General features: G+C 45.8%; 1 protein-coding gene across 3 annotated transcripts; it reads right to left on the reverse strand.

Moving 5' to 3' along the window:
- Positions 1 to 19,790: 19,790 nt before the first annotated feature.
- Positions 19,791 to 57,273, reverse strand: LOC123354898 (fibroblast growth factor receptor 3-like). Of its 3 annotated transcripts, none has more exons than XM_044997289.1 (19): positions 57,166 to 57,273; positions 55,978 to 56,061; positions 53,349 to 53,518; positions 52,224 to 52,562; positions 46,460 to 46,629; positions 41,341 to 41,464; positions 40,715 to 40,902; positions 39,969 to 40,113; positions 37,033 to 37,184; positions 35,872 to 36,020; positions 35,663 to 35,784; positions 33,046 to 33,156; positions 28,118 to 28,305; positions 26,693 to 26,815; positions 25,929 to 25,999; positions 25,113 to 25,250; positions 23,223 to 23,328; positions 22,800 to 22,916; positions 19,791 to 20,999 (listed from the first exon to the last, which is right to left on the reverse strand). In XM_044997289.1, the coding sequence occupies exons 3-18, from the start codon at positions 53,419 to 53,421 to the stop codon at positions 22,809 to 22,811; spliced, it is 2,307 nt and encodes a 768-aa protein (XP_044853224.1). In that variant the 5' UTR covers positions 53,422 to 53,518; positions 55,978 to 56,061; positions 57,166 to 57,273; the 3' UTR covers positions 19,791 to 20,999; positions 22,800 to 22,808. The 3 variants fall into 3 exon arrangements, with proteins under 3 accessions (XP_044853224.1, XP_044853226.1, XP_044853225.1); XM_044997291.1 differs by having other exon boundaries at positions 55,978 to 56,075; positions 57,166 to 57,180; XM_044997290.1 differs by lacking the exon at positions 57,166 to 57,273 and adding an exon at positions 56,462 to 56,908.
- Between the last annotated feature and the right edge of the window lie 14,816 nt (positions 57,274 to 72,089).

Below are 72,089 nucleotides of genomic sequence, written 5' to 3' on the forward strand. Positions count from 1 at the left end.
GCTGCATTGGGGGGCTGTGAGGGTGAGTATCTGAGGGTATGTCTACACTACAAGAGTAGTGTACAAGATTCAACATAAGTCGAATTTGTGGAATCGACCTTACGAAGTCGAATTTGTGTATCCACACTAAGGACACTAATTCGACTTTGTGAGTCCACACTAACGGGGCAAGCGTCGACTTTGGAAGTGGTGCACTGTGGGCAGCTATCCCACAGTTCCCGCAGTCCCCGCTGCCCATTGGAATGCTGGGTAGAGCCCCCAATGCCTGCTGGGGGAAAAAATGTGTCGAGGGTGGTTTTGGGTAACTGTCATCATTGAACCGTCACTCCCGCCCTCCCTCCCTGAAAGCGCCGGTGGGCAATCTGTTCGCGCACTTTTCTTGTCAGTGACAGCACGGACGCCACAGCACTGTGAGCATGGAGCCCGCTGCAGTTATGGCCGTTGTCAACTCCTCGCACCTTATGATCCACCTCTTCCACAGTCAGCTGCTGAGAAATCGGGCTACTTTTCAATGGTGCTGCAAGCACTGGTGGACCATAGGGGACGTTTTACCAACATCAATGTCGGGTGGCCGGGCAAGGTTCATGACGCGCGTGTTTTCAGGAACTGTGGTCTGTTTAGACACCTGCAGGAAGGTAGTTTCTTCCTGGACCACAAAATAACTGTTGGGGATGTGCAGATGCCTATAGTGATCCTCGGGGACCCAGCCTACCCGCTAATGCCCTGCCTCATGAAGCCCTTGGACACTGACAAGGAACTCTTCAACTACCAGCTGAGCAAGTGCAGAATGGTGGTGGAGTGTGCTTTCGGATGTCTCAAGGGGAGATGGCGAAGCTTACTGACTGGCTCGGATCTCAGCGAAACCAATATCCCCATTGTTATTGCAGCTTGCTGTGTGCTCCACAGTCTCTGTGAGAGCAAGGGGGAGACCTTTATGGCGGGATGGGAGGTTGAGGCAAATCGCCTGGCTGCTGATTACGCTCAGCCTGACACCCGTGCGATTAGAAGAGCCCAGCGGGAAGCGCTGTGCATCCGGGAGGCTTTGAAACCTAGGTTCCTCAGCGAGCAGCGTGACCTGTGACTGTTCAGTTTCTTTACAGAGAAGCTGAACCTGCCCCTGTTTCTTTACCCAGTTACTGTTGACTATCCTCTGCAGTTACATACCCCGTTCACCCCGTTTCCCCCACTTCCAACACACGTGTAAAAATAAAATACATGTTCCATTGTTACTTAACAAAGGTTTCTTTATTAATGACTTTGCGTTAAAAGGGTTGAAACTGGGACGCAGACTGTGCTGGGTAGGGTGTGCGGTGATGTAAAGACCACCTCTAAACTCGAGGAATGACAGGCTCCTGCTCCTAGAGCGGTCCGCAGTGCCGGACTGGTTGTTTCAACGGAGCCTGCCATCCCTCCTTTTTGGGACTCTGTGTGCGGGGGCTATGTGACCTTGTGGCGGAGGAGGACGGACACAGATTCCTCTGCTGCGTGGCTCTGTGGTCCAGGACAAGGACCACTGCATAAGATCTGTAACCGCCCTCCCCCGCTACAAAGTCACGTACCCCCACACCCACACAGAACCTGGAAACCACCTCCCATACCGACCACGGTGCCTACTGACTGCACTGTGTGTGTGACCTGCTGCTGATCCTGCCACCGTGTCTGTACCCTGGTAAAGGTGACTGTCCTATGCAATTACCAACCCCCTTCCCCACCCCTCCCTTCAAACACAGTCTTCTGTAAAAAAAACATGAGGGAAACAGTAATTAACAGCAAAGTATTTTTAATAATTAACTAGACAGTTAGGGGATGAAACTGGGATGGGGTTTGGGTGAGTCAGTAAGAGAAGGACTTCTCAAAATTTAGGGTATGAGAGTTTTTGGGTACTTGAGCACTCTGCTGGGGTGCAGTGACTGTTTTCACAGCCCCTGGCGCCCCTCCTTCTGGTTATTTTGGATGAGGGGGGTATGGGACTTTGTGGCGGGGGAGGGCGGTTGCAGATACACTGCAGGGGGGCTCTGTCCTCCTGCCTGCGGTCCTGCAGAACATCCAGCGTGTCCGTTTGCTCCCTCATTAGTCCAAGCAGCATTTGAGTCACCTGCTTCTCTTCCTCACGCCACCTCTCCTCCCGTTCGCTGTGTGAGCGCTGGCACAGAGAGAGGGTCTCCCTCCACTGGCTCTGCTGGTCCGCCTCGGCTCGGGAGCAGCCCATAAGTTCAGTGAACATCTCGTCCCGTGTCTTTTTCTTTCGCCGCCTAATCTTTGCCAGCCTCTGTGAGGGGGATGCTGTGGCAGGTCTGGAGACAGTCGAAGCTGTGTGATGGGAAAAAGGGAGTGAATTCCTTGCAAAGATACATTTCTGCGAACAATGAACACAGTCTAGTCTGTCTCTGTGAACAAGACCATGCACAGCACCTGTCTCGTGCGCACTCCTGCTCCAGGCAATCTGGAAGGCATAAACTCTGCCCCTGTTCCACCCCATCGCAATCTCCCCCGACCCTTGGAATTCTGGGTTGAGATCCCAGTGCCCGATGGGTCAAAAATCATTGTCACGGGTGGTTCTGGGTAAATGTCGTCAGTCATTCCTTCCTCCGGGAAAGCAACGGCAGACAATCATTTCGAGCCCGTTTTCCCTGGATTACCCTGGCAGACGCCATAGCGTGGCAACCATGGAGCCTGTTTTGCCTTTTGTCACTGTCACCGTATGTGTACTAGATGCTGCGGACAGAGGCGATTCAGCAGCGCTACACAGCAGCATTCCTTTGCTTTTGCATGACAGCAGAGATGGTTATCAGCCATATTGTACCATCTACCATGCCATTGTAAATTGGCAATGTGATGACGGTTACCAGTCCTTCTGCACTATACCTTCTGCTGCTGTCATAGGTGCCCCTGGCCGAGATCAGCCGGGGGCACAAAAGATAAAACTGGGAATGACTCCCCGAGTCAATCCCTCCTTTATGGTATCTAAAAATAGAATCAGTCCTGCCTAGAATATGAAGCAAGTGTACTAGGGTTGCAGTGTATCAGAGAACTAGAGAGCACAGCCGCTCCATGTCAGATCATGCAGGAATGATGAGCCACATGCCATTCACAGGGGGTGCCCCTGCAACAACCCCACCTGTTGCTTCCCTCCTCTCCCAGCCTTCCTGGGCTACCGTTGCAGTGTCCCCCCATTTGCGTGCTGAAGTAATAAAGAATGCAGGAATAAGAAACAGTGACTTGTTAGTGAAATGAAATGAGGGGAAGGCAGCCTCCAGCTGCTATGATAATCCAGACAGGACATTAAGCAGTGTGGGGGAGAGGAGACCAGCATCCTGCTGCTATGATAGTCCAGGCAGTACAGAATCTTTTCTTTACACATGAAGGGCGGGGGCTGATGGAGCTCAGCCCCCTGTTGCTATGATGAAGACGGTTAGCAGGCCGTCTACTTATGGGCTGATGACGAGGACGGATAGCAGTCCTACTGCACTACACCATCTACCGCAAGGCTGATGATGACGACGGATATCAGTCATATTGCACCGTCAGCCACCCATGAGGCGGGGGGGGGAGGATGCTACAGTACAGTGCCGCAGCATCGCGTCTACCAGCAGCATTCAGTACACATAGGGTGACATTTAAAAGAGTCAAGAGATGATTTTTTTTCCTTTTCCTTCTGGGGGTGGGGGGTGGGGGTACATTGACGAGCTATGCCCTGAACCACCGCGGACAATGTATTTGACCGTACAGGTATTGGGAGCTCAGCCAAGAATGCAAATGCTTTTCGGAGACTGCAGGAACTGTGGGATAGCTTGCGTCCTCAGTCCCCCCTCCCTCCCTCCATGAGCGTCCATTTGACTCTTTGGCTTTCCGTTTCGCTTGTCACGCAGCAGCGTGCTGAGTCTCTGCTACGCCATCTGTCTGGAGATTTTTTAAAAATACTTTGGACCAGGCGTAACATTACAGTAATTCCCCTAATTAGATGCGGGAGTTGCCGAGCAAGATCACCCTGAGGAGGGTCACTGAAGGAGATAGAGAGCGCATGCTGCGTGAAAGCCAGCACAAACCAGGGGCCTATGCTGCCATGCTCGTGGAGGCAATGCTCCCAGAATACCTCATGAAAGCCTGGCGCGGAAAAGTGTGCTACCACGGAGCACCCAATAAGGCAGCTCTCCCCAGGAACCTCCTGCGGAGGCTTTTCGATTACCTCCAGGAGAGCTTCGTGGAGATCTCCCAGGAGGATTTCTGTTCTATCCCCATATATATAGACCTCCTTTTCACATAGTTCAGATTCCTGTTACATTAATAATAAAAGTTTACATGTTTAAAGCACTTACCGACTGATCCTTCCCCTGATTCAGGGTCCAGGGTAACTGCTGGGGAGGGTTGGTAGGGGATCTCCGTGAGGGTGATGAAGTGATGAAGAGGGTGGCTGTCGGGGAAACCAGCGTTGTAAGCGCTGTCGCCTGCCTCGTCCTCCAGAAACCCTTCCTCATCTTCCCCGTCCGCGAACATCGCCGAGGAACTGGCCGTCGACACTATCCCATCGTCGGAGTCCACGGTCACTGGTGGGGCAGTTGTGGCAGACCCACCGAGAATGGCATGCAGTGCCTCGTAGAAGCGGCATGTCTGGGGCTGGGCTCCGGAGCGTCCGTTTGCCGCTTTGGTCTTCTGGTAGCCTTGTCTCAGGTCCTTGATGTTCACGCGGCACTGTGTTGCATCCCGGCTGTATCCTCTGTCTCGCATGGCTTTGGAGACCTTCTCGTAGGTCTTTGCATTCCGTTTTTTGGAGCGCAGCTCCGAAAGCACAGACTCCTCACCCCACACACTGATCAGATCCAAGACTTCCCGGTCAGTCCATGCTGGGGCCTTCTTTCTATTCAGAGATTGCATGGACTCCTCTGCTGGAGAGCTCTGCATCGTTGCTGGTGCTGCTGAGCTCGCCACGATGTCCAACCAGGAAATGAGATTCAAACTGGCCAGACAGGAAAAGGAATTCAAATTTTCCCGGGGCTTTTCTTGTGTGGCTGGTCAGAACATACAAGCTCGGACTGCTGTCCAGAGCGTCAACAGAGTGGTGCACTGTGGGATAGCTCCCGGAGCTACTAAGGTTGATTTCCGTCCACACCTAGCCTAATTCGACATAGCCATGTCGAATTTGGCACTACTCCCCTCGTCAGGGAGGAGTACAGATTTCGAACTAAAGAGCCCTCTAGGTCGAACTAATTAGCTTCCTGGTGTGGACGGGTGCACGGTTAAGTCGAATTAATGCTACTAAATTTGACATAAACTCCTAGTGTAGACCAGGCCTGAGTGTCTGCTGCTGGGATAGTTTGTCAGTTTGACCGTGTGCTTGACTGTTTGTTTGAAAAGTGTGAATTGGGAGTTGTCATAAACAGTTGGTTAAGGGTTAAGGTCTCTTTTACCTGTAAAGGGTTAACAAGCAGTACCTGAGGAACACCTGACCAGAGGACCAATCAGGGACAAGATAATTTCAAATCTCTGTGGAGGGAAGTTTTTTTCCTGTGTTCTTTGTTTTTTAGTTGAGTTCTCTTTGGGATCTAAGAGAATCCAGACATCTTAATCAAGTCCTCCCAGGTTTCTGCAGTACTTTTAATCTATTCAGTCTAGTGAGTATTAGAAAGGCGTACTAGTATTATAAGTTTATTTCTACATTTGCAATTGTGTGTTTTGCTCAAGGAATATCTTTATTTCTGTTCTAGCTACTTTGCTTTTACTGAGAAAGAAAGGGGGAGGGGGAATTCTCTCCAGGTTTATAGGTTAGACTCTGTGTATTGTTCCATCCTGGTATTACAGAGATAGTGTACTTTCTTTTTGTTCTTTTAATAAATTCTTTTCTTTCCTTTGGACTTGGTTAATTCCTTCTCTTGTGGAAATTCAGGGGAAGGGGAGGGGGGAAGAGTGAGTTCCTCCTGGGGTTGATTCACGGAGTTGAATCGGTGTGTATCTCTCCGGAGTAGGCTAGGAGAGAGAGGGAGGGGGGAAGTGGGCTGCTTCCCTCTGTGCTGAGATTCAGGGAGATTGAATCTGTGTTCCCCAGGGAGAGTTTTGGGGGAACAGGCAGTGTGTTATCCACTTTAAACGTAACTGGTGGCAGCGAAAACCAGATCTAAACTAGGATTTTAGTTTAGAGGAGTCCATGCAGGTCCCCATCTTGGAACCCAACAGCTCCAAGTGGGGGAGAAGACCTATGACATGGTGAGCAGCGGTGACGGATTTTTACGAACCAGAGAGCTTTAAGAGCTATTCTCTCCTAAGCAGGAATGCAGACTAGAAGGGAAAGATACCCTGAAGGCAAACCGACAAGGTTTTTCTAACAAGGGATTGTTAGAAGGAATTTTCAGCTAGGCTGGCTGGAGGGAATGAGGTTTTTCTAACAAGGCTTTTGTTAGAAGAGACCCCTACTGAGAGGTACTTAGAATTTGCAAGAGGCACTTGCTAGACCGGTTTGTCTAGTTCTTGTGAGTCAGGAGAGGGAAAAATTTTTTTTTCTTCTCTCGGTCAAAAGCACAGTGAGTAACTGTGAACAAGCAACATAAGCATCACACAATTGCAAATCAAAAGCTTTTGTTTCTTTCTATTCAGTCGCGAGTAGACAGGGTAGGAATTGGGAAGCAAGCAACCCAATTCCCTGACTGCAGAGGGGTGTGGCCAGCACCAGAAGGCACAAACATGAGTGGCAATGATACAGTTGACAAACTGGAACTTGCTAGGTTGCAAATAGACCTAGTTAATGCAGAGAAGGCCAGGGAGGAAGCTACCCACAAGAGAGAGATGGAGAAACGAGAGGCTGACCAACAGGCCAAAGAAGCTGACCACAAGAGGGAGATGGAGAAACTACAAGCCAGAGAGGCTGACCACAAAACAGAGATGGAAAAGCAAGAGGCTAACCACAGGAGACAAATGGAGTTAAAAGAGAAAGACCTGGAATTAGCCAGGGCTAACCCAACTGTTCCAGCCCAACCCAACAACCCTTCTCCAGGCACTGTTCCCCACCCCAAGATATTTCCCACCTACAGGGCAGGTGATGACACTGAGGCCTTCTTGGAAAATTTTGAAAGAACCTGCCATGGGTACAGCATCCCTGAAGACCAGTACATGATAGAGCTGAGGCCACGGCTCAGTGGACCCTTAGCAGAAATGGCAGCCGAAATGCCTAAGGAAAACATGAACAATTATAACCTGTTTCAAACAAAGGCCAGAATCAGGATGGGGCTAACACCTGAACATGCCCGTCGGCGGTTCAGAGCCCTAAAATGGAAACCAGATGGGTCATTCCCCAGACACACCTACTACATTAGGAAGAATTGGAATGCCTGGATGTCAGGACTAAAGATTCAATCTCTAGAAGACCTGTCCCACCTGAACAGTTCTTAGATGGTGTTCCTGAGGAAATAGAATGGTACATCCTAAATAAAAAGCCCAAAGATGTAACAGAGGCAGGGGAAATTGGGGGCAAATGGATGGACCTAACAGAAAAGAAAAAAGCTACCACCCAGGGGAGCGATTCTACCAAGGGACAAGCTGACAATAAATCCTTCCACCGGGGGCCAGTCAAGACCCCAGCTGCAACCCAAGTAAAACCTCAAACCACTCACAGTCCCACCTCACTAGTCTCCAACAACCCACCTCGGCCCAGTGACCCGTCAGCTGGGCGATGTTTTAAATGTAATGAACTGGGACACATAAAGGCCAAATGCCCCAAGAACCCCCATCGAGTACAGTCCATTACACCATCACTACACCAAGGATCCCCAGGCCCGGATGTCTCTCAAATACCCCCGAAGCGCAGGGAAACCTTGAGAGTGGGCGGGAAGAAGATTACTGCGTGGAGAGACACCGCGGCGAGCGTGTCAGTTATCCACCAGTCCTTAGTGGACCCGAAATTCATCAACCCAGAGGTCAAAATCACAATTTCTCCATTCATGTCAAAATCTGCAACCTTATCTACAGCTGAATTGCCTGTCCAGTACAAGGGCTGGTCAGGACAGTGGACTTTTGCTGTCTATGACAATTATTCCATCCCCATGCTACTGGGGGAAGACTTGGCCAACCATGTGTAGCTGGCCAAGAGGGGGGGAGTGGTCACCCGCAGCCAGGCCAAACAAGCAGGCACTCCCATCCCTGTTCCTGAGCCATCCACCAGGACCCCATCTGTGTTACCAGAGACCCAGACAGAGGTGGTGGAACCGGATCCCATGCCAACAACTACAGCAGCCATAGTACATCCAGTCCCAGGACCGGATCTGGAAGAGCAACCAGCGGCAGAACCAGCGCCAGCACTGACGCCAGCGCTTGGAACTCCACCGCCAGGGGGCGCCAACGGGCCTGAACTGGCAGAAGCAGCAGACAACCCTACCCAAGAGGCTCAGCCGGAGCCTGAAATAACACCTAGTGCACCAGCGGAGAGCGGTCCACAGTCAACGGAAACAACCTCATCACCTACATCACTTCCGGAGGGAACAAGCCCAAGTCCACAGTCTACGGAGGAACTGGTGTCTCCAGCCTCAAGGGAACAGTTCCAGACTGAGCAGGAAGCCGATGACAGCCTTAAAAAAGCATAGGCGGCGGCACGGAGCGACCCACCGCCTCTCAGCTCTACTAACCGATCCCGGTTCATTGTCGAACAAGGACTTTTATATAAAGAGCTTCTTTCTGGTGGACACCAGGAAGGCTGGCATCCTCAAAAATGGTTGGTGGTTCCAACTAAGTACCGGGAAAAGCTCTTACGCTTATCCCATGATCATCCCAGTGGCCTTTCTGGGGTGAACAGAAGCAAGGACAGGTTGGGAAGGTCCTTCGACTGGGAGGGAATGGGCAAGGCCGTTGCCAATTATGTCCGGTCTTGTGAGGTATGCCAAAAGGTAGGAAAACCCCAAGATCAGGTCAAGGCCCCTCTCCAGCCACTTCCCATAATTGAGGTCCCATTTCAGCGAGTAGCTGTGGATATTATGGGTCCCTTCCCAAAGAAGACCCCAAGAGGAAAGCAGTACATACTGACTTTTGTGGACTTTGCTACCAGATGGCCGGAAGCAGTGGCTCTAGGCAACACCAGGGCTAAAACTGTGTGCCAGGCCTTAACTGACATTTTTACCAGGGTAGGTTGGCCCTCCGACATTCTTATGGATTCGGGAACAAATTTCCTGTCAGGGACCATGAAAAACCTATGGGAAGCTCATGGGGTGCATCACTTGGTTGCCACCCCGTATCACCACCAAACTAATGGCCTGGTGGAGAGCTTTAATGGAACGTTGGGAGCCATGATCCGTAAATTAATGAATGAACACTCCAATAATTGGGGTCTAGTGTTGCAGCAGTTGCTGTTTGCCTACAGGGTTGTACCACATCCCAGTTTAGGATTCTCACCATTCGAGCTTGTGTATGGCCATGAAGTTAAGGGGCCATTACAGTTGGTGAAGCAACAATGGGAGGGGTTTACGCCTTCTCCAGGAACTAACATTCTGGACTTTGTAAGCAACCTACAAAACACCCTCCGACACTCTTTGGCCCTTGCTAAAGAGAACCTAAAGGATGCTCAAGCGGAGCAAAAGGCCTGGTATGATAGACATACCAGAGAGCGTTCCTTCAAGGTAGGAGACCAGGTCATGGTCTTGAAGGCACTACAGGCCCATAAGAAGGAAGCGTCATGGGAAGGACCATTCACGGTCCAGGAGCACCTGGGAGCTGTTAACTACCTCATAGCATTTCCTAATTCCTCCTTAAAGCCTAAAGTGTACCATGTTAACTCTCTCAAGCCCTTTTATCCCAGAGAATTACAGGTTTGTCAGTTTACAGCCCAGGGAGGAGATGACGCTGAGTGGCCTGAAGGTGTCTACTATGAAGGAAAAAGAAATGGTGGTGTGGAAGAGGTGACCCTCTCCACAACCCTGGAACGTCTACAGCGGCAACAGATCAAGGAGCTGTGCACTCGCTTCGGCCCTTTGTTCTCAGCCAACCCAGGACGGACTGAGCAAACATACCACACCATTGACACAGGTAATGCTCACCCGATTAGAACCCCACCCTACCGGGTGTCATCTCATGCCCAAGTTGCTATTAAATGGGAGATTGAAAACATGCTGGAGATGGGTATCATCCGCCCCTCTACCAGTGCATGGGCATCTCCAGTGGTTCTATTTCCCAAACCAGATGGGGAAATACGCTTTTGCATGGACTACCGAAAGCTTAATGTTGTAACTTGCCCCGACAACTACCCAATGCCACGCACTGATGAGTTATTGGAGAAACTGGGACGTGCCCAGTTCATCTCTACATTGGATTTAACCAAGGGGTACTGGCAAGTACCACTAGATGAAGCCGCCAAAGAAAGGTCAGCATTCATCACCCACGCAGGGGTGTATGAATTTAATGTACTTCCGTTCGGACTGTGGAATGCACTCGCCACCTTCCGAAGGCTAGTAGATGGTCTACTAGCGGGATTGGGAGAATGTGCAGTTGCCTACCTTGATGATGTAGCCATTTTTTCTGATTCATGGCCCGAACACCTAGAACATCTGGAAACGGTCTTTGAGCGCATCAGGCAGGCAGGACTAACTGTTAAGGCCAAAAAGTGTCAAATAGGCCAAAACAGAGTGACTTACCTAGGGCACCAGGTGGGTCGAGGAACCATAAACCCCCTACAGGCCAAGGTGGAGGCTATCCAACAGTGGCCTGTCTCAAGGTCAAAGAAACAGTTCCAATCCTTCTTAGGCTTGGCCAGATATTACAGGCGATTTGTACCACACTACAGCCAAATCGCTGCCCCACTAACTGATCTAACCAGAAAAACACAGCCAAATGCAGTTAAGTGGACTGATGAGTGTCAGAAAGCCTTTGCCCTTAAGGCTTAAGGCGACACTCATGTCTGACCCTGTGTTAAGGGCCCCGGACTTTGACAAACCCTTCCTAGTGACCACAGATGCATCTGAATGTGGGGTAGGAGCAGTTCTCATGCAGGAAGGATCGGATCACAACTTCCATCCTGTCGTGTTTCTCAGCAAGAAACTGTCTGAGAGGGAAAGCCACTGGTCCATCAGTGAAAAAGAACGTTACGCTATTGTGTATGCCCTGGAAAAGCTACACCCATACGTTTGGGGATGGCAGTTCCAGCTACAAACCGACCATGCTGCGCTAAAGTGGCTTCATACTAACAAGGGAAACAACAAGAAACTTCTCCGATGGAGTTTAGCTCTCCAAGATTTTGATTTTGAAAGTCACCACATTTCAGGAGCTTCCAACAAAGTTGCTGATGCACTCTCTCGTGAAAGTTTCCCAGAATCAAATGGTTAACAACTGTTCTTGAACTGTGAAAAATCTCGTTGGTTACATACTTAGTAGTATCTGTAATAGTGCATGTGTTTTTTTTAATCTGTTTATTTTAAAGTTCTAGGAGGAAATCACCGCCAGTGTGGGTCCACCACTGTCTGCGATTTGGGGGGGCGTGTCATAAACAGTTAGTTAAGGGTTAAGGTCTCTTTTACCTGTAAAGGGTTAACAAGCAGTACCTGAGGAACACCTGACCAGAGGACCAATCAGGGACAAGATAATTTCAAATCTCTGTGGAGGGAAGTTTTTTTTCCTGTGATCTTTGTTTTTTAGTTGAGTTCTCTTTGGGATCTAAGAGAGTCCAGACATCTTAATCAAGTCCTCCCAGGTTTCTGCAGTACTTTTCATCTATTCAGTCTAGTGAGTATTAGAAAGGCGTACTAGTATTATAAGTTTATTTCTACATTTGCAGTTGTGTGTTTTGCTCAAGGAATATCTTTATTTCTGTTCTAGCTACTTTGCTTTTACTGAGAAAGAAAGGGGGAGGGGGAATTCTCTCCAGGTTTATAGGTTAGACTCTGTATATTGTTCCATCCTGGTATTACAGAGATAGTGTACTTTCTTTTTGTTCTTTTAATAAATTCTTTTCTTTTCTTTGGACTTGGTTAATTCTTTCTCTTGTGGAAATTCAGGGGAAGGGGAGGGGGGAAGAGTGAGTTCCTCCTGGGGTTGATTCACGGAGTTGAATCGGTGTGTATCTCTCCGGAGTAGGCTGGGAGAGAGAGGGAGGGGGGAAGTGGGCTGCTTCCCTCTGTGTTGAGATTCAGGGAGATTGAATCTGTGTTCCCCAGGGAGAGTTTTGGGGGAACAGGCAGTGTGTTATCCACTTTAAACATAACTGGTGGCAGCGAAAACCAGATCTAAACTAGGATTTTAGTTTAGAGGAGTCCATGCAGGTCCCCATCTTGGAACCCAACAGCTCCAAGTGGGGGAGAAGACCTATGACAGGAGTGCTTTGTTCCAGGTGGGCCTTGAGAGGGCCTGAGTGTTATAAAAAGGCAGTGAGCAGCGAACCAGCTGAGCAGTGAACAGCAGAGGCTAACAGAGGGAGTTTGCCTGGGGAGAGCCCACTGAGGCTTTTATCTCGCAGGCTTCGGTGAGTTGCTGCAACAGCTGAGGAAGCTCTTAGAAGGAAGAAATTATGGAAGGTGAGCGTTCAGCTGTTGTGACCTGCACAGGTTGTGCCATGTTTGTCTTTCTTCCACAGGACAGAAGTGACTTTGTCTGTACAAAGTGCAAGCTCGTCTCCATATTGGAAGAGAAGGTTCGAGGTCTGGAGAAACAAGCATCGACCCCGCGTTGCATAAGAGAAAATGAAGATTTCCTGGACAGACATCAGGATATGCTTCTACGGGCACAACGCTCTGAAGAATCAGAGCAGGCTGCGCAGAGGGGAGAGAGAGACGGAGAAGAAAATTGGCAGCATGTGACCTCCAGAAGAAGAAAGAGGAGAGTCCATGTACTAGCAATGGAGATACAGGTGAGCAACTGTTTTCATGTTCTCTCCACAGGTACTAATGCGGAGAGTGGACTAGATGATATATCTCAGGGAAGGGAGAAGGAGACTCCACCGATTGGAAGGCACGAGATGCACTGTCCTAGGGATGGGGGTTCCATGACCACCACTCCCAAGAGAAGGAGGCGGGTGGTGGTGGTCGGGAACTGCTTTCTCAGGGGGACGGAGTCATCTATCTGCTGCCCCGACTGAGAAAACCGAGAGGTGTGCTGCTTGCCAGGAGCTAGGATTCACAATGTGATGGAGAGACTGCCAAGATTCATCAAGCCCTTGGATTGCTACCCCTTCCTGCTTCTCCACATGGGCACCAATGATACCACCAAGAATAACCTTGAGCGGATCACTGCAGACTACGTGACTCTGGGAAGGAGGATAAAGGAGTTTGAGGCGCAAGTGGTGTTCTCGTCCATCCTCCCTGTGGAAGGAAAAGGCCTGGGTAGAGATCGTTGAATTGTGGAAGTCAACAAATGGCTACGCAGGTGGTGTTGGAGAGAAAGCTTTGGATTCTTCGACCATGGGATGGTCTTCCAAGAAGGAGGAGTGCTAGGCAGAGACGGGCTCCACCTAACGAAGAGAGGGAAGAGCATCTTTGCAAGCAGGCTGGCTAACCTAGTGAGGAGGGCTTTAAACTAGGTTCACCAGGGGAAGGAGAACAAAACCCTGAGGTAAGTGGGGAAATGGGACACCAGGAGGAAGCACGAGCAGGAGTGTGCAAGAGAGGAGGAGTCCTGTCTCAGACTGAGAAAGTGGGACAATCAGTGAGTTATCTTAAGTGCCTATACACAAATGCAAGAAGCCTGGGAAACAAGCAGGGAGAACTGGAAGTCCTGGCACAATCAAGGACTATGATGTGATTGGAATAACAGAGACTTGGTGGGATAACTCACATGGCTGGAGTACTGTCATGGATGGATATAAACTGTTCAGGAAGGACAGGAAGGGCAGAAAAGGTGGGGGAGTGACATTATATGTAAGAGAGCAGTATGACTGCTCAGAGCTCCAGTATGAAACTGCAGAAAAACCTAAGAGTCTCTGGATTAAGTTTAGAAGTGTGAGCAACAAGGGTGATGTCGTGGTGGGAGTCTGCTATAGACCACCAGACCAGGGGGATGAGGTGGACGAGGCTTCCTTCCGACAACTAGCAGAAGTTACTAGTTCTCATGGGAGACCTTTAATCACCCTGATATCTGCTGGGAGAGCAATACAGCAGTGCACAGACAATCCAGGAAGTTTTTGGAAAGTGTAGGGGATAATTTCCTGGTGCAAGTGCTAGAGAAAGCAACTAGGGGCAGAGCTCTTCTTGACCTGCTGCTCACAAATAGGGAAGAATTAGTAGAGGAAGCAAAAGTGGATGGGAACCTGGGAGGCAGTGACCATGAGATGGTCAAGTTCAGGATCCTGACACAAGGAAGAAAGGAGAGCAGCAGAATACAGACCCTGGACTTCAGAAAAGCAGAATTTGACTCCCTGAGGGAACTGATGGGCAGGATCCCCTGGGAGAATAACATGTGGGGGAAAGGAGTCCAGGAGAGCTGGCTGTATTTTAAAGAATCCTTATTGAGGCTGCAGGAAAAAAACATCCCGATGTGTAGAAAGAATAGTAAATATGGCAGGCAACCAGCTTGGCTTAACAGTGAAATCCTTGCTGATATTAAATGCAAAAAAGAAACTTACAAGAAGTGGAAGACTGGACAAATGACCAGGGAGGAGTATAAAAATATTGCTCAGGCATGCAGGAGTGAAATCAGGAAGGCCAAATCACACTGGAGTTGCAGCTAGCAAGAGATGTTAAGAGTAACAAGAAGGGTTTCTTCAGGTATGTTAGCAACAAGAAGAAAGTCAAGGAAAGTGTGGGCCCCTTACTGAATGAGGGAGGCAACCTAGTGACAGAGGATGTGGAAAAAGCTAATGTACTCAATGCTTTTTTTGCCTCTGTCTTCACGAATAAGGTCAGCTCCCAGACTGCTGCACTAGCCAGCAGAGCATGGGGAGGAGGTGACTGGCCCTCTGTGGAGAAAGAAGTGGTTCAGGACTATTTAGAAAAACTGGACGAGCACAAGTCAATGGGGCCGGATGCGCTGCATCCGAGGGTGCTAAAGGAGTTGGTGATGTGATTGCAGAGTCATTGGCCATTATCTTTGAAAACTCATGGCAATCGGGGGAGGTCCCAGATGACTGGGAAAAGGCTAATGTAGTGCCCATCTTTTAAAAAGGGAAGGAAGAGGATCTGGGGAACTACAGGCCAGTCAGCCTCACCTCAGTCCCTGGAAAAATCATGGAACAGGTCCTCAAGGAATCAATTCTGAAGCACTTAGAGGAGAGGAAAGTGATCAGGAACAGTCAGCATGGATTCACCAAGGGCAAGTCATGCCTGACTAACCTAATTGCCTTCTATGAGGAGATAACTGGCTCTGTGGATGAGGGGAAAGCAGTGCATGTGTTATTCCTTGACTTTAGCAAAGCATTTGATAAGGTCTCCCACAGTATTCTTGCCGGCAAGTTAAAATAGTATGGGCTGGATGAATGGACTATAAGGTGGATAGAAAGCTGGCTAGATCGTCAGACTCAACAGGTAGTGATCAGTGGCTCCACGTCTAGTTGGCAGCCGGTATCAAGTGGAGTGCCCCAAGGGTCAGTCCTGGGGCCGGTTTTGTTCAATATCTTCATTAATGATCTGGAGCAGTGGTCCCCAACCTTTTAGTCTGGCGGGCGCCAGATGAAGGACCATGGAGGTAGCCGAGTATCCGCCGAAATGCCGCCGAAGGGGGCTGGACTCGATGACCTTTCAAGGTCCCTTCCAGTTCTAGGAGATTGGTATATCTCCAATTATTACCTTATTATTACCTTGCTTGTCAGCAGCAAGTGGTGTCATCCAGAGGTGTCGTCACCGAAATGCTGCTGAAGTTCGGCAGCATTTCGGTGGATGCATGACCGCCAGCCAGGACGCAGGCGCATTTAGATGCCCCCGTGGGCGCTGGCACCCACGGGCACCGCGTTGGGAACCCCTGATCTGGAGGATGGCATGGACTGCACTCTCAGCAAGTTTGCAGGTGACACTAAACTGGGAGGAGTGGGAGATACATTGGAGGGTAGGGATAGGATATAGAGGGACCTAGACAAATTAGAGGATTGGGCCAAAAAAAATCTGATGAGGTTCAAAAAGGACAAGTGCAGAATCCTGCACTTAGGATGGAAGAATCCCATGCACTGCTACAGACTAGGGACTGAATGGCTAGGAAGCAGTTCTGCAGAAAAGGACCTAGGGGTTACAGTGGACGAGAAGCTGGATATGAGTCAACAGTGTGCCCTTGTTGTCAAGAAGGCTAACGACATTTTGGGCTGTATAAATAGTGACACTGCCAGCAGATCGAGGGACGTTATTATTCCCCTCTATTCGACATTGGTGAGATCTCATCTGGAGAACTGTGTCCAGTTTTGGGCCTCATACTACAAGAAGGATGTGGAGAAATTGGAAAGAGTCCAGCCGAGGGCAACAAAATTGATTAGGGGGCTGGAGCACATGACTTATGAGAAGAGGCTGAGGGAACTGGGATTGTTTAGTCTGCAGAAGAGAAGAATGAGGAGGGATTTGATAGCCGCTTTCAACTACCTGAAAGAGGGTTCCAAAGAGGATGGATCTAGACTGTTCTAAGTGGTACCAGATGATAGAACAAGGAGTAATGGTCTCAAGTTGCAGTAGAGGAGGTTTAGGTTGGATATTAGGAAAAACTTTTTCACTAGGAGGGTGGTGAATCACTGGAATGGGTTACCTAGGGAGGTGGTGGAGTCTCCTTCCTTAGAGGGGTTTTAAGGCTGGCTTGACAAAGCCCTTGCTGGGATGATTTAGTTGGGAATTGGTCCTGCTTTGAGCAGCTGGTTGAACTAGATACCTCCTGAGGTCCCTTCCAACCCTGATATTCTATGAAAGCTTTGTATCAAAGCCTCATGTAGAAATTTTGCATTGCCCTTGGTATAATGTTATAGCCCCTAAGGATAGAATAAGATAGAAGAAAAATGTCTCTGCTAAGAATAGACTAAGATTTCACTACACCCCTTAATCAATTGCCGTGATGAATGAATGAGGTGTGAGTGAGGAAGGTGTGAAAGGCAAGCACCTACAGACAGCTACAACAGTTGGAGAGGGGATGGAAGCCAGACCCACGGACAATAAAACTTGTCAAGTGGGCTCATGTACTTGTAAAGCAATATCATTCTTGTGTTTTTATTTTAAGTACAAAATAAATACGTATAACAAATTTAAAAGTATGTAATTAGTAATTTGATATCAGGTGGCGCCTTTTTTTATGTGTTTGCTCCACCTGATGTTAGAACCTGACTACGCCACTGCGAAGGCATTACTCCCTGTAATCAAAATCTGCCCCCAAAGCATGAAAAATAAGCTACTCTGCTATCCAGTTTGCTTTCAATACATGTCACAGAATGCCAAAAGTGTGTGTTCCCTAAAATGCAAAGGAAAATCTAAAAACCCCCAAATCACATTTCCTTTTACCCCCTTGTATTTGCAGCTAATGTCTGTAACGTTCACCACCACTTCTGCAGAGACTTACAGATGGGATGAACTTGACACCAGAAGAGTACCCAGAAGTCACCTACTACAGGGCAGGCCCAACAAAGAAAGTACCAGAGCGCCACTAGCCGTCACCTTCAGCCCCCAACTAAAACCTCTCTAGGACATCATCAAGGATCTACAACCTATCCTGAAGGATGATCCATCACTCTCACAGATCTTGGGAGACAGGCCAGTCCTTACTTACAGATAGCCCCCTAACCTGAAGGAAATACTCACCAGCAACCACACACCACACAACAAAAACACTAACCCAGGAACCAATCCCTGCAACAAAGCCCGTTGCCAACTCTGTCCACATATCTATTCAGGAGATACTATCATAGGACCTAATCACATCAGCCACACTATCAGAGGCTCGTTCACCTGCACATCTACCAATGTGATATATCCCATCATGTGCCAGCAATGCCCCTCTGCCATGTACATTGGCCAAACTGGACAATCTCTACGTAAAAGAATAAATGGACACAAATCAGACGTGAAGAATTATAACATTCAAAAACCAGTCGCAGAACACTTCAATCTCCCTGGTCACTCCATTACAGACCTAAAAGTCGCAATATTACAACAAAAAAACTTCAAAAACAGACTCCAATGAGAGACTGCTGAATTGGAATTAATTTGCAAATTGGACATCATTAAATTAGGTTTGAATAATGACTGGGAGTGGATGGGGCATTACACAAAGTAAAACTATTTCCCCATGCTTATCCCTTCCCCCCGCCCCAGTTCCTTATATCTCCTTGTCAAGTGCTGGAAATGGGCCATTTTCATTACCACTACAAACAGTTCTTTTTCTCTCTTGCTGACAACAGCTCACCTTGACTGATCGCTCTCCTTATAGTGTGTATGGTAACACCCATTGTTTCATGTTCTCTGTGTATATATATATATCTTCCTTCTGTATTTTCCACTACATGCGTCTGATGAAGTGAGCTTCACAAAAGCTTATGCTACAATAAATTTGTTAGTCTCTAAGGTGCCACAAGTACTCCTGTTCTTTTTGCAGATACAGACTAACACAGCTGCTACTCTGAAAAGTGTCACCTTGTGTTCACTGGCTGCCCCCGCCCCCCGCAGCATTTCCATTGACCGGCAAAAGTGCTAAAACTACAGCTGCCTTGTCTCCACAAGGAATTTAACATATGTTAAAATACATCTGTTCCCTAGTGTAGACATAGCCTGTAAATGAAGTTAAATATGGACTGTAGCCCAGTAGGTCTGGCTATTTGTGCAGCTGAAACCTAGGTCTTCTAGAGCTCTGATATTACAGTTAAAGTCCAGCCCACGCTGCTCATACATAGGCCGGCTGCTTTAAATCTCACCAGGGGCAACTTAATGCAAAAACCTAACCCACACCTCAACACAAAGCAAAACATTGGGCCCGCTGTGGCTCTCAGCCCTTCACTGGCAGCAGGACTGGCTGCAGCAGGGCCCGATCCTGCATGGTACTGAGGCCTTGATCTTTAAAGGCATCCTAACTCCCACTGAAATCAGTGGCAATTAGGCATCTAATACCTTTGAAGACCTAGGTCTGATTTCCCTCACCTCTCACTCAATGGGAGCTGAGGCCACTCGGGACCTTCCATGAATACTTGAGTTTTTTCATGAAACTTAACACTAAATGCACCAACCCTTAAAGCCCACTGCCATTACAATCAATGCAATTTTTGCCTGGGTAAGGAAAACAGGATTGGATCCATGACAACAATGACTCCACTGACCAGACTGCTATTTGTACGCACAGTGAAGCGTATCTTACACCACTATAGCATCACTGACTCAGTGGAGTAAATATTACTTATCTAGGGGAAATCCTGGCCCTACTGAGTAAGGCTTTATCTCCACCGAAAAGATGATCGGCCTTCACACACGCCCTCCCGCATTGTGGATGAAGTTACATTGCTGTAAAGGTACCAGTACAAGAAGAGGAATAAACTTCTTAGTAGTATATGGCACCTATATGCCATTACAGCTACATGTAGACTAGGGCTTGTAGTGGAATAACTGATGTTGGTAAAAATTGCTCCCCTAACCACAACAGTTATAGCTGCACAAAATCTGGGTGGTGACTAGGCCTATAAAATAAATATCACAATGCTGCACCATACAATGTCTCTTTACCATGACAATCACTAAAGACACGCTCGAAAACAGAGGATTTATTGTTGAACAGGCCCATTAAAACTGGAAAAACAAATTCAACAACGCATTTATTTGTATTTTTGGGTAAAAACGTTTTTTTCATGTTAACAAAAGCAGAATAAGTTTATTTAGTGTTCATTTCACACCTTTGACAGTTGCAGCTGTCAGGAAAGGAAATACAGTATTAAAATAAACTGAATAAAGTTGCTCACCAACAAAAAAAAATTTACATTATGCAAATCTGTGGATTGTAACATCAACAGTATAAAATGTAACAAAATCGGAATTTTAATTTAAAAAAAAAAAAGCTTTAAAAGATAACAGTCCAGGCTATAAAACTATATAAGCATTGTATAAGAAATGTTAAAGTCAACAAGTCTACAGATACATCTTGTAAAAACCTCACTACATTATATATTTATAATATCTAATAACATTTGAAATCATGCACAAATTTGTACATTTTTAATGGGAAGCCTAATGCTTTAGGTACTTGGAATGTACAATTAGCAGACATTTGTAAGAAAATACCAAAATTTATTTTAATTAACCCCCCCCCCACACAAATCTATAGAAATCTACTTTCTCAAGAACTTCCACTGACATAACCTCAAACTATAAATTATTACTTTTATGAGAAGAGCCTTGTGGTGCTAAAAAATAATACTAATGTGAGATGCTGTCAGCCTGTTATTTTGAATCACTGATATGTCGTAAGCACAGGGGAAAAAATAAACCAAACCACCATGTTATTATGATATTTGCCTCTTTGTGTTAGTAAAAGAGTTAAAATCTTCTCATAAAAATACCTCCCCATGCCTTCTTGGTCCATACTAAAGTTCCCCTCTTTATTTAGTGTGCTTTGAAACAGTGATTTGTTACAGATGCACATAAATAGCATACAAAGGTAAGTCCAGCAAATTAGGCATTATTGGCATTTTTAGCATGCGTTAGACTTAAAAGTGATATACAATCATTGTACTTCCCCTATAAAGAATGTGGCTCTTCTTGCTATTTTGCCAGTGTGTTATTTCTGAAATCCAACAATGCAATGATACTGGCAAGGAGAAAAATAAATAAATAATGTGCATCATTCAAAGTCAACATTTAGCTTTGCTGCATACTTGTTTTTAAGATCAACCACGAAGATACCTTCATTCAAAAATAGAAAAATAAACACCCACACCCCCTTAATGCCCAGTGGTTAAACTGATGGACGAATTCTTGGCCTTAGATTTTCAAATATGTAAAAATCGTCCCTCTGTTATTTGTTTAACCACTGATGATGTATTGCAAACTAAACTTACCTTTGCTCACTGCAATCCAGGATAAACTAATTTTTTAAAAAATGAATATATATATTTATAACATTAAATGTAATTTGTTAAAGGAATGTACATCTATACAGTCTCTCAGTATTTCCTGTAAACACAAAAGAAAGACTTGATTAATATATTTTTCTCCATATTTAATAAGTTAAAGAACTTAAATGCAGTAAATTTTAAAGCTTACAGTAATGCTATGCTATTTCAACCGATGAACAGATATGTTAATGTCTATAAATAAATTTACAAATATACATGTTAAGATACAATTATTAAAACAAAACTGTGAAGATATTAAAAAAAAATCTTTTGCCCAGATCAGTATAGCCTAGATTGCAATGCTCTTATTTTGAGAGATTTCCCTCTCAGTACTGCTTTACATTGCATTAATATTATACATTCTTTTTTTAGATAGATAGATAGATAGATAGATAGATAGATAGATAGATAGATAGATAGATAGATAGATAGATAGATATGTACACAATTCTCTGGAATAAACCTTTTTGATATAAGTTAAAGGCTCTTGCCTACAGGTACCCGTAATTTTTCTCTCCAAGTCACTGCGGATGGATGGAGACAACTTGCTAGCTTTAAAGGGGAGAAGTACTGAAACAGCTGCTTCTCTTGGGCTTTAAAGCAAAAACCAAAAACTCAAATCTCCATCTCAAGAGCGTGACTTTTACATTCTTAGAGCCTGGTCCTGCAGCATCCAGCACACTGGCAAAATACTGCATTCACATGAAGCCCCCCTGAAGACAATAGGGCTCTGGATGGACAGTTTGCTCATGTGTAAGAAGTTGCAAGATCAGAGACTAAGGCCTGGTCTACACCAGGAGGGGGGATTGATCTAAGTTACGCAACTTCAACTACATGAATAATGTACTGAAGTCGACGTACTTAGATCTACTCACCGCAGTGTCTTCACTTCACTGCAGTGAGTCGACTGCTGCCGCTCCCCGTTGACTCTGCCTGAGCCTCTCATGGTGCTGGAGTACAGGAGTCAATGGGAGAGTGCTTGGGGGCTGATTTATCACGTCTAGACTAGACGTGATAAATCGACCCCCGCTGGATCAATCACTGCCCGCCGATCCGGTGGGTAGTATAGACATACCCTAATTCTGCTTCTGATTTAATTATTTAGCAATTCCCTGGAGACATGTGGTACCTTTATACCCACCACTTTCATGCTTTCCTCTCTATGAACCCCAAAATGAACACATTACAAGGACTTTCATGCATTTACCCTTCCGTTTGGAATGTTCTGACTCTTCTGTATACACCAGTCACTCACAGCCCAAGTGCAAGAGAGGGTTATGATCTATTACAGTCAAACCGCTGTTTGCCACCAAACCATTAACACCTTTGAGATTGTGACTATGTCAAAAAAAGGGATTTTTTTGTGTGTGGAGGGGGATTTTTTTTCCCTAAGTAGCTGGGTAATGATCAAGCGACTATAAAAAAAAAACAGCCAACAAAAATACAGCTATTTATATAAATATACTAATCCCTGCAGGCAATGTGTCTTTTCAGCAAAAGGTTCATGAACAGATTGCATAAGCAAAGAATTTCTACATTCTTTACACTTCTCCTCCCCAGAAAAAGAAAGTTTTTTTTCCCTCTTCTTTATATTGCACGCACAGAATGGCAACTCTGGCACTCGATAATACATTACCGGAGGTCCAGAGGTCAGCAACCCTACATTTAACAGGGGGGGGGTTGTTTGTTTAAAATATATATATATATATATATATATATCAAATCATCTTGGCTAGAGATTAGTTCCTTCAGGCGAAACAGTGCTTTTAGACTTCTTCTACAGCAAAATGGGGGAAAAAATAACCCCAAACCCCTACAACCCTTCTACGGCTCAACAACAAAAAGCTTCGTGAATTACCAAGTAGTTTCACGGAAGAGCCTTCATTGCGCAATAGTCTCCCGAAGAGTGGTTGCTGTGTGTGTCCTGGTGGGCGGGGGAATACTGTTCAAATGGCATGGAGAGGTCAAGGTACTCCTGCAAGGAGAAAAGTCACATGGTTACATGGTTGGGGGTGAGGGAGAAGAGACAGCTAATGATGTTGCAACACTTTTCAGTTATCACAAGCATTAAGGTTAGATCTGGGAATGCCAGAGCTGGGTTTTGAACACCCCCAAAACATGAGGGTTTGGGGATCTGGGATTTTGACTTAGCCAATTATAAAGATAGGGGCCAGGTCTGAATTCCAAGCCACCTCCAGAGCTCAAGAGAGATCAACTGCAGGGTTCTGGTTCAGGCCCATCTCTGCTCAGGACCGATCTTTAGCCAGAGAGAAACACTTACCTCAGTTGGTGTTACAGTAAGGACCCTATCCAGGTCTTCCACTAGCTCCTTAAAGGTTGGCCGTTCTGATGGGACTACATGCCAGCACTCCTTCATGATCATGTACCTGAGGAGAACAAAGAGCAAGAGGCCTTCCCTGTGATGGGGTGGGGGAGAGAGAAGAGCACGTGTGCAAATCTACATGTCCCAACACAGCCAGGCTTTGGCCCATGCACCTGCTGGGGCATAACCAGCCCCCACTCCTTTGCATTGCTCTGAACAAAGTGAGACATGCAGCTCCCTCTGTGCCTGAACCCACTGCCCAGCCCAGATACAGCCACCAGTCCGTGCATTGCTACAGGGCGTAACATAACCCAGCTGGTATGCCTGCGGCAGAAGTAAAGAAAGGGGATCCCCTAGGTAAACCTCTCCAGCACGGTGCCTTAGGAACCCACAGTGCCGGAGCCCAAGAGGGGCAGGTATGGAAACCGGGTGTGACGAGTGAGGGAAAGCCCAGGCTACAGAGTACTGAGAAAGGCAGCTGGGTCTATCAGGAGTTTTATTACTGTAGCTGTCTATCACACAGTCCTTGGCAATGGCATTGGGCGCATAGGCCTAAGGTTGCCAATGGCTTGGTGCTCTATGTAGCCCCAGCATTCATGGTCTTGGCAGCAGGACCAGAGGCCCCAAAGGGAAATCAAGGAGGAGGAAATTCACACTTTGACTTCTTTGACATGCACGCACACCCCTTTACAATAACATGGGTGACCTGCAAATCACAAAGCTAGCCATAAATTGTCACATTTGAGTAGGAAGCCATTGGATTATCCAAACAGAAGCCCCTAATGTCCTAGTCGGAAATCTGGTTTGTATGGTAAACAATGCTAAGGCCTGGCTCTCGCCCTGTCACTTTGCTAGGAGCAAGAGGACACTCATCAGGCCCTATTGGTCTTGAGTGCCCTCTCCCTTAAGCAGGAACCAATGATGTTTACAGGAGAGGGCGTCCTCCCACAGAGACAAGAGCAAATCCCAATTTCATACAGATTGGTCTGCTTTGAAATCCAACATACAGCAGGGAAAGCTTTGCCTACAGCAGGTTTGTCCACAATGTGGAGTAGGCAAAGCCAACTGGACCAGGGAAGAGTTAAAAGACAACAGCCGGGAACGGCGAGACAACAGGCTTAAAATGGAGTACTGCTAGCACAACACTCACTGAATAGTGATTCGTCCTGCCTCAGCCCCAGCGTACTGACTGGAGTTAGACACAGGCAATTAAATGTTACTTAATTCACATTTGTTTAGGGCGTTACTGAAGTTGAAACAACAAGGAAGGAAACTAAACATAATGATGCCATTTTCAGAGGCTCAGAACCAACCTCCTAGCAATGGTCTCAGGGCCAGATAAAGTGTTTCTTGTCTGCACAGTGACCAACGTGCCGGGAGCGGAGTACTGCTGCAATCAGACAAATACATCAGGCAGGAAATGCTGCATTCTAAGGGTAAGTCACCAGAGCCCATTGGGGGCTCAAAGAAGGACTATCCTCTTCCCCTGCTCCACCCCAACAAATACTACTTGGGGACCTAAGCAATTGCACACTAGGCAAATCCACAGACCTGAGCTGGGCATGGGTTGACATGAATCGACCAAGCATAGCAAGCGTAGCTGCATATTTTGACTGTCAGTGACATAACCAGTCTAAATGAATCAGGCTCGGTAAGTCTATCTGGAGCCAGCCAGACAATCGCACAGCAGGACCAGCTAAACAGTAGTAAGTGGGGGTCAGACAAAGGAATGGGCAGCAATATTTATACACACACACCCTGGAGAAACTGAATTAAGAAGGAAAATAAACTCGTGTCAGCCAAGGTTTCTAGAAATGAAGCCATAAAGCTACTCCCTCCCTCACTTACAGGTCATGAGTGCAGTTTGCTGGCTTGTCCAGCCGATTGCCTTCTTTTAAGAATTTGAAGAGTTCCTCGCTTGGAATTCCCGGATATGGAGACCCCCCCAAAGTAAAGATCTCCCATAGCAGCACTCCAAAAGACCAGCTGGGAACCAAAGAAAGATGTTTAAAATTCAATGAGGTTTTTTTAGTTTGTTTGTTTTTTTGCTTTATTTCAGTGCAGCCATGCACAGCTAACATAGTCGTCAATAGCATGACTAATTGCCTAGGCCATTTTCACTAGTTACTTGGAGATCTCTGCTGATCCAACTCAATAGCAAAGAACTCCCAGGCACCACGTCTGAAACTGAAATGAGCATTTAATCAGATAGGTGACAGCCCATTTATTACCCCTGGCTCTTCGTTAGGTCTTCCACCAGCTCCACTGAATGGAACAAATCCAATGATTCATGTCCAGCTTCACTGAATCACAGGCTTGGAACCAAAGGCCACTGTGCAAGCTGATATCAAAGCTTGCTTGTTACAACCCTTATTTCACTGACCGGACTGGAAGAAACACCCCCTACAAAAATCAGCACATGTCTAAGGTTAAATTCCTTGGCAATGCTGCTGTGCTACATTTAAAAGTCCACTTTTTCAAAATATATTTTGCCTCCTTCATTTTCTTTTTTAAAATAGAGATTGTGTGTCTCTTTCTATCTCTCTAATTTAGGTAAACTGACGTGTCCATTGCTGCATTACCTATGTGCTGAAACTATGATTTTGGATCACTGAAACTACAGCATGTGAAATTTACAAAAGAGAGAATACAAATAATGCTTACACATCGCTCTGGTGAGTGTAGACCCCATCAAACAATGCTTCTAGAGCCATCCATTTCACAGGCAGCCGACCCTGTAATTAGAAAGACAAAGGGAATGTTCCATCAGCATATTCACTCAGCCACAAGGGCACTATCTGAATCTTCTATTCTAATCCAGTTTGAAACATTTTCATTAGCAACCACATCTGCTTCCCTGACCACTGTGCAGGCAGTAGTGGCCACATGTAAACAGAATATAACATTTGATCCCCGGTCTTCACTATCTGCGTTATAAACACCCTCCCCCTCTTGCATGCTGCATTTCACTGCCAAGACAGGTTTAATGAATCAAGACATTTAAATCTCTGCATGAAAAACAGCATCCATCGTGTACGAACGCAGCTGTGGGGCTGGACCGTTTCAAAACAGAGTGGGACCAACACACACAGGCCTCGCTGGCTTGAAGAGATCATTTCACTCTGTGCAAAAATGCTGCTTAGTCTGAACTGTAGGGGGAAATCCACAGAGTGAATTCACCCAATGGCTTCACTGTGATCCCACTGAAATCAAATGGGGTGTTTTTGTCATTTCAGCAGGACTATCGATGATCTCAACAGGGCTCCTTGTGGGTACAGGGGCCTGCCTGCCTGCTACCAATTGCTGGATCAGGGCCCAATGTTTTTCTCAATGGTAATTTGTTTAAAAAGAAGGTGTGGACCAAGGGCGTGTGCTGCTGACTCCTCCACCACTGGGACCTGCCATGCACTTGGCAGCTGTGTACTCACACTGGTTGTTTTCTTGTAACAGTTGATGTTGCCAACATCTCTGGCTAGGCCGAAATCGGCTATTTTCATCACATTGTCTTCAGTGACTAACACGTTCCTGGCTGCCAAGTCTCGGTGAATGCACTGTGAAAGGTGAGCATGGAGATAAACATGGGCTCGTTAAACTGCTTATGATTCGTGGTTTATGAAGTGCCGATTCATTTACCTGAAAGCCAATAAAGCTGCACCATTTAATTCTTCGCCCTTTAGATCATCGCTGCCACATGCAGTCTCAGACAAACTGCTTCTTAGCAACACCTACCAAACACACACACACACTCGCCTCCAGAGGCAAGACAGCAGTGCTTCTTCATCTGCTCTCTCAGGACGGGACACTTGGACTGGAGATTGGCTAGATCAAGCTGCCACCACCAGGGAGGAGAGTCTGGGCTAATGGCTTACTTACAGGAGAGCAATGGGAATTAAGACACTAGGATTTGATTCCCTGCTTTACGACTGACTCACTGTGTATAAACTAATGTCCCAGTTTCCCCATCTGTAAGATGGGCCTGATTGTCAATTGCTTACGTCAGTATAAATCAGGAGCAACTCCAGTGAAGCAAATGTGAGACTAGTGTCAGGTCCAATGTTTGCAAAGTGCTTTCGGAGCCCACGGATGGCTCTATGTAAGTGTCAGGTCTTGTTATGAATGGGTCAAATCCTTCGCTGGGCTAACTCCAAGGGAGTCTACGTTCACCTGGTAACTAACCAGAGATACTGCTCTTCTAACAAACGAATGTTTGTCACAGGCTGTGTCTCTGCCTCAGCCTTGATGCTCTGCACTTTCAGCATTACTGAAAAGGGGTCACAGAGGCTCCTGATTCTATTGTCTGAGATGAGATTCTCTCTCAAAGTGACTTTCAATTTTGCTGTCATGCTGACACCACCAAGATGCAGCGTACAGCGCAGCATGGCTCTAAATCTGACCGTGGCCACCTTTGGCTAGAGGCTGCGATTGACTGAGGGTTGGACATCTGAAAGTCAATTACTTCTGCATTTAGATGTTTCTTGTTGTGTGACATTTGTATTTGCTCACTGAAAACATGCAACTGAGGTCTGCCTTTCATACGGCCTCTGCAGTGTACATGTATTGCCAAACTTTTCACACACTTACTGTTGGATTGCTGATTACAGCAAAGGGGCACCCAGCTAAATCGCTCATAAATGGATGTGATCATACACAAATGGATTTCTAGGTCCCTTAACAATGCTTCTTTGCAAGCAGCAACGCATTTCTTACTGAAAAAAATAATTCCTGTACTTGTAGGCTCTTAAGGGCAGAACCCAGTCATATATTTGCCCACAATGCACTGTGCACACCTATCACATGACACGTTTGTTTATGTACGTGATAAATAACAACAGACTCCAAGTCACTCAACTCACTTTCTGAGACGCCAAATACTCCATGCCACGGGACACCTGGTAGGCGCACAAGACTAAATCTTTAAATGTTAAATGCTCTTCTGGCAGCTTGCAGGTGTCGAGTGAAAATATGTCGGGCGGCCGACGATCCCGGAGATATTCCTGCAAGTTCCCTTTCGACGCATATTCTACCAGAATGTAAAGTGGGCCTGCCAACAAAAAACAGTCATAATCTGGCTGTTACATCATAATTACAAAGTGCCTTGCAAAGCAGAGTGAGAGTCACTAGCCTCATTTTACTGAAAGGGAAAGAGGGGGTGAGGTGACATTATGGCGATCAACAGATGGCTCAGGCAGTGGTGCTATAAGGAGGGCTTTGGGATGTATGGCCACTGGGAAGCATTCATGGGCGGAAGACTGTTCTCTTGGGCTGGACTTCACCTAAGTAGGGAGGGAAACAGATTTCTAGGATGGAGGCTGGTGCACAACTGATTAAGAGAGATTTAAACTAGGAATCTGGGGGAGATGTCCAGGTAATCTCCATGCTGGAATTTAACATTGAGAGGGAAGAAAACAAAGCAAGAATGGATACAGCTGTGGGTAGGAGAATGGACATAAGGAGGAAGGGTAGTGTAGATACCAGTCTAATAGGTGATACTGGTGGTAGAATGTCTGTGCCTAATCGGGTAAAGAATGTCAGTGAAGCCAAACGGCAAAAAATAAGATGTTTGTACATTAATGCGAGGAGCCTAGGTAAAAAAATGAAGGAACTAGAGCTACTGGTGCAGAAAGTGAAACTGGATATTATAGGGATAACAGAAACATGGTGGAATAGTAGTCATGACTGGAGTACAGGTATTGAAGGGTATGTGCTGTTTAGGAAAGACAGAAATAAAGGAAAAGGTGGTGGAGTAGCATTGTATGTCAATGATGAGGTTAACTGTAAAGAAATAAGAAGGGATGGAATGGATAAGACAGAGTCTGTCTGGGTAAAAATAACATTGGGGAAGAAAGCTACTAGAGCCTCCCCTGAGATAGTGCTTGGGGTGTGCTACAGACTGCCAGGATCTGATTTGGAGATGGATAGAGACCTCTTTAATGTTTTTAATGAAGTAAACACTAATGGGAATTGTGTGATCATGGGAGACTTTTACTTCCAGATATGGACTGGAGGACGAGTGCTAGTAATCATAATAGGGCTCAGATTTTTCTGGATCCAATAGCTGATGGATTCCTTCACCAAGTAGTTGAAGAACCAACAAGAGGGATGCTATTTTAGATTTGGTTTTGGTGAGTAGTGAGTACCTCATAGAAGAAATGGTTGTAGGGGACAACCTTGGTTCACATGATCATGAGCTAATTCAGTTCAAACTAGATGGAAGGATAAACAAAAATAGATCTGGGACTAGGGTTTTTGATTTCAAAAGGGCAAACTTTAAAGAATTAAGGAAATTAGTTAGGGAAGTGGACTGGACTGAAGAACTTGTGGATCTAAAGGCAGAGGAGGCCTGAAAAATTACTTCAAGTGAAAGTTGCAGAAACTATCAGAAGCCTGCATCCCAAGAAAGGGGAAAAAATTCATAGGCAGGAGTTGTAGACCAAGCTGGATGAGCAAGCATCTCAGACAGGTGATTAAGAAAAATCAGAAAGCCTACAAGGAATGGAAGATGGGTGGGATTAGCAAGGAAAGCTACCTTATTGAGGTCAGAACATGTAGGGATAAAGTGAGAAAGGCCAAAAGCCATGTAGAGTTGGACCTTGCAAAGGGAATTAAAATCAATAATAAAAGGTTCTATAGCCATATAAATAAGAAAGGTAAAGGTAATAAAGGTAATAATTGGAGATATACCAATCTCCTAGAACTGGAAGAGACCTCGAAAGATCATCGAGTCCAGCCCCCTGCCTTCACTAGCAGGACCAATTTTTGCCCCAGATCCCTAAGTGGCCCCCTCAAGGATTGAACTCTCAACCCTGGGTTTAGCAGGCTGAGGATGGAGTGGAGGTTAAAGATAATCTAGGCATGGCCCAATATCTAAGCAAATACTTTGCCTCAGTCTTTAATGAGGCTAATGAGGAGCTTAGGGATAATCCGAGGTAGAAGCCAAACTCGAACAGCTTAATGGGATGAAATTGGGGGGCCCAGATAATGTTCATCCAAGAATATTAAAGGAACTGGCACATGAAATTGCAAGCTCCTTAACAAGAATTTTTAATGAATCAGTAAACTCAGGGGTTGTACCGTACGATTGGAGAATTGCTAACATAGTTCCTATTTTTAAGAAAGGGAAAAAAAGTGATTCAAGTAACTATAGGCCTGTTAGTTTGACATCTGTAGTATGCAAGGTCTTGGGAAAAAAATTGAAGAAAAAGTAGTTAAAGACACTGAGGTAAATGGTAAATGGGACAAAACACAACATGGTTTTACAAAAGGTAGATCGTGCCAAACCAACCTGATCTCCTTCTTTGAGAAGGTAACAGATTTGTTAGACAAAGGAAACGCAGTGGATCTAATCTACTTCAATTTCAGTAAGGCATCAGATATGGTTCCACATGGGGAGTTATTAGTTAAATTGGAAAAGATGGGGATCAATATGAAAATTGAAAGGTGGATAAGGAACTGGTTAAAGGGGAGACTATAACGGGTCGTACTGAAAGGTGAACTGTCAGGCTGGAGGGAGGTTTCTAGTGGAGTTCCTCAGGGATCGGTTTTGGGACCAATCTTATTTAATCTTTTTATTACTGACCTTGGCACAAAAAGTGGGAATGTGCTAATAAAGTCTGCGGATGACACAAAGCTGGGAGGTATTGCTAACACAGAGAAGGACCGGGATATCCTACAGGAAGATCTGGGTGACCTTGTAAACTGGAGTAATAGTAATAGGATGAAATGTAATAGTGAAAAGTGCAAGGGATTAATAGCAAGAATTTTGGTTATAAATTGGGGACACATCAGTTGGAAGTAACAGAGGAGGAGAAGAACCTCGGAGTATTGGTTGATCACAGGATGACTATGAGCCGCCAATGTGATATGGCTGTTAAAAACACTAATGCGGTCTTGGGATGCATCAGGTGAGGTATTTCCAGTAAAGATAAGGAGGTGTTAGTACCGTTATATAAGGCACTGGTGAGACCTCATCTGGTCTCCCATGTTTAAGAAGGATGAATTCAAACTGGAGCAGGTACAGAGAAGGGCTACTGGGATGATCCAAGGAATGGAAAACCTGTCTTATGAAAGGAGACTCAAAGAGCTTGGCTTGTTTAGCCTAACCAAAAGAAGGCTGAGGGGAGATATGATTGCTCTTTATAAATATATCAGAGGGATAAATATCAGGGAGGGAGAGGAATTATTTAAGCTTAGTACCAATGTGGACACAAGAACAAATGGAAATAAATTGGACACTAGGAAGTTTAGACTTGAAATTAGATGAAGGTTTCTAACCATTAGAGGAGTGAAGTTCTGGAACAGCCTTCCCAGGGGAGTAGTGGAGACAAAAGACATATCTGGCTTCAAGACTAAGCTTGATAAGTTTATGGAGGGGATGGTATGATGGGATAGCCTAATTTTGGCAATTAATTGATCTTTGATTATTAGCAGGTAAATATGCCCAATGGTCTGTGATGGGATGTTAGATGGGGTGGGATCTGAGTTACTACAGAGAATTCTTTCCTGGGTGTCTGGCTGGTGAGTCTTGCCAACCTGCTCAGGGTTTAGCTGATCGCCATATTTGGGGTCGGGAACGAATTTTCCTCCAGGGCAGATTGGCAGAGGACCTGGAGGTTTTTGCCTTCCTCTGCAGCATGGGGCACGGGTCACTTGCTGGAGGATTCTCTGAACCTTGAGGTCTTCAAACCACAATTTGAGGACTTCAATAACTCAGACATAGGTTAGGAGTTTGTTACAGGAGTGGGTGGGTGAGATTCTGTGGCCTGCGTTGTGCAGGAGGTCAGACTAGATGATCATGATGGTCCCTTCTGATGTAGAGGCTATGAGGCAGGTTAGCAGCAAATGTAGCACTGAAGAGGAAGGGCCAATGGTTAGAACACTAGCTTAGGAAATGCAAATTCAAGCCCCAGCTCTGCCACAAAGTTCCTGTGTGACCCTGGGTGAGTCATTTTGTCTCCTGTGCCTCAGTTCCCCATCTGTGAACCTCCCTACCGCACAGGGGTGTTCTGGGGATAAATGAATTAAAGACTATGAGGTGCTCAGATACTATAGTATTGAGGGCCACCAAAGTATCTAAGAAAGTTAGATAGGAACAGGACTCAGGTCAGGTTCCCTAGCCAAGCGGCCACTAACAAACATCTCTCTTCAGAACCAACACACAAACATTAACTCAACTGCCTCACTGCCCTGTGGGCGAGCATTATCCTTTCCGTTTGATGGCTGGGAAGGCTTAGACATAGAGGGTATTATGTGAATTGCCTAAACCCACAGAGTTGGGACTCAAAGCCAGCATATTTTGGGCATTCAGGGAGTAAATAATAATAAATGACAGTCAAACCACCAATCTCTCTGCTTCCAGCTCCATTTTTTTCCCAAAAAAGGAGGACAATAAGGAAAAGCTTTTGAAAAACCAGTATCGATAACAGGTAGAGCCATATATATATTTGCTCCAACATCTAAAAGCCACCCAACTTCTCACTGAGCAAAGCAGTTAGTTATGTCCGTGCACACAATTAATCTTGTGGCCAATTCAGATGCATGAAGAAAGGGTGAAATCTTCCTGGCCTCTACACAGCCTGAATAAGAGGCTCCAGGAGCACAATATTACATTACAGGGGGAAACCCCTCTGCTTGCTAGGCCAGAAACCTGCAGTAGAGGTATGGAAAAGCAACTGTGTGCACATAAGGCTGAGCTAGTACGGTGTGCACCACAGAGCAGAATGGGACTGCTTCCCACTGAAATCATGAAGTACGATGGTAGCATATGGCCTTCTCTGAAACATACCATCCTGCGTGCAGGCGCCTAGGAGGTTAATGATATTTTTGTGGTACCCAATCATTTTCAACGTTTCCATTTCGGACACCAGGTCAGAAAGATCCTCGTCAGTAGCATCATCTGGAGAAGACGGGGGGAAAAAAGAGAAAGAAACTGTTAGGAAGGGAATAGGCCTTTCTTAGAGTCTAGAGAGTAAAAGCATAACTAGATTGGATTAGTACTATACAGTATGTTATACACTCAGTGAACGGAGGCTGGCCATCTGGCCATCTGAGCATTTATGAGAGCTGGTCATCCTGCAGGAAATGTTAATCAGGAATCATAGAACTGGAAGGGACCTCGAGAGGTCTCTAGTCCAGTTCCCTGCACTCATGCAGGACTAAGTATTATCTAGACCATCTCTGACAGGTGTTTGTCCAACCTGCTCTTAAAAATCCCCAATGATGGAGATTCCACCACCCCCCTAGGCAATTTATTCCAGTGCTTAACCGCTCTATTTGCTTTTGTCCCAAATCAGGGTGAAAACTTGAAACATCAAAACTTGTTGCCAAACAAAAAGTTCTGAAAAATGTTGACACGGAAATAAAACATTGTGCGTTTTGTTTTGATGTTTAGAAACTGCAAAAAAAAATTGGATTGTCAACTTCAGTTTTAGGATTTTTGGGGCTTCACCGCCACTCTACCCCACCTTTTTATATACATACAAACAAACTTTCTCCCATTTTTTCGTACTGGAAAAGAATCAGGGGCAGATAAAATATGTCTGGAATCGTGGGGTAAAAGCCCCCAGAATAAATTGGAAAAACCAATTTTGTTTTTTAGTTTTCAAAATCAAACCAAAAGACAAAACATCAAAATGTTTCAGTTTGGCAATGTTGAAATCTTCCCCATCAAAAAAAGTTTAATCAAAATTGACCAATGAGGTTTTGTCAAACCCCACTTTCTCATGGAAAAATTTCTCATTTGAAAAAAGTTTCAGCCGGTGTTAGTATTAATACTGTGCAGAACCTCAGCACTTCTTGCTTTGGCTTAGCCATGCCACTCCCCTCCAGGTGTTTTCCACAGCTAGTCAAGTCACTGCAGCTTCAGTGCTTTAGGCAGGGAAAACAGGAGAATCTGGAGGAGCCCAACCAATCTCATTGTTTTGCCTCTTCTTAAACTGTTGAGATGTAATCTCAGGGAGCTTGGCCAGGGTTCAATTTGATAGGAAGATCTATTTAAGTGCTTATATCAGGGCCACCCAGAGGATTCCGGGGGCCCGGGGTCTTCGGCGGCGGGGGGCCCTTCCGTTCCGGGACCCGCCGCCGAAGTGCCCCGAAGACCTGCGGTGGGCCCCCCCCCGGCCGAATTACCGCCGAAGCGGGACCCGCCGCCGAAGTGCAGCCCGGTCTTCGGCGGTAATTCGGCGGCGGCGGGGGGGGTCCCCGCCGCGGGTCTTCAGGGCACTTCGGCGGCGGGTCCCGGAACGGAAGGGCCCCCCGCCGCCAAATTACTGCCGAAGACCGGGCTGCACGTCGGCGGCGGGTCCCGCTTCGGCGGTAATTCACCACTGGGGGGGTCCTTCCGCTCCGGGGCGGAAGGACCCCCGCCGGCGAAGACCGGGAACGAAGACACTCCTGCGCCCTCTTGCCCCGCCCCCTCTGGGTGGCCCTGACCCTATCCACACCCCCCCAGAACACCCACAATCCAACCCCCCCCATTCCCTGTCCCCTCCCCCCTGTGCCCTGACTGTCCCCAGGACTCCCTGCCCCTTAGCCAACCCCCCCGGCCCCAGCCTCTTACCCCCGGCTCCCTCCTCACCCAGAGTCTCAGCGCCTCGCCCGACAGCCGCAGCGTGTCCCCGGCGGGGCCTGAGCTCCGTCCCGCTCAGAGCCGCGTGGTGAGGGGGCGGGGCTGGGAGCTCCACGCCGAGCGGAGGGAACTGAGCTCAGCCCGGAGCTCCCAGCTCCGCCCCCTCACCACACGGCTCTGAGCGGGCGGGGCTCAGGGGCCACGCCGGAGACACGCTGCGGCGCTGTCTGAGGACAGCGCTTGATGCGCTAGGGCTCCAGGAGAGGGGCGGAGGCGGGAGCCTCAGCTGTTCTCTTGGGAACCCCTGTGGAGCCTGGGGCCCGGGGCAAATTGCCCCCTTTGCCCCCCCCCCCCCTCTGGGCGGCCCTGGCTTATATGACCCTCATCACCCAAGTAGACAAGCACTTTACAATCCTGGATGGATTTTATACTCAATACCCCCATGAGATAGGGAAGCATTATCCCTATTTTAAAGGCCAGGTGCTCAGACAAAGGGTAAAGAAAGTGACTTGTCCAACATCATAGAAGAAATTTGTGGTTGAGCTAGGAACTGAACCCAGGTCTCCTGCAGCCAAGTCCAATGCTGTATCCACTTAGCTACCCTTAAGATAACACTCACCAGTTCCTGTGACCCACCCTAACAGAAATCTGTGGAAACAAGCATCAGTTATGGAAGCCAAAGGGAGAATTTGGCCTTAGGTTTGCTCTTCTTATGTAGTCATATTTTTAAAATAAAAAATGAACCCCAAACCAAGATAAATGCCAAAGGCAAATGCCTAACAGCCCCAACTCCTGCCATTCCTTCATGGTACCTCTGAATGGTTGTTCTCTGTACCTTTTAACATCTTGACAGCTACAGTGATGGCCTTGTCTGGTTTGTCCTTATCGATCCCAATCGCTTCTGCCATCACCACTTGACCAAAACAACCTTCACCCAGAGGTTTCCCCAGAGTCAGGCTGAAGTGACAGACACAAACAAATGAATTAATGTGTGACCGGGCTGAGGACTGGAATGAAGCCAGAAGAATGACATGTTTGACTGACCGAGATCTCATTAATTCCCACTTGGAATCAGCAGGCAGCTCGAGCTCTGAGACATTTGCTAGCTTCAGCCCATCGCTGGATGAGAGGTGGGTGAGATTGACCAGAGAGGTACCGGAATTCATGGAAGGGTTTGACTCCAATGACACCAGCTTCAATAGAACAAATAAAATGTTATTGCCAACTGCCTCTGTGTCAGATACATGCAGAGGTGCTTGAAAAGGAACCAGCCAAGAAAATCACTTTGAACTAATCTTTGATTATTGAAGTCTTACAATCAATTGTAACCTGGAAATTAAAAATATCAGTCTCATATTATGGGAGTGTATCTATCTAGCCATGCAGAGCCAGATCCTCAGCCAGTGTAAACCAGAGCAGCCTCACTGAAGACAGTACTCTATTGATTTACACCAGCGACATCAGTTTAGAGCAGCTAAAGTTCTGGCCTATATGCATGGAGTGTGTTTGTGTCCATGGAGTCAGTCCCAGCTTTCCATTCCTAGTCTTGTAAAAGCCAATAGGTGGTTTACAGCCAGAGAGGCTGAACCAGCAGAGTTTGCAGTCCTTTTTAATTCCTATGCTTACTGCTCTGCAGTGCCAGTCCCTGATGCACGACTGGATGGGATTTTTATTGTACAGAGTGCCATTATTGTCCCTTGTGGAAAGAAGGCCCAATCCTGGACCCACAGAAATCAGTGGAAGTTTTGCGAGTGACTTCAGTGGGAACAGGACCAGGAATACACTTCTTTTCCCACTCCTCCCCTTCATGCTGGCTACGGGCACAGGACTGTAGGCTATTCTCTGGAAGGTCCATTTTCCCTGGGGTGTTGTTACGTGTGGCCAGCAGGGCTGGTTTATGTGTCTGTTTTACTAGTCCTAGGTAAGCCCAGGGCTCTGTGGAATTGCTGGCCTCTGACAAACAATAATTGCAAACTAAAAAGAGAGTTAACTGCCACACACTACGTTTTCACTGAAAAAAAAAATGAATAAGTGAAACAAACTGAGACACGGGGCCTGACCCTCATTCAGGCAAAGGGCCCGCTGATGTTAATGGGATTGTTGCCTGAGTAAAAACATAGGGTCACGTTCCTAACCTAGAAAGGAAATGTAAAGGTAGGTTGGGGCTATAGGGGGAAGAGGAATCTTGTATCTACTTTCTGTTACCTGTACAGTGGGGGTGTTCATGGCTTTTTTGTTGGTCATTTTCACCCTACAGACAATCACGATGACAACCACCAAGAAGAAGAAAACGAAGCCAACCCCATAGCGGAGGATGACAGCAAAAACGGAGCCAGAATCATCCGCCTCCACTAGCTCTGTAGAGTAACAAGAGACGGAAGTGAGGAGTGAGGACAGGCGACAGCAGCCAACATGTACACATGTAGTGCGAGAAATTCAGGTAGGGCCTGAGCGAAAGCTCACTGTCACCAATGGGAATCTTCCCATTGACTTCAGTGGGAATTGGATCAGGCCTAGGTTGGACACATCTTTGTCTATGCGTAACCCCGTTGGACTTGACCCAGGAGCCCTCCCAAATCCACAACTCTGAATGCCTACAACAGGTGTTTTGCTTTTGCAAACAATGCAGGATCGGGCCCTTCCTCTATTTCACTCATCAGTTTTGACTCCAATGCTGGCAACAGATGTGCCCCAGACAAGGGATTAACATGGCAACTCAAGCTAAGATTTCAGTTTATCCCACCTGAATCACACCTGTCTCCAAAGTATGGTGAGGTTAAAAACACGATACTTGGGTGAGGATAAATGGGAAACTTGGCTTAATTATATTATAATTCATAATGTAAATATTTTGTTTGGACAAGTAAAGGAAGGACAGATGATCCCAATAATTTTAGCGAAAATCTCACCCCAGGATTCCAGAAAGTCAGAACTTCCCGTAGGCCCCTTGGACAAGCATGAGCGCAATCATTTTGATGGCTATAACATAATTAGCATTATGCACTCAGAGCTCAATCCTGCAACCCCCCCTCAAGCAAAGCGCAAATCAAGAATGATTCCCCACCTGCTCCCTTCAGTCCAGGCACTTCTGAATTTACAAGGGGGCAAGGCAAAACCAAAAACATACTAACAGAAAGAGGATGCCCCATGATTCTTTAATCAGCAGTGGAACTCCTTATAGTGAAATTACTCTGCTTCCTTTCACACAGTCACTTCACTCTGGGCTAAATGCTGAGCTGGGTAAGCTGGGTGCATGTGACTTGAAAGCAGTTATACAGCTGCACTCGTGGGCACAGTAATGAAGAAAACTCACGGGGGAACACTAATCCTTCGTGGGCAAAGGGGATATGGAACCACTCAAGCTCCACCCCAAAGCCTATTGATTTCAATGAGAGTCTTTCCACTGACTTTATTGGACTTTGGATCAGGCTCTCAGTGACTGTGTCCATGAAGGAACATAGCAATGCGAAAAACGGGGGTTCCACCCATACTCAGGGCATGGCTATTGTCTATATATACACGTACAGACTGTGCAGAAAGCTACATGGCTGTGAGCCAGCTTACCAGATGAGCAGAGAACCTTTGCACAGGGCCCAACCCTGGCAGGTGCAGAGCTCTGCTAACCCCCAGTGAAGTCAGAAGCAGTTGCGGGACCTCACAAAGGGCCGGGAGTATAGATGCCATGAAATACCGTTGGGATGGTACTGCTGCGTTTGATCACAGCACCAAGGTTCACAGCTCCGAAGTCTCTGATCAAGGCCCTTTCTCCCTTTGCTGAAAGTGGAAGGGTCACCGCAGATGACTACAATCTGCAGCTCCCTAATGGTTGGTGCATTCTGGACCCCACGTTCCAGTTTGCTATACCTGGAGCTTCCTTGCATCTGAGTTCACTATCAAGTTCCACTTTAGCTGGGCTTTTTTTTTTTAAATATGTTGTGAGTTCATACATTTTAAAACCAATGCAACAATTTGAGGATATGATCTGGGCAGATTCTTATAATAACGTAAACCTCCGAACTTAAACCAACGGAAATGTTTTTTTAATCAAGGGGATGGCAGAAGCGGAAACAGAATCAGACACCAGCCATTTTAGAGAGAAGAACTGGCAGATCCCACTTGCCTCAAGGCGCGTCTTTGAGGAGACACTCTGACCCCTAACAAAGGCAATTTATATGAAAAAAATCACCTATTCAGTTAATGTCAGGGTTTAGAAATGCCAAAGTTTCTGGTTCAGAAAAATGTTCTGGGGCACGTCTGTTTGCAAGGGCTACCAGTGGTGGTGGTAGGGAGGATCAAAATGTGTTTTATACCCAGGGAATTTAAGAGAATATAATGTATCTGCTGCCCATTCAATGGACTATTAAAATGAGTATTACATAAAAAGAAAAGGTTGAATTTGGGTCTGCTTCTGCAATTGTTCTTGGGCAGAACCCCCATCAGCTTCAGGGGAAATGCTGCTTGAACCTTTCCCATGCGGTCTTGCCCACACACGAGTTCATCCATTTTAACACAAGGCCAGCTTTCAGGGTTTGGAACAGTGCAGTCTCTCTCTCTTAGCAGCAGTGCAGATCTCTCCATTGCATGTTCTGAACTTGTTCTATGTCAATGTAACTCTTGCACATGAAATGAGTAGAAGATAGGGTCATTTCAGCCTCCATTTTCAGAGCCTACACAGCTCCCATTGCCTTCAGTTGGTGCTCAGAGTATTAGTACTTCTGAAAATCAGCCCAGCAGTGCCTGGGAGCCAGGACTCCTGGATTCTGTACCTCCATCTCTACAAGGGACTCTCACTGTGACCTTCCATTTATAGATGAGCAGGCTGAGAAATTATTTTAAAGTAGAAATAATACTACATGTCTAAATCAAAGGGATCTTGAGCTGTTCAATTCATTATTATCTCTAAAGTGCTTTGTGAGCCTCAGATGACACATGAAGCATGTCCATATTTAACATGCATCTGCAGTTTCGATTAGAGATCTGCACGGCAAACTGAAGAGGAGAGTTCTTTCTGCAGAGAAGTCAACTAAAGATCAAAACTCACTGCTCCATGTAATGCAGAGATTGCAGAACTGTGGCATTTCTAAATTGAACACTGAAGCATCATCAAGAGGAAAGAAAGGGCACAGCGCAGAAGGAAATACCTGGTAGAACTGTCAGCCAAGCAGAATGATGTGAAAACCCCATAGAATTCCCAGCGAGACAAATATATTCCCCTGCATCCTCAAAAGTAACATTTCGCAAGTACAGAATTTCTAGCTCCTCATCCGCTGTGTTAACACCTGACGTCTACAAGGGGGAAAAATACACATATATAGAAAGAGGAAAAACAGAGGATAAGCCACATTACCAGCACGTTTGAGGACACCACACAGATTTACAGGCAAATTTCAAAAGCAGATGAAGATTTTTTTTGTTTCTTTGTTCTCAGTGGCCCATCTTCCACATTTATTTATTCATTCCCATTTGCAACCTGTAGTAAAAGCAAAAGGTTCCCTTCGCCAGGCTCTCACTCTGTCCCACTGATGAAGCATGCAAGCAACAGCATCAAAAGGAAAAATTGCCCCCACAACAGGACTGACTGTTGGTTAGTAGGGTGAGTGTGGGGGAAAAACAGAGCTTGTAAGAAAAAGAGAAAGAGAGAAAGAAGAGATGTAGAGAGAAAAGTGCTGACCAGATAAACGGTGACTTAATACAGAGAAATATTTACGGAGGAACACATTGTTTTTAATGTCAATTTCAACACCAAAAGCGTATCTATTAATACAGCTCTTGATGCTATAATGTAATTCTGGATCACCATTAGAAAGCGTCCTTTAGGGAACATTCCTACATTATCAGGGAGCTAGACTGGCTGACTTGCCTCTCACTTTATAATTAGTCTACCAACCTTTAGCACCGTGACATACGTCCCGTTGGATCCATATTTACTGCCGTTGACTTCCACGTGTTTTAGCCACTGGATGTGAGGCTGGGCATCACTGTACACCTTGCAGTGGAATTCGACATCACTCCCTACCACCACAGTCTGGTTGGCAGGCAGTCCAGCCTGGAGAATAGGCGGGTGGCGGGACGTTTCTGAAGTGAAAATGGGGAACCCGTTTTTAACACCTCTCCCCACTGAACATGCCTGTCTGTGGCTTTCAGCGCCACTACCAATGTCTGCACAGGAGCTTGGACTAGGGCTCATGAAAAGCGCTGGATGAGCAACCCCTGAGAACACAGCTCTTTGCTTACCCACAGAAAGGGTACACCTGGGGAGCTGCAGCGTAGGCTTCCCAGACACTGCCCCAATCAGCGTGCCTCAGTCCTGAACAGGAAGCATTATGTCCAGGATAGTGCATTCACTCCTTGAACGCTTGCTGAGAAGGAGGACCAGCGGGGTTTGTGGTTATGGACCCGCATCATTCACTTCAGGGGACGGACTATATGATTAAGCCCAAAATCATCATTGCACATAAGCCATCTTGATGACGACTGTGTATCAGAAGTGAATAGGAAGTAGAGAAATCTTACCTACTACATCTAGCTGGTAAGTGTGCCTAATGCTGCCATATTTGTTCTCTACAATGCACGTGTAGTTCCCTCGGTCTGACGGAACCACGCTCTTCATCACTAGGCTCCACTGCTGATGCCGTAACTAGAGGGAGGAAAAAACAGATCAGCCAACCATAAGACATCACCAGCTAATATTTCATTGGACCATTATAATCAATGAACAAATGGCAAAACACAATGGGCCTCATTCTTGTTTATTCCCAGGCCTCTTCCCCCCGTCCCCACTCTGCCAGCGTGCTGGGGCTGCAGCACGTCTGTAAATGTAAGTTATGAGCACTTTAAGGACAATTTACGCTGCCTGTCTGGTGTAAAGTGGTCTTTATGTGAGAATCAAGCCCAATGAATCAACTGTACAGTGGGCTGTATAACAGGCTCTGATCCTGCCGAGGGCTGTAGATGCTCCCATCATATAAATAATGGGCTGTAAGCCCAGTGGGACATGGACCATCTTTTTGTTCTACATTTGTACAGCACCTAGCACAATGAGGGCAGGGTCTACAGCTAGAGCTCACAGGAGGTAAGGTAAAACAAATAATTGCTAGCTGCACTTCTATCTTGTGCCTTTCATGTGAGGAACTGAAAGTGCTTCAAAGACATTAAATAAGATAGCATCACATACTCCAGTCAACTGAAGGCCAGAGAAGTTAAATGGACTCCATCAGCTTAAAGAACCACACCTTTGGGGCTTTTTTTTGGCAAATCTTTAACCTACTTGTGTTACCAGTAATACCTATCTGCCGATCACTAGAACTGAAAGAGACCAGTGAGAAAAAAAAATTCTATTTTTTATAGTTTGTTTACTCTGGGTATTAGGCAGCACTTTATGTACAGTCAGCCTCACTATTTCCTTTATATAGTTATCTGCTTCCCTTTCTCAATGGGTATGTCTTCTAGTGGGTAACATGTGAGAGACAAACATTAAAAACCATAGGAAAACCATGAGTGTAAAGCACAGAACTGTCTGACACTGGCTCGAGTATAGTACATGAACACCCTGTCTTTTCTTTAACTGATTGGATTTCAGACCAATGGTGTCCACTTTAAGTGACTTGGCCAAGGTTACAGGGGCCCATCAGTTGCAGGGCTGAAAATGAATGTTGGCGTCCTTGCCTCAAAGTGATTCATGTGCGCGTGTGCACGGGCGCGCGCACACACACACACACATGTGTGCTCGGTATGCATAATCCCCATGAGCAGAGTTAGTTAACCTTCACAAGCCTCTGGACATAGTTAGAAGCCAACTTCCCCCAAACAGCTGTCAACAGTATTTTAACAACACGTTTTGGAGCAGATTCTTGGTACACAGAATCAACTGGTATCAGTGATGCCAGTTCTGCACACTACAGAAAACCAAGGGCTGATGCAGAAAATGAGTGGTTAATCAATTGTTAGCACTTTTAGCTACAGCAGGTGAATTCAAATGGAGCCACTGTAACCATCTTTCACTAGTGGTTATCTGGATCCCCATGCCTTGTTTTAAAGGGATCAGAGCACAATTAACCTGCCAAAGGCAGCGTTACTGCACTGGACATTGGGTATAAGGGCTATGAAGCAAATATGGCTTGGTTTTAATGGAGGGTGTCACGCTCTTGCCATAAAACTATACTTTCCCCCCACCTTTTGTATCTCGGCATCTGCTCAAGTAACAGTGTTGACTGGCCTGCATTCCTAACCTTGTTTCTAAGTGTTGACAACAAAGCATGTCACTGCATTTAAATGTATACGTAATAGAAAGACAGAAAGGTTTTGACTGAAGAAAGGTTTTGGCTGCTGACGATTATGGGTTCAATTCTGATGCTCTTCCTGGAGATTTCACTGGGTATTCTGTCATGTAATTTACAGGTGAAACTGGACCAGATTTGATGCCAGAACTTGGGGTGGGGAGAGGGGTGTCTCGATCTAAACCTGTTACTGATCTGTCTCTATAGTGGCTTATATCATAGCCTTGCATCTTCACACCCGTCTTTATCCTTCTCTCCGAGGCATTTGTAAAGCACCCATCATGGTAGTATCTAGGATCTGAACTCTGGTAAAGCTTGGCTCCAGATACGAAGCATGTGGCAAAGCGGTGTCATAAACCTAGATCCAAACACTCCAAACATCCAACCACGTGTCTTGCCTATTCTAGATATAAAGTGTCCATCACCTCATTGTATGGGACTTGAGCTCTGGGGAAGTGGGATCTGAATACAGATTCAAACTGTGGGTCAGAGCTCTGTTCCTGTGACACAGAAGGTGTCTGGAAAGGTTTTTTAAAAACAACTAAGGAAAAGTTTTAGTCGAAAGCTGAGTCCAGACCCAGGGGATCACAAGAAGGATGTTCCCAATTTTGGGCAGTCAGTGTACTTGATAAACCATTAGAAACATGAAGTAACTCATTGCAGACTTTAATCAAATCAGTGAGATACTGAAAATCCCTCTGGTTTATTTGGTGTTGTCACCAGGGCTGATGAGAGGTAGTGGGGAAGCCAGTACAAATTACCGGGGCCCGGCAGTCTAGAATGGGACCCTGGTTTCCCCAGCTTCATCGGCTCTGTTTAGCCAGTCCACCCTTGCTGGGGGGCCTGAAAATTTTTTTTCACTGGGGCCCAAACCCGCTCTCGGTCGCCCTGGTTGTCACTCTTGGCTCCTTGAGAGACAAACATTTGCAGACACACTTAGAAACTAAGACCATGTTTGCTAGACTGGTACGCAAGCCGGTGCAATGGTCTGGAGAAGGGATAATCCTCAATCTCCCCCTTCCAGCCCCCCATTCCCTTCTAGGGTCATTTAACACACACAGGCTTACAATATTATAGATTCCAGCAAGGATTCTATAATATTAATTCTCTTTGGGAAATTTAATGTGATAAGTCATATGAATTTCACTCCTCTGCCATTTAAGAATGAACTGTATATAATTTATTTCATCCATGTTTGGAAGTCTTCTCTTCCCCCGTTTTGAGTTTTGATGGTATCTAAATGCCATTTACCAGAGGTAAAAATTAAAGGTTAGGATGGGATATTAAAAAAAAACAACCAAACTTGCATGTTGCAAGTTCCAGCTTTCTTCTGCTGGCCACGGATTTCCAAAGAGCAAAGTCTAAACTATTCTGAACTCTGGAGAAAAAGAGAAAGAGGAAATGTTAATTTGTGATTCTGGTCTTTGCAGGTTAATCCACTGGGCTTGATCCTCAGCTGGTGTAAACTGTCCAAGCTCTTCCAGCTGTTGATCTGGCTATTCACTTTTACCGGGCCTAAATCCTGGGATAGAAACTCAATCGTACCTGAAGAGTTTAATCTTCAATAAATGATACACTGAACTGATTTATTTTTTACTTTCTTTCTGGCGCAGATCCTCACCTGATATAAACTGGCATATCTCTCTATCTAAGCTCTACGAGGCTAGGGGGCAAGAAAGAGAGAAACAAAGCGATGTTTCTGTATCGAGAGAGAGAGAGAGAGCGAGAGAGAGAGATCTTTTTCTAGACAGACAGAGGGATTACACTCCTATTGGTTTAACAGGCCCCACACTGCCTCCGATAGCTTTTTAAACATTTACTTCTTGCGGGAAGGTGCCTCTAGAGAAAATAAAGTGCTATGGTGCAAGAGATGTGACTGTGATGCAGAGGATGAAACTTTTCTATCTGAACTCAAAGGTAGATTCACACCACAGGAAAGTGGGAAGTGGAATTACTTTTACCTTTAGATTTAATTCTGCGAGCATAATTTAGTGCAGCTATCATCACACATTTTTGTATAAATGCACATGCAAGCCTGAAAGCAGTTTATGATGATCCACACAGCATGTAATTAGTACAAAATGTTTGTGCTGCACTGGGTGACTTGGAAATGTTATCTATTATCAGGTCAGTTGCAGAGAGGAGTTACCTCCCTGATTCTCCTCTCGCCTTAACTTCTCCAAAGATCTAGAACTGCCTGTGTGCCCTCAACCTTGTCAACAAACCACAATGTGCTGATTAGGAAGCTTCAAAGGTTTAAGTGAAACAGACATATTCTGCTCTTCCAGGAGGAGCCTGAGTGAAGGAGGAGGAAACGGTCTGGAAAGAGAGAGATTTTTCTTCCTTGTGACTCTGCTGTGTTTATAACCATCCCACCAACTATTCTGCTCCCTAAAATGGTAAACAGGATGGCATTTGTATAGTACAAGAAGGGAAAAAAATCAAGAGCAACTGATTTTCCTGCTGTTACTGCCTTATTTTGATGTACAATTACAAGGTGGCACAGAAATTGTGGTCAGATAAGTCGCCTGGTTAGGCATTCATTTACTGGTTTTTGGTGTCTGTGGGCTCTGTTTGTAGACATCAAAATCACGCTGCCAACCTGTCCCTCTTTGGTATTACCCAGGGCAAAGGGGCTTCCAGCATTTCATCACAAGAATGTTCCTGAACCGAGTCTCAGTATTTCTGCCGGGCTCGTGTTACATGTCTGAATGATAACAGAGAGAGGTCTGTTTAAGAGCTTAGATCAGATGCTGATCTCTCTTACATGGGTGTAAGTCAGGAGTCACTTCCCTGATTTCAGTGGTATCACTCTGGGTTTACATTTTTGTAACTTGGATAAAAACCTGTCTCTTTGTACCTTGTTGCATCTAGTTATTGCAGCGAGCAGAAGCAATACACCTGATCTTTTTTTTTTAAGGTTACTTTTAAAAAAGACTAGCAACATGAGCAAATGCTCAGAGTTGGCATTCCACCAGAACGGGCAGCAGCTAATTTTAACAGTTATTTGAACAATTAGTATGGTTATCAAAAATACCCCCATTCTGGCACAGTCACTGTGGTTTATGATGATATACAATGATATCCTTCTCTCTCGCTTATGATAAAGTTGCCAGGATTATGGGCAGTACTAAGGGAAATGCAATTTGTACATATCATAGAAAAAACATCTTGAGCAGAAAAATGTCACAAGCCCTAATGGTCATGGAAATATTTACTATGTAAAGCCAGGGATCTCATGCTTGCTTGCCACTATCAGGATGGCTCAGTGAACGCTGGCTCCGATCGAGCCATCAAGAATAGATCCAGAGATGAATGAACACAGCATAGGCAAGATTAGACCCACAATGCCTTACTTTGATGCCCCCAATTCGATGTTCTCCCTTGAATTCTTTGCCATTTTTCAGCCAGTATATGGATGGGGTGGGGTTGCCTGCTGCAGGGCAATGGAAGCGAACAGTACTTGCTGCTGGCACAGCTAGCAGCTTCTTCTCCATCCTTTCTAAATGGGTCCAATAAGGAGCACCTGAGAAGTGAAAGACACAAAACAAATGGGCTTATTTCTGCAGAGCATAACATGGGGTAGAGCAGCTGCTTTCTAAGACCCAGAATAGAAGCTATACATACATGTGGCAAAACACATGTGGTTTTTCTTTTTAAGAAAAATGTGTCCTTTTGTAACACCACACAGCCCGTGTTTTGTGACACCCGGTGCTAAGAGATGAAGCAGTTTACTATAAACCACATTTTAAACAAATAGCTATATATAAACCAGCAAAGAACGATAAATTGAGTTAAATCAGGAGTTTCTCAAGTCAGGGCCAAATCCTGAGTAGTGCTGACTACTTGCTTTACTTCCACTGGCTTCAAGGCATTAAAGGTGCTGAGTGTTTGTCAGGAGCTGCAGGTCACCAGGGCTGGCTCTAAGTTTTTTGCCGCCCCAAGCAAAAAAAACTTGGCTGTTCCCCCACCCCAGCCCTTGGCTCCCCACCGCACCCCCGTGCTGCCCCAGCCCTGGGCTCTCCCCCCGCCTCCACCTGCACCTCCTGCCGCCCCAGCCCTGGGCTCCCCCCCACACCTCCACCCTCCTTCTGCGCTAGCCCTGGGTCAGTGGTAACTCGCTCCCAGGGCGGGTCATTCAGCAGGAATTTTGGATGTGCACAGAACACAGACAGGACTGGTTCCCATATAGTTACAGAACTGCAGTCAAGTGGAAGAATTTTCATCTTGTGTGACTGGAGGATATCTGGATGCATATTATAAGACTGTCCTACATAAATGAGGAAAAGCTGAGGTGCTTTTATTATTCTTTTGTTCCACTCTTTGTTTCTATGGGGAATTTGCCAATGCAACATCACTGTCTTCCTTTTAAACAAATAAAACTAAAGTCAATGGCTGTTGAAAATAGCAATTCCAGTCCTAATAACCACTGGGAAGCATTTCTTGCTCAATTTTATTCTACTTTTTCTACAGCAAGTTACAGTGGATCAGTATATTTGATTTGGGAGAAATGAAGTAACAGCTGCCCAAATTGAGCTTGAGCACTCCTGAATTTTGTGGAAGGCAGGTGCTAGATTCCCTTTCTGAATATTAGCTAAATCTGGAAAGGAAAAGTCAATTTCTGCTTCCATGGCTCAGAAGTGGAAATCCTCCTAAATGCTTGGTACTGTAGCTAAAGCTGCCCAGGTCCAGAGCCTCCCGTCCCTTGCTTTTCATTTTAGTGGGATCCACATACCAGGCTTCACATAGAGAGGGGCACTGTCCATTTAGTCCCCTCAATTCCTTCTTTGGGGGCTGCAAGGCAAGGTCACACCAGTATCCCTAATCCAGTCTGGTGATGGCTTCTGAAGGGGATATCTGGGTCAAAGCCTAATCCTTGAGCATACGACTAGGGTTATCATACGTCCGTATTTTCATGGACATGTCCGGCTTTTGGGGTTTCAAATAGCGATCAAACTCTCAAAAGGTCCGGGATTTTCCTCCCAATGCAGAGCGCAGCACGGCTGACATGGTGGCTTGGCCGGATTGAGCCGCTCTCATTGGGGTCTGCAGTATCCAGTGCCCCTCCTCTGCTCCCCGCTCTCCTGAAGCCTCAGCACGCCACGCCAGCAGCGCTCTGGGGAGGGTGGGGCTGTGCACTCCATGGGGGAGTGCAGCAGCGTGTCTGCGGCAAAGTGTCGGGCTCCGCACAGAGCCAGACACACTGGTCTGAGCGGCACAGTAAGGGGACCGAGGGGTTGGAGAAGGGGTAGGGGGTCCCGGGGGGCAGTCAAGGGACAGGTAGCTGGGGGGTTGGATGGGTCAGGGGTTCTGGGGGGGCCTGTCAGGTGGCAGGGGTGTGGAGCGGGGTTGATGCAGTCAAGGGACAGGGAGTGGGGGGGTTAGGTGGGTTTGGGGGCTGTCAGGGTGGGAGTGTGGAGAGGGGTCAGAGCAGTCAAGGGACAGGGATCGGGGGAGTTGGATGGGTCAGGGATTCTGGGGGGGCTGTCAGGGGTGGGAGAGTGAAGAGGGGTCGGGGCAGTCAGGGGACAGGGAGCGGGGGGGTTGAATGGGGTGGAGGTTCGGGGGGACAATCAGGGGAAGGGGGGTTAGATGGGTCAGGGGTTTGGGGAGAGCAGTCAGGGGACAGGCAGCGGTTGGATAGGTGTGGGAGTCCCGGGGGTCTGTTAGGGGGCAGGGGTGTGGATGGGGGCCAGGGCAGTCAGGGGAAAGGTGGGGTCCTAGGGGGCAGTTAGGGTGAGGGGGGTCTCAGGAGGGGGCAGTCAGGGACAAGGAGAAGGGAGGCTTAGATAGGGGGTGGGGTCCCAGGGGATGGGGTCCCAGGGGGCGGTTAGGGGCAGGGGTCCCAAGAGGGGGTGATCAAGGGACAAGGAGCAGGGGGGCTTAGATAGGGGGTGGGGTCCTGGGGGGCATTTAGGGGCAGGGGTCCGGGGGGGATGATCAGGGGACAAGGAGCAGGGGGGTTGGATGGTTTGGGGTTTCGGGGGGGGCAGTCAGGGGGTGGAAATTGGGAGGGAGTGGATGGGGGCGGGGTCTCCCTGCCCTTCCCAGTGTAGCTCTCCATTCACACCAAGCTGCAGCATGAGGTCTCAGTACCTCACTCCCCCCTCCCTTTCCTGTTGATAGCAGCCAAGGGAATGCTGGGAAATGTAGTTCTTTCCCTGCTCCAGGGCTGGCTCTATAGGTAGGGAGCTAACGAAGGAACTACAGCTCCCAGGGCCCCCTGTTCATTCTCAGCTTCCATGTTGGATCCCTGCTGCCCCTGCAAATGGGCCACCCCACGCATCTGCTTGCTTTGCTGGTGCCAAGAGCAGCCTCTGGTGGTCATCTTGTAGGAGCAGGCCCTTAACAAGCAGGTATCAGAAAACCACTAACTGCTGCTGATGGCTCAGCTGGCACCATAACTCCCAATTACTGTTCACCTCTTGCAAGACACTCTGGCACAAATGTATTACATTGGCAGACCTGTTTTACAGAGTCCTAGAGATCTAATGCTGTGGGTAAGAGAAGTGTTCCAGTCATGTTGAATTTCTGCCAAGGTACACAGCTGATCTGGAGTTCAAATACTAGACATACATACATACACACACACACAGGCAATCTGCCTTGCACAAATAGAAAGTGCATAATAGAACACAACACTAATGCCTCTGAAGCATGTAATGATCCAGATTAATGGTATTACACTCACAACAGCAAGCATGAGAGTTGAAAGAGCCCATTAAAAAAGGAAAACAATGTGAGGCTCAGACTTGGGGCTGATTTCACCATGAGTATCAGAGGGTGCAGATCAAATGGGTTGTTCTTGCTTAGGGCATCAATGAACCTTGCCTATGGCTGCTCCTTCCCTCACCAAGCTAGCTAGTAAAGAAAAAGGATTAAACTGGCTAAAAAGAATAGAGGCTCAGATTCTCCATTGGTGTAAAACCAGTATAACTACACTGAAATAAAACACAGGTAGAATGAGTTTGCCTGAATTTAAATACAAGGACAGGTTTAATACTATAGTTTAAGAAGCTGAAGCGATAGGTCAAATCTATCTAGATTTTTAGAAGGTCATCACCACCCTGGTATTTGAGCATAAATATAAAGACCTTATAATAAATACAGGGCCGGCTCCAGGCAGCAGCGCAGGAAGCAGGTGCTTGGGGCGGCCAATGGAAAGGAGCGGCACGTCTGGGTCTTCGGCGGCAATTCGGCGGCGGGTCCCTCAGTCCCTCTAGGAGCGAAGGACCCGCCACCAAATTGCTGCCGAAGAACGAAGTGGCGCGGTAGAGCTGCTGCTGAAGTGCCACCGATTGCGGCTTTATCTTTTTTTGGTTTTTTTTCCCCGCTTCGCCACTTGGGGTGGCAAAAAAGCTGGAGCCAGCCCTGAATAAATATCTGCCTTACCATCATTTATGAACTTCTAGAGCACACATCATTATGGTGGCTAGGTACCAAACTAGGGGAATTCTTATTTCCAATGCTACAGGCTATCACCTTCACTTTTGAATGAGGTAAGATGCCTCCTTAGCACATTTCATAAAGGTAATGCAGTCCTGTTTTACAGAAAGGGAAACTGAGGCAGAAAGATGTTCTGTCCCTTGACCAAGGTCACCAAGTGAGTCCACAGCACAGATAGGACAAGAGCTCAGGTCTCCTGAGGCATGACTCTGTCCTATCCACCAGGCCGCACAGTTCCCCATATACATTCTGAATAACAATAAAAATGCTGTATGTCTATGTTGTAATCAATTAAAACAACACCTTCTTGAGTGGAAATAGTATGAATGATATCTTTAAAGAAACAGAATATACATTGGGAGAGGTTTAGGTTGGATATTAGGAAAAACTTTTTCACTCAGAGAGTGGTGAAGCACTGGAATGGGTTCCCTAGGGAGGTGGTGGAATCTCCTTCCTTAGAGGTTTTTAAGGACAGGCTTGACAAAGCCCTGGCTGGGATGATTTAGTTGGGTTTGATCCTGCTTTGAGCAGGGGGTTGGACTAGATACCTCCTGAGGTCCCTTCCAACCCTGAGATTCTATGATTCTATGATCTTAAATACCCAATTTTTTGGAAAAAATGAATTACTTCGTATTTGTTTGACTACCCTCCCTAATCTTTTAATCAGCCATTACATTTCTTTTTAAAACAGTACATAGCAATTTACTTATTTCACCATCAAAAGCCTTTCTATACTCATTTAGTATCTCATCAGATCAATACACCTGAAACATCCTGAACAGAGCTCCTTTAAATTACATATTAATTTTTCCATTTAAGTCAACAGCTACATTATTTATTCCAAATTTCAGAACAAGCTTTGATAAGTTCTTTTTTGCCTTTAGTTGAATTGTTTCTAAAATTCGAGAAGAAAGCTTCTAAATAAAAATGCTTGAAATTTTTCCCATTCATATGCAGTTTATTTTAAACATACTAGAATGTGAATGTTTATTTTTAACTGCACTATTTTAGCACATATTTGTCAAACATTTGAAGTAGCAGCAATTTCATCTCAGCCTATTGTCACCCAACAAAGAATCTCTTCACTCAGCAAGCACTGCCCAGTATATTAACTCCATCATTCAATGTTTATTTTCTCCTTCTTGCACTTAAGGCCCAACCATATTATCTACTTTTTTAAAAAAAAAATGCACACACTATTCTCAGCTTTTGGATTATTTGACAGAATTTGAATCAAAAGGCTTGTAGTCCTCACGTGGATGTGGCTACTTCGACCAAAAAAAATTCACAAACCAACTAATACTGCATTACAACACCTACTCTGTGTTGCCTTCTAAGTCAGCCAAGAGGATTGTTAAAGTAAACTTGAGACAGAAGAATAAGTTGTATACTTCTGTAAGTCACAGCATTAAGAAACTCGATCACTTCCTTACGAAGCTGGAGCCCGCTAACAATATTTGAAACATCTGTCAAACCCCACTACTGAACTTTCAGTACACAGCAGGAAGGTAAACACAGCCAATCATTATGTGGCAAGATACTGTGCTGTAGATTCAGACCCTAGCTTGCCACACACAATGTCTCCATATAGCCAAGTCCTATGACATTTATTTAGCTTTTTGTGGAGGTTTTGGGAGGTAAATAATCAAATATAAAATTAAAAAGCAAACATACCCAATACAGTTACAGTTGTTGATGACTGAGCATTTCCTAGTGGGAATGTAACTACTTTGCATACATATTCTCCTGAATCAGAGAAGCTTATATTGTGTAGGGTGATGGTTGCATCAGTAAGTGAGTAGTTCTTAAGTGACACTCTTCCTTGGTATTCTCCTTGAACAGCAAACCCATATTCAGGCTGATGAACAGCAATGGTCTGTTTACTTTTACCATGCATCTTCTCCCATGAGATTTGTGTTATTGTTCCATTTATTTCAATTATGCATTTCAGGGTGACATTCTTCCCCCAAACTGCTGTTACATGTGGATCAACAACTGGTCCAGCCAAGATACCTAAAACCAAATAAATACTATGTTAGTAGAGAGATGGGTCCGAATCACTAAGTTAAGAACCATATTCCAAGATAGTTGTCAATAGGGAAGGTGGGACCTTGAGCTGTTCAGGGTGTTGGGATCCAAAGTTTTATTAGGGCTCAGTGCACAGAGCAGACTCATGAAGTTAATTTTCTCCTACTGATTACTACCTTCATACCACACATTAAATCATTGAGAGCAAATTGACTATACAAAGGTACTACTGCTGTTTCTTCTGGCCATTTGGTTTAACTGTACCATGTCCTATTAGGGAGCCAGTGTAAGATTCCCTAAAGCACCAAAAAAAAATCCCCCAAAACAAACCACATGTCCAATACTGAAGGATTGTAGGTGAGTCAAAGAAAGTTTAACTGTTTAACACAGTAGACTCCAAAGTGGGGTGCGTAAGAGGATCCTTCGGGGTGCGCGGCAGGAGGAGCGCCATACTGACAGCTAAAATGCTGTACTTTCCCAGACTGCACTGTGGTTTGGAGATTCTTAAGCTGCAATTCTCCATGCTAAACTTTTTCTTTCATAATAAAATTGAACAGTTACCTTTTATCTTTCAGCTCACCACCCTGTCAGAATTACATTGCGGAATCTCCTTCCTTAGAGGTTTTTAAGGTCAGGCTTGACAAAGCCCTGGCTGGGATGATTTAGTTGGGTTTGGTCCTGCTTTGAGCAGGGGGTTGGACTAGATGACCTCCTGAGGTCCCTTCCAACCCTGAGATTCTATGATTCTATGGAACACTTTTTTCTCCTTACCCTTCGTGTGTATGGAGAGTAGCACTATCAAGGAAATGTGAAGCTGCCAGTTTGATGCTTCCAGCCAACCCATTGCTGCAGGAGAGGAGTGATTCTGATTTGCCTGTGTTCTTCTGGGTAGTCCCTGTGCTTCGCCTCTGTCAGATCCTCAGACAAGTCTGCCAGCAAGCCTGAGAGGAGAATGTGAAAGACAGGCCTGTTACAAACCAGTTCTGTCACCACACAGACCTCAGTTGATCATCTCATGGGGAGGACAACAGCAGGGCAGCAAGGATCCCAGTCTGGAGTGGATCCCTGAGACAGGAGCATGGCCTGACTGCCCACACAGGGATTTGTGTAAACTTGAAGCTGCCCCCACCCTCAGTTCCTTCTTGATGGAAACGCTGAGAGAGGGGAAGGAGGGTGGGTCGTGGAACGGATATGAGCAACACATCTCCAAGAACACCAGTTACGGAACAGGTAACCGTCTTTTCTTCTTCCAGTGCTTGCTCATGTCCATTCCACATCAGGTGACCCAGCAGTTCCTGTGGAGGCGGGTAGGAGTGCACAGATACACAGACTGTAATACAGCTCTGCCAAGCCAAGCCCCCCTGGACGTCCAGTCTTGTGTGGCCTGGGACAGAGCACAGGCAGGAATACGTCCTGGCTCATGTGGAAGGAAGATACCATCTTTGGTAGGAAGGCTGGGTGGGGCCGCAGCTAGACCTTGTCCTTATAAAACACTCCCTTTACAAGAACTCTAGTTCATATGAACAAAGCCTAAGCAAGACTAGTAAGAGCAGCAAACATCCCATGCACCGCCACTGGCTGCAAGGAGGAACTGAGGGTGGGGGGAGCCGGCAGCACTCCCTATACCGTGCCATGCGGGCGCTACTCCAGAGGGGGTCGGAGCAGCTCCCCTATGGATATTGCTAGTGGAAAAACGTCCCGCACCGGTGCATGTGGAGAGCTCACATACAATGGGTGATGGACATGAGCAAGTACCCGAAGAACAACTACCATTTACTAGTTCAAACCAGCAAGGGACCCATGCCCCATGCTGCAGAGGGAGGTGAAAAGCTCCAAGGGGGTCTGCCAATCTAACCAGGGGGGAAATTCCTTCACAACCCCACGTACGGGTCAACACCATTTACATAATCGGATACTCACCACAAAGGTTAAAGGGAGATAGATGTACACTACAGAATAGCTCCCCAAGTGTACCTGTGTGACTCATCAGGTTTCGAGGAATACCAGTGATAGTCTCTCTGGTTTATGTTGCAAATGCTCAGCTGTGGACTCTACATTTTCCTACCCTCTATAATCAAAATGCATTCCAGGGATTTATATGTTTCACAGCCGTTATTTGCATCTCTCAGTGACACCATTTTTTTTACCATATCCTTAGAAATCCATAAATAACCCCCACTGACTTGAGACAGCGTTGAACTGATGCTTCTGAGGTAAAAATTAGGCTTCATGGATCAATTTAATCTAGTGTAACTTCACCGACTGCAGTGGAATTACACCAGAGATGCATTTGGTCCCAGAGCCACTATCCACGAGTGTACAACTGAGGGCCAAATGCTGCAGTCCAGCTGAGGAATGGATCCTGGTCACGCACAGGAAAAAAAGGTCGCAGCTAAATCCTGCTCTCTTGTGAGGTGAGAAGTCCCAGGATTTGGCTGTCCCCAGGGCCACTCCAGCAGCGGCCCGTGTGGCTGTCTTGGCAGCCATGGGATCAGCCACACTGGCCCCTGCAGAAGTAATGGAGGTCGTGGAAAGTCACGGAATCTGTGACTCCCGCAACCTCCGTGACAGACACGGAGCCCTAATTACTATTTAGATAGCACCAACAGTTTACTTGGCACCTCACAAGCAGTGTTTGGTCACATTTCTAATTTAATATCAAATCTCACTGTATTTTTAGCACAATAAAACTTTTAGCAGCTTCAGTGGTGTAGTCAATTGTATAATGTGCCTTTCAAATGTAATACATTGGCTTATTCTCAAAACTATTTGAATTAATTCATTTGATCATTAATTATAGTTAAAAGAATTATTTCCTTTGATTATCTTAGCTCCATTTTTATATAACCACAAACCCCTAATTAATGTACACACCCTGACATGTCAATGTCAGCCAAGAAGAGCATGATTTCTCTCATTATTTCTTGTAATATCAATGAGAAACCTCCATGAAGGCCTTTGATTTACTTAAAAGCACAGACACTGTACTGAACATAACAACAGCTTTGCTTCAGAGACCAGATATCCACTGACCATGTAGTGAAACTGAAACAGCAATAACAAGTTCAGAAAGGCCTCTAAGGTACTACTTTCCTTTGCGTGATGGATCAATTGCAATACCTTGTTCCATGAAGTCAAGCAATTTTACACTAAGATTATCTGAAGGATGAAAACTCCCTTGGGAAACTTTCCATAGAATCTCTGCAGTGGACAGGATTTATGTCCGAGCTCCCTTCTCTAATGTTGTAGTCATCCAGGCCAACATATCTGTATATATTTAACCTGTTTGCCTAAAAGTCAGGCACTTCACACCACATTTAGGCATGTAAACAACAATGGTCTGATTTTCACCCACAAACCCCTTTGAGGTCAGTGAGACTCACAGATACTCAGTACTTACAAAAAGTGACCTGATGTTCAAAGGCGCTGAATGCCTGCAGCTCCCATCAGCTTCAGTGGTAGAGTTTGTGGATGGAAAGCGGGCCTAATGGAAAAAAACTGCACGTACGATATATGTACCAAGGACTCAGGTCCAAAGAAATTTGCCACAATCTATAGGTTCAGGGCTTTTTTAAAATTCTGTAGTATTTTGTTTTATCCCTGGGACAATATTAGTTTCTCATGTACTGGGAAGTAAAGGGAGCTGAAGTGTTTTTATTCGATGCTTGGGCAACCTTAAAATTCTGGCATTTGCTAACTTCTAAGTATTTGACTCCATAACATGAATGTTCTTTTAACACAGAGGGGTTTTGTAATTTAATAGTATATAGCAAAAACAATATGAAGAAAATGTAATTAAACACAGAAAATAAAATATTATAACCACAATGTTAAAACTGCAGTTTATACAAACATTGCATAATTCTTTATAACCCTAAACTTACACACTGATTTGTGGATTTCATTTTATCTGCTAACACAATTAAAAGTAAAACATGATTCTATTAAATAAAAAACAAAAAACCACCCAAAAAACCAATACAAGCCAAGAGGGTGGTTTAAATTTGCAACGTGAAGAGGTATTCAAATGCAATTCAGTCTGCAAGGGCTCAATTCAGTGAAATTCTGTCCTGCTTCTCTTTTGTGAAAAATATAGGCAAGGCTACAGAGTCCATTTTAAAAGTTAATTGGTGGTGATCTCCCTTGACTTTGCACTGTGAATGCCTGGGCTTTGTTTTTTTGTTGTGGTGGTTTTTTTAAGTAAGAAACCCTGCTTTTTTCCATATTATGTTCTGGTCTGGGAGGTATTTGGGGGGCCGGGGATAGAAGAGGGGGAGGATGGGAGGTATTGGGGGTGGGGGTAGATGAGGGGGATGGAAGGTATTTGGGGGCAGGGGAGCTAGACAAGGGGAGTGGAAGGTATTTGGGCACGGGGTGTAGAGGGGGTGGGAGGCATTGGGCGCTGGGGGGGTATTTGGGGGACGGGGGTAAACGAGGGCAGCAGGGGTATTTGGGGGAGCTCGGGGGGTGTTTGGGGGCGGTGGTAGGGCGCGGGAGGCATTTGGGGAGGGGGCACGGAGGGTGGGAGGTATTGGGGGAGGGGGCCTGGGGAGATTTGGGGAGCTCGGGGCCCCCCCGCCGCCTTTACCCGCTCGTGCTCCGGTCCGCGCCACGTGCAGCTCAAAAGGAGCCGCGCGCTCAGCTCGTGGCCACGTGACGCCCCCCGGGAAGCTCCGCCCCTCCCGACACTGCCAATAGGAAGAGGAGCCCTGACCAATCGGAGCGCAAGATAAATCCCCCCCGCCCCCCGTGCTTGAGTGCGAGGGTGGGGGCTGTCTGCAGTGTGCAGCCCCCCGGGTGCTGCAGTGTCCAGCCCCGCCCCAGGGTTCAGCGGGGACCAGACCCTCCCCCCAGGGTGCAATGTGGGAGGGGCTGCAGGGACCAGACCCCCCCCAGGGATACAGCGGCGGAGCGGGGGCAGCCACACAGGATCCGCTGGCACTTTGCGCAGCCACTGCTGTGATGAGCTGGCGAGTCTCAGCCTTGAGGGCCAGGTGCCCCTGCTGTCACCCCCCCTCCCAGACCCCCAGCTTGTCTAGGGGGCGCCTCCCTTTACCCCCCCCCCCCCCGCCTCCCTTAGAACCACGTTGTGCCCCGGAGGCCTGGGGCCGCGGAGCCGCTGGCAGTGGTTCTGTAGGGGGCCCCTCGCACCAGCCTCAGTCCATCCTTCCTGGGGACGGGGACCCTGATTTCCAGCCTTCCCTGGGGGAACCTCCCCGAATGGGCTCTCTGCTGCGGAACCCCAAGACCCTCCCACTCCCCACCAGCGGGGAATGGGGGTGGGGTAAATGCCTCTGAAGCAGTCACATCCCCCCCGCCCCCCTGCCGGCTACATGCTGGGAATCCAGGCTGGGAGGCAGGGGGGCTGCCGGCCGTGGGGTTCCCTGCAGCCTGGTACCATTCACAAGGAGAACCGCGACGGCCTAACACCCCAACCCCTGTACGAGATCCCGCCCTGCCTCCCCCCCATGCCTACTGCCTCTTGAGCAGCCCTCCCTGCGGTCTCCCCAGTACTTCCCCTCGGCTGTGTTCCCTCCCCTGCAGCTTCCCAGCCCCCCAGCTCCCGCTCCGTGACATCCCCCCTCTCTACACTTTCTCCCTGCAGCTTGCCCCATTCCCTCCCTGAGTCCCAGCTTCACCCCCTGACATCTCTCCAACCCCATCTCCCCCCATCACAGCCCTTGCCCCCCTTTAGTGCCCCGGCCCTTGCTCCCCGTGGTGGGCTTGAGAGGCCCCCACTCCCCCACTCCATCTATCAAGACTTCATCAAATAAAATGTGCAACACATTGCAAACCAAAACATATGTTCAGTGTGTTACATACGCTTCATATGGATCTCTCGCACAAAAAATATGAAATCTTACCTGGGTTCTTTTACCGAAAAGTTTGGTTCCCCAAATAGATCTCCAAGAAGATCATCTGCACAGTGGACAATATACTGCTGTTTTTCATCATATAATTGTTTAGACATAATATATTGGCCAAGATAGAATATTACCTACAATGCAAATCAAGTTTGGTATATTACATATATTTAGAACTTTAAAGTATAAAACCAATATAAAACAACCTTTTTCAACCCCCCTAAAAAGTCTATTCTCCTTTCAATCATCCCCTGCAACTCCATAAGAACATAAGAACATAAGAAAGGCTGTACCGGATCAGACCAAAGGTCCATCTAGCCCAGTATCTGTCCACCGACAGTGGCCAATGCCAGGTGCCCCTGAGGGAGTGAACCTAACAGGCAATGATCAAGTGATCTCTCTCCTGCCATCCATCTCCATCCTCTGACAAACAGAGGCTAGGGACACCATTCTTACCCATCCTGGCTAATAGCCATTTATGGACTTAGCCACCATGAATTTATCCAGTCCCCTTTTAAACATTGTTATAGTCCTAGCCTTCACAACCTCCTCAGGTAAGGAGTTCCACAAGTTGACTGTGCGCTGCGTGAAGAAGAACTTCCTTTTAATTTGTTTTAAACCTGCTGCCTATTAATTTCATTTGGTGACCCCTAGTTCTTGTATTATGGGAATAAGTAAATAACTTTTCCTTATCCACTTTCTCAACATCACTCATGATTTTATATACCTCTATCATGTCCCCCCTTAGTCTTCTCTTTTCCAAACTGAAGAGTCCTAGCCTCTTTAATCTTTCCTCGTATGGGACCCTCTCCAAACCCCTAATCAATTTAGTTGCCCTTTTCTGAAACTTTTCTAGTGCTAGAATATCTTTTTTGAGGTGAGGAGACCACATCTGTACACAGTATTCGAGATGTGGGCGTACCATGGATTTATATAAGGGCAATAATATATTCTCAGTCTTATTCTCTATCCCCTTTTTAATGATTCCTAACATCCTGTTTGCTTTTTTGACCGCCTCTGCACACTGCGTGGACATCTTTAGAGAACTATCCACGATAACTCCAAGATCTTTTTCCTGACTCGTAGCTAAATTAGCCCCCATCATGTTGTATGTATAGTTGGGGTTATTTTTTCCAATGTGCATTACTTTACATTTATCCACATTAAATTTCATTTGCCATTTTGTTGCCCAATCACTTAGTTTTGTGAGATCTTTTTGAAGTTCTTCACAATCTGCTTTGGTCTTAACTATCTTGAGTAGTTTAGTATCATCTGCAAACTTTGCCACCTCACTGTTTACCCCTTTCTCCAGATCATTTATGAATAAATTGAATAGGATTGGTCCTAGGACTGACCCTTGGGGAACACCACTAGTTACCCCTCTCCATTCTTAGAATTTACCATTAATTCCTACCCTTTGTTCCCTGTCCTTTAACCAGTTCTCAATCCATGAAAGGACCTTTCCTTTTATCCCATGACAGCTTAATTTACGTAAGAGCCTTTGGTGAGGGACCTTGTCAAAGGCTTTCTGGAAATCTAAGTACACTATGTCCACCGGATCCCCCTTGTCCACATGTTTGTTGACCCCTTCAAAGAACTCTAATAGATTAGTAAGACACGATTTCCCTTTACAGAAACCATGTTGACTATTGCTCAAGAGTTTATGTTTTTCTATGTGTCTGACAATTTTATTCTTTACTATTGTTTCAACTAATTTGCCCGGTACCGACGTTAGACTTACCGGTCTGTAATTGCCGGGATCACCCCTAGAGCCCTTTTTAAATATTGGCGTTACATTAGCTAACTTCCAGTCATTGGGTACCGAAGCCGATTTAAAGGACAGGTTACAAACCTTAGTTAATAGTGCCACAACTTCACATTTGAGTTCTTTCAGAACTCTTGGGTGAATGCCATCTGGTCCCGGTGACTTGTTAATGTTGAGTTTATCAATTAATTCCAAAACCTCCTCTAGTGACACTTCAATCTGTGACAGTTCCTCAGATTTGTCACCTACAAAAGCCAGCTCAGGTTTGGGAATCTCCCTAACATCCTCAGCCGTGAAGACTGAAGCAAAGAATCCATTTAGTTTCTCCACAATGACTTTATCATCTTTAAGCGCTCCTTTTGTATTTTGATCATCAAGGGGCCCCACTGGTTGTTTAGCAGGTTTCCTGCTTCTGATGTACTTAAAAAACATTTTGTTATTACCTTTGGAGTTTTTGGCTAGCCGTTCTTCAAACTCCTCTTTGGCTTTTCTTATTACACTCTTGCATTTAAGTTGGCAGTGTTTGTGCTCCTTTCTATTTGCCTCACTAGGATTTGACTTCCACTTTTTAAAGGAAGTCTTTTTATCTCTCACTGCTTCTTTTACATGGTTGTTAAGCCACGGTGGCTCTTTTTTAGTTCTTTTACTGTTTTTCTTAATTTGGGGTATACATTGAAGTTGGGCCTCTATTATGGTGTCTTTAAAAAGAGCCCACGCAACTTGCAGGGATTTCACTTTAGTCACTGTACCTTTTAACTTTTATCTAACTAACCCCCTCATTTTTGTATAGTTCCCCCTTTTGAAATTAAAGGCCACAGTGTTGGGCAGTTGAGATGTTCTTCCCACCACAGGGATGTTGAATGCTATTGTATTATGGTCACTATTTCCAAGCGGTCCTGCTATAGTTACCTCTTGGACCAGCTCCTGTGCTCCACTCAGGATTAAATCTAGAGTCGCCTGTCCCCTTGTGGGTTCCCGTACCAGCTGCTCCATGAAGCAGTCATTTAAAGTATTGAGAAATTTTATCTCTGCATTTCGTCCTGAAGTGAAATGTTCCCAGTCAATATGGGGATAATTGAAATCCCCCACTATTATTGGGTTCTTAATTTTGATAGCCTCTCTAATTTCCCTTAGCATTTCATCATCACTATTACTGTCCTGGTCAGGTGGTCGATAATAGATCCCTACTGTTATATTTTTACTAGAGCATGAAATTTCTATCCATAGAGACTCTATGGAACCTGTGGATTCGCTTAAGATTTTTACTTCATTTGAATCTACACTTTCTTTAACATATAGTGCCACTCCTCCCCCTGCACGGCCTGTTCTGTCCTTCCGATATATTTTGTACCCCGGAATGATTGTGTCCCATTGATTGCTCTCAGTCCACCAGGTTTCTGTGATGCCTATTATATCTATATCCTCCTTTATCACAAGGCACTCTAGTTCACCCATCTTATTATTTAGACTTCTGGCATTTGTGTACAAGCACTTTAAAAACTTGTCCCTGTTTATTAGCCTGCCTTTTTCTGATGTGCCAGATTCTTTTTTATGTGACTGTTTATCATCTGATCCCGCCCTTACATTATACTTCTCATTCCTCTGCTCCTGACTATAACCTGGAGATTCTCTATCATCAGACTCTCCCCTAAGAGAAGTCTGTGTCCGATCCACACGCTCCTCTGCAGCAGTCGGCTTTCCCCCATCTCCTAGTTTAAAAACTGCTCTACAACCTTTTTAATGTTTAGCGCCAGCAGTCTGGTTCCACTTTCTTATGTTCTTATGTTCTTATGTTACCTGGGTTCTTTTACCGAAAAGTTTGGTTCCCCAAATAGATCTCCAAGAATATCATCTGCACAGTGGACAATATACTGCTGTTTTTCATATTAATATTAATATTAATATTAATATTAATATTAACAGCATTATAAATAAATACTATTTTACATAGCAGTTTTCATTTGTAGTTCTCAAAGCTATATACGGTACTCCATTTTACAGACAGAGAAATGGTGGTATGGATGTTAAGTAACTTGATCGAGGTCACAGAGCAAGACTGTGACAGAGCCAGGAACAGAACCACCTCCCAGCTTCCGCACCGATGCCCTATCCAGTACACCACATTATTTTTCTTTCATTATGGGGTAACTAATAAGTATGATAAACTTGTAAGAGTGAAACTTATATTTATTGCTTTCAATTATTCCAAATGAGAAATTCTGATAATTTACCTCCTTCATTGTTAAAGTGTCTTTTGGGGCACCAGCAAATTTTAACAACTTCAAGAATAGTGGCTTCGATTTAAACTGAAAGAAAAAAGAAAGCAAATAACGTATTTCATTTTTATAGTGCATGTCCTTCCCAAAGAGTCCAAAGCACCATAGATTACTTGAGTATTACACCCACAAAAACTATGTTATTTACATTGAAAAATCAAGCACCTCAAAGTTAGGATATGGCAGATTTTTGGTTTCCCGTGTGTCCGAAATAGATTGTGGTTCGTTAAAGCTTGGTATTGAGTGAGGAAAAACAGGCAGGACCAGAATAACAGTGAAAAGCCAAGTGGCTGCGTTTATTTGGGGGATAATTACAACTTGGGCTGGGGGAGTAGGCAACTTTGGCTGGGATGGTATCAAAAGTACAAACACACCCCAAAACACAGTAATAATACACTTTATACTGCTCACCACACCACACCAAATAGGCAGACACACCAATCACACAAGATGGGAATCGGGTTCGTCAGGGCGGTGCCCGGTGCAACACAGAGAAAGAGACCCACGGGACACTGCCTCAGCAACCCTTGCTTTCACACTAAGGGTAACCCAGAGTGTGGTGCGGCTGCAACTGGGCAGATTCCACTCATTCAGACCACGGGGACAGGAACCCCTTGGTCAGCTAATCTCCAAGTGGAGACAGCTCCCAGATTCATTCACTCCGGACAAAGACAGAGCAGTGATTCATACACATAAAACAGTTTGCAATTAACAATTCAATTAACAACTAGAACAATTATACAAGCTAGCTAAGCAATTGTGCAATTCTGAGCTCACTAATACAATCCTGATATCCTGAGTAGATATTTGGTACCAAGTTAGGGAGGGGAAAAAATAAGAGGCTAGATAAGCTAACTGTCAGATATTAAAAAGCAAATACCGCCCTCCAGGCGCAGCTGACCAGCAGAACAGACACCAGAAGCATGACGAGCTGACAGGGATCGGGTCCAAACGACAACGAATCCAAACGATACGACACGAGTGCACTTTACCGGGAGGAGACCCTGGCCGAAAGGGTGATCAAGTCCTTCAGCTAACACGCGGATGCTCCACACAAATTTTTGGGGGGAAACCTAGTTTTATAGAAAGGTCTCACTCCCTCGTGTCAGCATCTGATTGGCTCCCTGGTCCCTCCTCCCTTCAGGCTTCGAGCTGTTGCCACCCCACGTCGGAAGGATTTGCACACGGCACACTGGAGTTAACAAGTAAACAAACTTGACCCTTAGATGACTGGGTCCAAAAAGAGCGGGAAAGTGAGTCGCTGGGCAGAATTAACCTGACCTCCAGACAACCGACCCAAAAAAACCCAAGTTGCCGGGCAGAATCAGGCCTTCACACACAGAACTAGCCTGACTTTTAGATGGCCCAGCAGGAGAGAGAAAATAAACAAAAACACAGGAGAGCATACACAGCTAGTGTTGCTGGGCAGGATTGAGTCTCTGCCCTCTCCTATACAACAAGAACCTGGTCCAAGATGGAGGCTGCCCTGTCCTTTTAACAGGACAAGATGGCCGTGGACCGACAATTGACCATTCAAAGCCATAACTTCGTATCGGATTGCGACTCCGTGCAACCATAATTTTGTCACTCACCCAATGCATTTACCATTCACATCAAGTGAAACAGGGGTCCTGTGAAAATCTGTGTGTCATCACATAATTTAAGATTGTGCCAAAATACATATGCACATGGAGGCTAAAGTAAGGTTGCACAGGCAATGACAGTCTTTGCAACCTAAATAAGATTTGTTTACATGCTTAGGTAATTTCCTAGGTTTTTCTTTTTAAGAAAAAGGATAAACAAATCCTATTACACGCAAGTATAACAATCCTCCCTCACCCAAATCATACATCATCACTTGGGTGTGAACCCTGAACTTTCAGACTGCTCCCCTTTGAACTACAAGACTTACTACGTTACCTGGTAAGTAGAAGGCTGTTATCCCAAGGGGGGGACCCAGCCTATCTCTCTTGAGCCACCAGGCGGTGTGGCAGCTCCTACCGCACATGGTGCCCTCAAAGTGAATCAGCTGGCTCATTAGAACTATTTGCAGGGTTTGGGCATAAACCCATCTCTCTCTCCCCACATCTTCTTGAGCAACAGCAGCTCTAACAGTTCTTAAGCATTCCCTATGAAGAGTGCAATGCTGCTGTTGCTGGTTCAGCAGCAGCATGAACCTGGTCCTAACTCGTTCTTATTCAGAAAGATTTTGTCTCAAGGCTGAAATAACTAAAGAACAGGTGAGAGAAGGAAAAGGCTTTTTTCAAAAATGCATCTCTCAGCAAAACCTGAACTGAATGTTATGGGACAAACCGGGCAGCTCTTCAGCCCAAAGACTTTCCTTCTGCCGTATTTCAAAGGTTTCATGCAACCCATGAAGCAGCTAGAGCTTCTAAAAATAAAGGACCACAATAATTTTTTATATGGAAAGTGTTAGGCAACCTAATTACTGGCTCAGCCCAGTAATACAAACATATCACTGAAATGCAACAGATGGATATACAATAGAGAGGAACAAACTCCATCAAATCAAGTGTCAGAGTATAGAGAGTCCAAAAAAGAATTTGAAGAGTAAATTCACAAAAACACAAAAACTAACAGCAAATTTTTTAAAGCACATCAGAAGCAGGAAGTCTGCCAAAGAATCAGCGGGGCACTAAGATCGAGGTGCTAAAGGAGCACTCAGTGAAAACAAGGCCACTGCATCAGTCTTCCCTGCAGAGGATACGGGAGAGATTCCCATACATCAGCCATTCTTTGTAGGTAACAAATCTGAGGAACCAGATTGAGGTGTCAATAAAGGTGGTTTTGGAACAAACTGATAAATTTAAGCGTATCAGAGGGGTAGCCGTGTTAGTCTGGTTCTGTAAAAGCAGCAAAGAATCCTGTGGCACCTTATAGACTAACAGATGTTTTGCAGCATGAGCTTTCGTGGGTGAATACCCACTTCTTCAGATGCAAATTTGCTCCAAATTTAAGCGTAGTAAGTCACCAGGACCAGACTGGTATTCACCCAAGAGTTCTAAAGGAATTCAAACACAAAACTGCAGGGTAACAACTGTGGTAGATAACCTATTGTTTAAATTAGCCTCTGCATTAGATGTCTGGCAAGTAGCTAACATAATACCGATTTAAAAAAAAAAGGCCTCAAGGCAATGCTGGAAATTACAGGCTGGTAAGCCTAACATCACAATCAGGCAAACTGGCTGAAACTGTGTGTCTGACAATTGTATTCTTTACTATAGCTCAAGGGTAGTCAATTATTTTTTATCAAGGTCCAAATATCTTGGTCATGATGTAGGCAAAGTCCAGACTCCAGAGAAAATAATAAAATACAGTGCAGTAATGATAATTACGAGTAAATAAGATTTTGGGGTCCATTTAAAAGCATCTGGCAGTCTGGATTTGGCCCGTGGTCCGCCTATTGACTACCCCTGCTATATGATATGTTGAGGAATAGTCAACGGCTTTTGTAAAGGGAAATAATGTAGAATCCAATCTAGTAAGATTATTTTAAGGTGTCAACAAATATGCGGACAAGGGTGATCCAGTAGATATACCTGGACTTTCAGAAGGTCTTTAACAAGGTCTCTCACCAAAAGGATCTTAAGCAAACTAAGCAGTCCTGGGATAAGAGGGAAGGTCCTCTTCTAGATCAGTATTAAAATACAGTAAACAAAGGGTAGAAATAAGTGGCCAGTTTTCAAAATGGAAAGAGGCTAATAGCGGGGTCCCTCAAGGATCTGTACTGGGACCAGTGCTGTTCAATATATTCATAAATGATCTAGAGAATGGGGTAAACAGCGAGTGGCAAAGTTTGTAGACAATATAAAAATACTCAAGATTGTTAAGTCCAAAGCTGACTGAAGAGTTACAAATGGAGCTCACAAAACTCAGTGACTGGGCAACAAAATGGCTGATTAAATCCAATCATAGAATCGTAGGACCGGAAAGGTCATCTAGTCCAGTCCCCTGCACTCAAGGCAGGACTAAGTATTATCTAGACCATCCCTGACAGGTGTTTGTCCAACCTGCTCTTAAAAATCCCCAATGATGGAGATTGCACAACCTCCCTAGGCAATTTATTCCAGTGCTTAACCACCCTGACAGGAAGATTTTCCTAATGTCCAACCTAAACCTCCTTTGCTGCAATTTAAGCCCATTGCTTCTTGTTCTATTCTCAGAGGTTAGGAGAATAATTTTCCTCCCTCCTTCTTGTAACGACTTTTTATGTACTTGAAAATTGTTATGTCCCCTTCTCAGTCTTCTCCAGATTAAACAAACCCATGTTTTTCAATCTTGCCTCATGGGTCATGTTTTTTAGATTTTAATCATTTTTGCGGCTCTTCTCTGGCCTTTCTCCAATTTGTCTACATCTTTCCTGAAACGTGGCCCCCAGCACTGGACACAATACTCCAGCTGAGGCTAATCAGTGTGAAACAGAGCAGAAGAATTACTTCTCGTGTCTTGCTTACAACACTCCTGGCTAATACAGCCCAGAATGTTTGCTCTTTTTTTGCCACAGTGTTACACTATTGACTCATATGTAGCTAGTGATAAATGTAATGTTGGTTAGTGCGAAGTAATGCACACTGGGAAAAGTAATTCCAGCCATACATACAAAATGAAGTCTAAATTAGTTGTTATCACTCAAGAAAGATCTTGGAGCCATTGCAGATAGTTCTCCGAAAATAGCCACTCAATGTGCAGCAGCAGTCAAAAAACAAACAAACAGTGTGTTAGGAACCATCAGGAAAGGGGTAAATAATCAGGCACTAAATATCATAATGCCTCTAGATAAATCCATGGTAAGCCCACACCTTGAATACTGCATGCAGGTCTGGTTGTCCCCTCTCAAAAAAGATCTATTAGAATTAAAATAAATGTGGAGAGGGCAAAACGATTAGGGGGTATAAACCAGCTTGCATATGAGGAGAGATTAAATACACTGAGACTGTTCATCTTAGAAAAGAGATGAATCATAGAATCACAGAATATCAGGGTTGGAAGGGACCACAGGAGGTCATCTAGTCCAACCCCCTGCTCAAATGACCTCAAGGGAATATGACAGAGAATTATGAAATCATGAATGGTGTGGATAAAGTCAATAAGGAAGTATGTGAAGGCGTAAATAATAACATAAAACTCTGGATCACCCAATAAAATTAGTAGGCAGAAGGTTTAAAACAAACACAAGGATGTACTTCTTCACCCAATGCACGCTTAACCTGTGGAACTTGGTGCCAGAGGATGTTAAGAAGGCCCAATGTATAAGTGGGTTCAAAAAAGTTCATTAATGGCTATTAGCCAAGACGGTCAGGGATGCAAGCCCATGCTGTAGGTGTCCCTAAACTTTGACTGCCAGAAGCTGGGACTGGACAACGGGATGGCTGGATCACTCAATAAATTGTCCTGTATCATTCATTCCCCCTGAAGCATCTGGCACCAGCCATTGTCGGAAGACAAGATTCTCGGCTAGGTGGACCAGTGGTCTAACTCAGTATGGCCATTCGTATGTTTACAACAGATTCATGAAGGGAATGAACATCTCACTGAAACAGAGAGAATATACCATAAGTAGAAAGAACCTCGGGCTAGTCTACCCTGGCAGCGCTTTAACGTGGCTTGTGTAGTCGCAGCAGAGCGCTGGGAAGAGCTCTCCCAGCCAGGGCCAGCTCTAGGTTTTTTGCTGCCCCAAGCAAAGAAAATTTTGGCTGCCCCCCTCCATTTTTTTTTGCTTTTGCACTTTGAAGTTTTGTTTTGACTGTTTAAAATTAAAAAAAAATGAAATCAGAGAATTTGTAGTTAGTGAAACAAAACCATTTCCTACTAGTGTAATTTTAACAAAACCCTCCCACCTGGCCCAACTCTCACCTTGCTGCGGATCTGGCCCGAGGCGGATTCAGCTCCAGTCACCACCGCTCCCAGGGCCAGGGGTTGGGGCTGCTGCTGGATCCCAGGCCCGCTCATCCTTGGTCTTCGCCTTGGCCCTGGCACGAGCTGGGCTCAGCCCGGGCTGCCGCTCTGCTCCCCTCTCCCCTCCCCTGGCAGGAGGCGGTGCAGAGGGGAGGAGGAGGAGGAGGCGGGGACAAGCCAAGGAGGTGCGGCCCACCCGGGTGTCATGTCCCCCCGTCCTCTGCAGCCGGAGCAGGGACGCGCTACTGGCTCCCGCCTGGGGGGTGGCTGCTGCCTGCGGGAGAGCTGCAGGGTCAAGCCGAGGAGGAGCAGCCCATCCTCTGCAGCCGGGGAAGGGCCGCACTACCGCTCTTCCGCGGTCAGCGGCCACCACCCCCAAGGCGGAGCCGGTAGCGCGGCCCTGTCCAGCTGCAGAGTATAAGCTGCTCCTCAGCTTGCAGCGGCCCTGCCCCGGTTGCAGAAGACGGGCTGCTTCTCAGCTTGTTCGCGCCGCTCTCCTGCAGTCGGCGGCCACCCCCACTCCCAAGGCGGGAGCCGGTAGCACGGCCCTGTCCAGCTGCAGAGGATAAGCTGCTCCTCAGCTTGCAGCGGCGCGAACCAGGGCTGCCCAGAGGATTCAGGGGGCCTGGGGCAAAGCAATTATGGGGGCCCCTTCCATAAAAAAAAGTTGCAAAACTATAGAATACTGTATTCTCGTGGGGGCCCCTGTGGGGCCCGGGGAAAATTGCCCCACTTCCCCCCTCCCCAGCGGTTCTGGGAAAAATAAACATTTAAAAACCTTCTGTGTCTCAGCACAAACCCAGTTTTGAGAAAATTTCTTTTCAAGTCACCTTTACAAGGTATCACTGGTTCTCAGCATCAGCTAGTGCTAAAAGGTACTAAAGCTCATTAAAGGGGTTGGACAAATATTTTCCGTCAAATCTTTTTTTGGATCGAAAACTAGAGGTTTTTAAAAAGCAGAAAAAAAATCACAGACAACGTCTGCTTTCTTTCAAAATTTGTTGTGGTTTTTGTAACTGAAAAAGCTCAAATAAGTCTGCCAAAACCTGAACGTGATTTGGGGTTTCAGAAGTGTGTGGCCAAATATTTGCTGCTTGCTGTGTTTGATTGTTTAAAGAAACAATAAAAAAAATCTGCTTAAAAAAATCCAAAACTTTTTAATTTTAATGGAGTTAGACTTGAAATTAGATGAAGGTTTCTAACCATTAGAGGAGTGAAATTCTGGAACAGCCTTCCAAGGGGAGTAGTCGAGGCAAAAGACATATCTGGCTTTAAGACTAAGCTTGATAAGTTTATGGAGGGGATAGTATGATGGGGTAGCCTAATTTTGGCAATTAATTTGGCAACTGATCTTTGATTATCTGCAGGTAAGTATGCCTAATGGTCTGGGATGGGATGTTAGATGGGATGGGATCTGAGTTACTACAGAGAATTCTTTCCTGGGTGCTGGCTGGTGAGTCTTGCCCACATGCTCAGGGTTTAGCTGATCACCATATTTGGGGTCGGGAAGGAATTTTCCTCGAGGGCAGATTGGCAGAGGCCCTGGAGGTTTTTCGCCTTCCTCTGCAGCATGGGGCACGGGTCACTTGCTGGAGGATTCTCTGCAGCTTGAGGTCTTCAAATCACAATTTGAGGACTTCAATAACTCAGACATAGGTTAGAGTTTTGTTATAGGAGTGGGTGGGTGAGATTCTGTGGCCTGCATTGTGCAGGAGGTCAGACTAGATGATCATAATGGTCCCTTCTGACTTTAAAGTCTATGACTCTATGATATGGCTTGCCTCCTTGATCTTCTATGGCGAAAGCACACACAACAGACAAAGACTTTCCTCCCTCCCAGATTTGAAAGTATCTTGTCTCCTTATTGATCCTGTTGGTCAGGTGTCAGCTAGGTTATGTGATCTTCTTAACCCTTTACAGGCAAAAGAGGAATTAACGCTTACCTGTATGTTTATGACACACTCTAAACGCTTATCAGATGTCACTGCTCAATCTGACGGGGGCCCTAGTAAGCCAAAGTTCTTCCAGCCCTTCTGGAAGTGTTTCGTCTTTGGTCAGAAGGACTTGTCTGCCTGCTGAATCAAAAGAAGGCCCTGAGTCAGTTTAGATGCAGACTTTTTATGCCAAACATCCTTTCTTAGTCCGTTGGTCTCTGGAAAACCTAGTTTGAACTGCTGAGCTATCCCTCCCTAGTTTGAACTGGTTTATGCAAGTGTCCCCAGGCATGGTACCTCTCTGGAGGTCTTTACAACCTGAGTGATTCACCTTAAATCACCACCCATTGCTTTTAGTTCCTGAAGGAGCTGTGGTATCATTCCCCCTCACTCTCCTCCACTGCCCCAAGTTGCATACAGTTCCTGGCCCACAGTGATACATAAACCATTCATAAGCTTAATACGGTATGTATCCCCATAGATACTGCACAAGGTTGCAACATATGTCATAGTACAATATTAGTCTCTTTTGTAGCTGCATCATATTGACACATTCACTTTGTGATTCACTATAATCCCCAGATCCTTTCCAGCGGTACTATTGCCAAGCTAGTTATTCCCTATTTTGTAGTTATGCATTTGATTTTTCATTCCTAAGTGTGGTACTTTGCACTTGTTTTTATTGAATTTCATCTGCTGATTTCAGACCAATCCTCCAATTTATCAAGGGCATTTAAAATTCTAATCCTGTCCTCCAAAGTGCTTTCAACCCCTCCCAGCCTAGTGTCATCTGCAAATTGCCTAAGTGAACTTTCGACTCCATTATCCAATTGATTTATGAAAATATTGAATAGTGCTGGACCCCTGTGGGACCCGCTGGACACATTTCCCCACTTTGAAAGTGTATCATTGATAACCATTCCTTGATTACTGTCCTCCAACCAGTTTTTCACCCACTATTTCACACACCTGCACATGACTGAGCCATAGAAGGCAGGCCAAGCACATACTTGGCTAAAATAATGTAGAAATATCTTGTGGTTAATCTGAAGAGCAGAAATACACTATTTTTCTTCTTTGCCCAAGGAGTGACTTGGTAGGTCAGAAGGAGGAATGTGCTCAAGCCATCCAGCAAAAGTAACAGCTTCAGCCAGATATCTAGGCACTGGGACAGAGGCTGGGTGAGAAGCTGAGGGTTAAGGTAAGCCAGCCATATTTAGCAGGTGCCCCTTATGAGACTGAACTCAGGCCAGTGGGCCATTCAGGCGAGGCACAAGGAGCATACAGAAGCCTGTGCGGTTACAACTAAAGCTGGGTGATTTTTTTGTTCAGTCAAAACAACATTTAAGAAAAAATGTGCAGAAAAATGTTGTTTCATTCAACTTTTGTTTTCCACTTAAATTAAAGTTTTTAAAAATGGTTTTCATTGAGCTTTTCCTCTCTTGGGCTTTCCTTTTCCTCGCCCCCTTTTCCCTCTCAGGGCGGGGAGAGAAAAAGGTAAAGAGGGAGAAAAAGGAGGCGGGGTAGAGGGGAAACTACACATTGAAAACCTTGGAGGCTTTTTTGGTTCTTGTTTCACCAAGCAGAAAAACAAAAACAAACAAATAAAAACCCTGCTAAACATTTCAAATTAAATAAGATTTTTTAGAATCCTTGACCCATCCTGCTCCTTGTTCCCTGACAACCACCTCCCCAAGACACCCCCCCAATCCAACCCCCCCTTGCCTGTCCCCTGACCGCCCCCCCCAGAATCTCTG

This window comes from Mauremys mutica, chromosome 22 (assembly GCF_020497125.1).
Source record: "Mauremys mutica isolate MM-2020 ecotype Southern chromosome 22, ASM2049712v1, whole genome shotgun sequence".
NCBI lineage: Eukaryota > Metazoa > Chordata > Testudines > Geoemydidae > Mauremys > Mauremys mutica.

What these genes read in the sequence shown, in the direction of transcription:
- LOC123354898 (XM_044997289.1), bottom strand. Translation starts at nt 53,421, where the DNA reads ATGGGTTGGCTGGAAGCATCAAACTGGCAGCTTCACATTTCCTTGATA. An exon ending in ATCGAATTGGGGGCATCAAA is followed by an intron (nt 41,465 to 46,459) that starts GTAAGGCATTGT and finishes TCCTCCCTCTAG; the next exon opens with TTACGGCATCAGCAGTGGAG. An exon ending in AGGCGCCTGCACGCAGGATG is followed by an intron (nt 28,306 to 33,045) that starts GTATGTTTCAGA and finishes TTTTGTTGGCAG; the next exon opens with GCCCACTTTACATTCTGGTA.